The sequence below is a fragment of the Jaculus jaculus genome, chromosome 3 (assembly GCF_020740685.1).
Source record: "Jaculus jaculus isolate mJacJac1 chromosome 3, mJacJac1.mat.Y.cur, whole genome shotgun sequence".
Taxonomy (NCBI): Eukaryota; Metazoa; Chordata; class Mammalia; order Rodentia; family Dipodidae; genus Jaculus; species Jaculus jaculus.
Genome location: NC_059104.1, coordinates 132,538,729 through 132,601,802, shown reverse-complemented (window position 1 = coordinate 132,601,802; position 63,074 = coordinate 132,538,729). Strand labels below are relative to the sequence as shown.

The window sequence follows — 63,074 nt, the reverse complement described above, 5'->3', positions numbered from 1 at the left end:
TTTGCTCTCACTCTTGGCTAGAAAATCTACCTTTTACAGATAGCAGCAAACACTGAGGAGACCCAAGGACTATCAGAGTGACAAGAAAGGAAAGCTGACTGATTGCCTAGCACAAGACAAGCCATCTCAGTCACATTTTTCCAGCACCCAGGATACATTACAGAGGAAGCGGAGGATTAAATGTAAGTGCTACTCTCACTGCTAGCCCGATAACCTGGAGATGGCGGTAGACTGAGGAAACTCAAAACTCATCAAAGAAGAAAATCAAAGGCTGCTGAAAATTCAACACTAAACAACAATTATAATATATCCTCCAAGGTTCAGGGAACATTGTGCAAGAGAGGGCAGAAAGAATGTAAGAGCCACAGGGTGAAGTGTATTCTGAGGCATTTCTTCCCCTACCTCCAGAGACTGACTGGTGCATTCCTGACCCCACAGTGAATACCAAAAACCTCGCTGAGGAGGGCCTACAGTGGAAGGGAAGTGGGGAATAGGAAACATAGATTATAACCTGATGGGATTATGATCAATATGCAATATGTGACTATAATGTTCTCAATCAAAAAGACTTTATTTATTTATTTATTTATTTATTTATTTGAGAGCGACAGACATAGAGAGAAAGACAGATAGTGGGAGAGAGAGAGAATGGGCGCGCCAGGGCTTCCAGCCTCTGCAAACGAACTCCAGACGCGTGCGCCCCCTTGTGCATCTGGCTAACGTGGGACCTGGGGAAGCAAGCCTCGAACCGGGGTCCTTAGGCTTCACAGGCAAGCGCTTAACCACTAAGCCATCTCTCCAGCCCAAAAAGACTTTTTAGAATAAAAATATTTGTAAACTTATGTTGAAAATACTGAATAGAAATTAAATTTCAAGAAGTAAAAGGTACAAGATCAAATTTCTTGGCCTTGACACAGGGCATATTTATGGTATTTTATAAATAGATGATAGAGGTGTTCTTAGTTTATGTTGTTGGTGTTATTGATGCAGGTTTACTGTATAAAGAAGGATTTTTATCCCATAGATTTATTTATTTGAGAGAAAGAGAAAGGGGCAGCTAGAGAGAGGGAGATTGCCAGCACGCCAGGGCCTCCAACTGCTGTAAATGAATTCCAGATTCATGTGCCACCTTGTGCATTTGGCTTTATGTGGGTACTGAGGACTAGAACTCAGGTCCTTAGGCTTTGCAGGCAAGTGCCTTAATCATATCTCTCCAGTCCTAGCTCATATCTTTGAATGCTAGAAATCCAGACAGTATGGCAGAGCCAGCTCTGGCAAGGTGTCTCTTAGCTGCAATGGTAGAATAGTGTAGAAGGAAGAGGTCAAATCTTGGAACAGGGGGCTGGAGGTATGGCTCAGCCATTAAAGCGCTTGCCTGCAAAGCCTAAAGCCCAGGTTTGATTCTCTAGTACCATATAAATCCAGTTGTGCAAAGTGGTACATGCACTTGGAGTTCATTTTCAGTGGCTGAAGGCCCTGGTGTGCCCATCCTTATTCTCATGCTCTCTTTTTGCGAATAATATATTTTGTAAAGTCTTTAAACAGGACTCTCAGGTGCTGGGGTACCATCATGTATTATAAAAGCACCCACAGCCATCAACCAGGAACTTCTTCTTTTTTCTAATTTTTTTTTGTTTATTTTTATTTATTTGAGAGTGACAGACAGAGAGAAAGAGGGAGAGAGAGAGAGAGACAGAATGGGCACACCAGGACTTCTAACCACTGCAAATGAACTCCAAACACGTGTGCTCCCTTGTGCATCTGGCTAACGTGGGTCCTGGGGAATAAAGCCTTGAACTGGGGTCCTTAAGCTTCACAGGCAAGTGCTTAACTGCTATGCCATCTCTCCAGCCCAGGAACTTCTTCTTAAAGGTGTCTTCCCATTCTGTGGCCCACGCCCTCGAACACAAACCTTTGTGGGACAGAGTTAAACTATATTTTCACCATAGCAGTCTCCAGCCTGTGTGCTATCAAGATTCTACTGCTTCATGTAAAAAGACACATGTGGCCTGGAGAGGCAACTCAGTTGGTGAAGTGCTCTGCAAGCATGAAGACCTGAGTTCAGATCTTCAGTACCCATGTAAATGCCTAGCGGGTGTGGTGGCCCACCTGTAATCCCAGCACTTAGGTAGCAAAGCTAGATTCCTAGTACAAGCTGGCTAGCTACACTAGCTGAATCAGTGAGCCCTGGGTTCAAGTGAGAGAACCTGTCTCAACACATAAGGTGGAGAGTGATGGAAGAAGACATCTGACATCAACCGCTCGCCTCCACACACATGCGCACATGGGTACCCACACATATACTCACACAACTCACACACATACACATGCAGACACATGTAACAGTTTTAATGTAAAATATCAGAAATATGCTTGCAAGTACTTGAACTTACAATTTCTTTTTCCAGCTGTTAATGTAAAATAAGGAGCTACACAATGTTTCCTAACCATTTTGTGAGGTGTGGAATGTATGAGGCTGCTGCTTCAGACCACTATGGTACAGGCTTTCTGTTAGGCACAGCTGGTCTATGCCCCAGTTGCTTGTCATGCACCCATGTCTTTGAGCCTTTGGGAACCCTAGCCATGCATGCTCCACACCTTAGTCGTTGAGGTTCCTTGCTGTACCCTTCTGCACACAGCATCTGTCCTCCTCTGTATTGTGCAGCTACCACATTGTGTAAGGGTTTCTGTGCCTCTCCTTGGCAAGCCCCTGAGAGAAGAGACTACCCTCCCGCTCGGGTGGCTCTGCTCATAGAGAATAGCACTAGGGTCCTGGAGGGTGACAATCATCTTTTCTTTCATGGGGATTGAGGATTCTGGGTGTCTCATTTTCTAAACTGTAGTTGGCTGCATGCCACCAGACTGCACAGAGAGGCAGTACAGGAGACATTTGAAACTTGTTCCTTATTTATCATGGGGAGGCTGCTGAGACATTTTCTATGTGCATCAAGAACCTTCAGCTATTACCACCAGGTCCAGCTGGCTTGCCTTAGACTAGAGGTTCACTTTTATCTTTAGGAATCCATGAAATTTGTAGCTACCTTGATATTGTTGGATAATGAAGCTCACAGACAAACATATAGGTGATCTTTGGAAATTGCTAAATTCCCTCTTACTATAACTTCTATGCTCTATTTCATTGTTGATTATATGTATTTTTGTAACATGCACACATGCATAGTATTGTCCTAAATGAGGCACTGCATAAAATGCAGCTAAAGTCAAAAACAAAATGTCAAGTTCATTTTTATTGTCCTCTGCTCTGACTTCTATGGAGTTGCCTGCAACAGTGGATACTGTCTGAAAAGGCTAGCTCACGACTGCCAAGAAGCTTTAAGTGTGACTTGCATTATTCCCCAGGCTACCAGCAGGACTGATTTGGGAAGAACTCTGTGGAGCTTAGCTTTTCATACCTAGATTTCCATTAAATAATCATAGTCATGTATGGGCCAGACTTTCATATTTTTTTTCCTTTCTAAAAACTTTTTATTGGGCTGGAGAGATGGCTTAGTGGTTAAGCGCTTGCCTGTGAAGCCTAAGGACCCCGGTTCGAGGCTCGGTTCCCCAGGTCCCACGTTAGCCAGATGCACAAGGGGGCGCACGCGTCTGGAGTTCGTTTGCAGTGGCTGGAAGCCCTGGCGCACCCATTCTCTCTCTTTCCCTCTATGTGTCTTTCTCTCTATGTCTGTCGCTCTCAAATAAATAAATAAAAAATGAACCAAAAAACTTTTTTAAAAAAAACAACTTTTTATTGACAACTTGCATAAACAATATACCATGATTCCTCCCACCACCCTCCTTTCCCCCCCTCCCAAATGCCCCTCCTCTGAATCCCATCTGCTTTCCAAGTAGTCTCTTCTATTTTGATGCCATCATTTCCCCCTATTACACAGGTCTTGTGTAGGTAGTGTCAGCCACTGTGAGGTCTTGAATATCAAGACTTTCATATTATTAACATGATTAAATATACTGTGGTGGTTGATTCAGGTGCCCCTATAAACTTTGTTATTCTGAATGCTAGGTTCCCAGATGATAGAGATTTGGGAATTAACACCTCCAAGGAGTGTATTGTTGGGGGCGGGCTAATGGGTGTTATAGCCAGTTTCCCCATGCCAGTGTTTGGCACATTCTCCTGTTGCTATGGTGCACCTTATGTTGGACAGGGGGTGATGTCCACCCTCTGCTCATGCCATCGTTTTCCCCTGCCATCGTGGAGCTTCTCCTCAAGCCTGCAAGCCAAAATAAAACTCTTTTTCCCACAAGCTGCTCTTGGTTGGGTGATTTTTACCATAATGCTGAACCTGACTGCAACAGTAAATTGGTACCAAGGAGTGGGATTGCTGCTAGACACCTGACTATGTGGCTTTGGCCATTTGGAGCTGATTTTCAAGAGGAATGTGGAGGATTTGAAACCTTGGCCTAAGAGTTGCCTTGCAGTGCTGTTAAGTACTGGACTACTCTGGTCAGAGTTGAAACACCGGAATGCAGTAAGAACTATGGACTGTGAGGTTTGGCTTATGAGGGTGAGAAAGAGCTTTGTTTGAACTGGGCTAGAAACAGTTCGAGAGGTTTGCTGTTATAACCATGTCCTGGTAAATTGTGCAGGGTTGCACTGCACAGAAATGGACTGGTGGGGAGGCAGAGGTAGGAGGATTGCTGTGAGTTCGAGGCCACCCTGAGACTCCATAGTGAATTCCAGGTCAGCCTGGGCTAGAGTGAGACCCTACCTCAAAAAAACCAAAAAAAAAAAAAAAAAAAAGAAATGGACTGGTGTGAGCAGAGGGATATGACACAGAAAGAAAATGAAATCTTTGGGCCTGAACTGCTGCCCATTCAGCGGCAAGTTGTTTGAGAGATTACAACCTTTGAGATTGGGCCAGCTGACCTGCGCTGGGGCAACAGGAGGAATGTAGACTCTTTTGAAGGGGCCTGAATGCTCAAGAAATCTTCTGTTCTTCAAAATCTGCTTTATTCCCCCTGGATTAATAAATTGGCATGCTACCTGGTATTGCGGAGTATAAGAAATGCTAGAAAAAGGGTCATTGAGTTTGCAATACGGTCTTATGTTTTGGAAATGACCACAGCCAGTGTGAAGTAGGTTTGCTGGATGCCTGCATGGAGACCCCATGGGGCCATGAAAATAAACCGTGGGTTGCAGTGGAGACCCAGTGGAGATGCCGGGACTATAAAATGGCTGCTCAGGAAAGCTGCTGGCCCTGATGAAGTTTTCCAGGACTGTGAGCAGCCCAGCTGAAGAAGAATTGGAATGCCAGAGACTTGTTGCTGGTTAGAATTATTGGACCTGGAGATTTGTCACTGGCTGGAGTTGTTGGACTTGAAGCTAGAGTTTTAAATCTTGTATTGGCTGAATGTTTCTTTGCTATAGCCAATGCCATCTTCTGCAGTGTGAATGTTTATTCTGAGCCATTATGGGTTTTTTGAGGTTATTTTTTGGTACTATGGCTCATTTAAAAGATCTTGGACTATGGGGATGTATGAACATCATTGGAATTGATAAAAACTATGGGGACTTTTAAAGTCAGACTGAATGCATTGTATTTAACATCATGTATGGTTATCAGTTTATGAGGGCCAGGGGCAGAATGTGGTAGTTTGATTCAGATGTTCCCCATAAACTTAGTTGTTCTGAATGCTAGGTTCCCAGATAGATAGATAGGTAGAGATTCAGGAATTAATGCCCCCAGGAGGGAGTGTATTGTTGGGGGCGGGCTTATGGGTGTCATAGTCAGTTTCCCCTTGCCAGTGTTTGGCACCTTCCCATTACTATGGTACACCTTATGTTGGCCTGGGGGTGATGTCCACGCTCTGCTCATGCCATTGTTTTCTCCTGCCATCATGGAGCTTCCCCTCGAGCCTGTAAGCCAAAATAAACCTCTTTTCCCACAAGCTGCTCTTGGTTGGATGATTTCTACCAGCAATACTGAACCTGACTGCAACATATACCCATCAAGTAGGCCTTGAATGCAGGCACTGACATGTTTGATGAACAGAGGTAACACAAAGAGCAACAAGAGGGCTGGAATGTTGCTCAGTGGTTAAAGGTGCTTGCTTACAAAGTCTGCTGGCTCTGGTTCAATTCCTCAGCTTATGTAAAGCCAGACTCAGAACGTGGCACAAATGTCAGGTATTCTATTTGCAGTAGCAAGACTCTAGCAAGCCCCCTTCCAAACTCATACACATGCAAATAAATAAATCAGGAATAATAAATAAGAGCAACAGGAATACACAAGCCCCATGCCAGGGTGCACCACTGGGCTGAAAGGCTAGGGTGGTGGTCACCAAGGTCCTACCATGCCCTGGATCACCCGTTATATACCTGGTCTTGCTCCAAACTCTTACATTTTTAGCTAGTAAATTCTTCTTACCAAGAACCTGCCTGTGGTCCTTGGTCAGAGCTCTGCAAGAAGCCACTTAGCTGAGCCTAAATCACTCTCCTCAGCACCTTGATACACCTTGTGTCTGAAATGATCTTGAGTTATTCCTACACTGATTACTTACCACATCTACTTGGTGTGGCTCTAGCTAACTTGGGCACCCAGCAGAGGGCACCCCTGTTTCCCTGTTCTCCAAGGTACCAGGAGTCATTTCTTGGCCTTTTTCCCAGGAAAGATATGACAGTCTTCTTCCTTGACAACACTCAATTCCTTTACTTCCCCCAAAATAAAGAATTCATTTGACTTTTTAAATGTTTATTTATTTATTTGTAAGTGACAGACAGAAAGGAGAGAGAGAGAATGGGCATGCCAGGGCCTCCAGCCACTGCAAACGAACTCCAGACCCATGTGCCCTCTTGTGCCTCTGGCTAACGTGGGTCCTGGGGAATCAAGCCTCGAACCAGGGTCCTTAGGCTTCACAGGCAAGTGCTTAACCGCTAAGCCATCTCTCCAGCCCTCATTTGACTTTTTAAACCAGGAAGATTTGAATTAAAACTGAGAGGTCATTTTCCATATACAATGAGTCTTTTTTTTTTTTTTTCAAAATACTTTAATTTATTTGAGAGGGAAAGAAGCAGAGAGAGAGAGAGAGAAAGAAGGGGCATGCCCGGGTATCCAACCACTGCAATCAAATCCCAGATGCATGTGCCACCTTGTGCATCTCACTTATGTGGGCCTTGGGGAATCAAACCTGGGTCCTTTGGCTTTGCAAACAAGCGCCTTAAGCACTAAGCTGTCTCTCCAGCCCCACAATGAATCTTTTAAAAATCAGTATTTGCTGACTGGTGACCATGACCATGGAAGAACTAAGAGCTGTTCTTGTTTTCAACTCCATAGGATCCATACTCATATTCCTGTGATGCAGGTGTGACAACTGCATCTCAATTTATAGATCTCCTTGAGACACTGTGTCATTTTTAGCTGAATCTGGATTTCTCTCAGGTTACCTTGATAATTTCAAGATTGATTCCACAGCTCCAAGAAAGGTAACTTAGAAAATATTTTGGCAGATATACAGAAAAAAAAAAAAAAAACATTATTATTCTACCTGAAATTCTAAGAATAACTTTCAAGACTATATCTTCCATGTCATGAGAACATCATTCTCATCCTGCCCTTTTCCAGGAATGCATTTGCATGAGTGCCTGCAAACATACTGCACCCTTTGCATTAAACAACTTAGAGGAACTGTGGAAAGACTACACATTCCTCTTCCAGGTAGGTACATTCCTGCAGAGAGTTGTTTTGTACTTGGAGAGAGAAACAAGGAAAAGCAGGTTTCCTCCATGGTAAAGTGTGTCCATGCTAGTATGTAATCTCCTAGAGCTATATTAGCATCCATCAGGGGCTCAGAGACTTCGGCCACATGCAAATCATGTGTGGGATGAGAAGCAAATCATCTAGCTGAACAGGACACAGGAGAATGGAGGGAAATTTGTCAACCCCTGAGGTAGATATAGAAGATTCCCCAGGGAAGGGCCTGCCAGCCAACTGGTAATGCAAACTTTTCTGTGCTAACACCCACACTAAGCAGAGGAGAGGAAGACAAGAAAGTCAGCATGCCAGGGAATAGATTCAAGGTAGCTTGGCTGAGAGTCTTCCTGGAGTGGCTGCCCCATATGTTCATGGTCTATATCCAAGAGGCCTGGGTCTCCCTGCGCTCCCACTGTTTCCTCCAGTGCTGACACTGAGGGCCACTGAAAAGGGGCAGTCCAGACAAATCTCCTTCCTTTCCTTTCCCCCTGTCCTGGACAGTGAGAGGAGCAAGTTGCCAAGGCATCACCTTCCTCAGTATGCACCTGTCAGTTAAACACTTTGACTATCTCTCCTCATACAGGAGTATTTAAATATCTTACCATGTACAGTATATAACATAAAAAATATAAAATTATACTGTTTTCTATAATATATTAATAGATACTTATGATAAGTTAGGTCCAGTAAGAGATAAACAACTAAAATAACATAGAATCATTGTACCAATATGCTTTTGTAAGTTATAGAAAATCTATGAATTCTTGACTTCTGGAACTTTCCATTTAATATTCACCATAGGTGACCTTGGGAAACTGAAAATGAGGCAAGACTCAGGCAAACAAGTGCAGCCAACTGTCTTCTGCCCAATGGAGAACCCTGCAGCCTCTACCCCATTAACCTCAGACAAAGGGGGAGATCAATCATGGGAAGCCTAAGAAACATTCACTGGGCTTTGAAATTCAAAGTGTGCTCTTTCCCCCAAGCAGCTGTTTCAACATGACTGTGAACCCTTCTCTAACTTCACATGACTTCTTTGGATTTTAGTGGCCAGAGTTCCAAAAAACAGACAAGTTGAATATGAGGTTCCAGATTTAGAGAAACCAGTGTGCTGTTGTCTCTTTACCCACTACTATTTTGGACTTATGTAAGTTAGCTATTCCACACCATAACTGTACAGCTGGTTTTCTCTGGAGACCCAGAAGCAAAGACAGGGAAGATATGGAACTATTTTATTAATTCCAGAACAAGATACTTGGAAACACCTTTTCTAAATGACCACAAATCTGGTGTCTTTATGTATTCCCCTAGAGAAAGAAGCATTCACCCAGCCACTAAGCAAGTGTCAAGAGGAATTCTTACAGGTGCTTATTTTCTCCTGTGGGAATGTATTCAGTCTGAACTCAGCACCCTTGACCCACCCACTGAGATTAGTGTCATCACCTTGATTTGCAAGGTGGAGGATGTGTGCTTATGAGAGCAATATGGTGCCCAGGCACGTCAACAGAATGATCTAGTTATCTTTACTTGCTTTAAACACCAACAGCAAGAAACCACGCTTTTACACTTTAATGAACTGCTTTTTAAAGGAGATAAACCAAGACATTAGTTAATTCAATAGAATTTCTTGAGCACTGACCTGGGGCAAAGAAACACAGCAATGAACAAAACACCTGACACCCTGGACATCGCTGTTAATTAAGCATTTAAAATAAAAGATAATGTGTAATATTTTAGATCCCATTTGTATAAAATGTGAGTATGTAGGGTTTTCCTCTGCATTACTTGTAAATACTTGGTCCTCTGTTCTGCAGTTGATATTAGCTAGAACTTCTTTACAGTTATAGGGCTGTTACTTTCATGTTTATGGTCAACTCCATTTTAACTAGGATCCTCTCAGTGTCCAGTAACATAAGACTCAACTCAAACTTACTTTAAAAAGAAGGAAACAGGGCTGGAGAGATGGATTGGTGTGAAGCCTAAGGGCTCATGCTCAACTGTCCAGGTCCCATGTAAGCAAGATGCACAGTGATGCAAGCATGCAAGGTCATACATGCACACCAGGGGGTGCATACTGGAGTTCAGATTGCAATGGCGGGAGGCCCTGGCATATCAATTCTCTCTCTCTGTAATGAAAAAAAGGACAGTCTATTAGGCTTGCCTCAAAAAATAAAATAAAAAGGAAATAAACTAGCTCATATAAATGGTCATTTAAAGCCAGTTATGGTGGCTCACACCTCTGGTCTTAGCTCCCTGGAAGGGGAGGCAGGAGAATCCTGAGTTTGAGGCCTGTCTGAATCACATAGCAAGTTCCAGGCCAGGATATGCTTCATACATAGTGAGACCTTGTCTCACAACAAAAAGGAAAAAAATAAAAGCCAAAAAAAGTCAACATTTCATTAGTGGATAGCAGTATAACATGTCTTTGAAAACTGCAGACTTCTAGTTTTGGATATGTCATAAAGGACTTCGATTTTGCCAGTCCAACCTAACAAGTAAAAAACTGAACACACTGAAAAACTGAATCCTTCTAGGTCTGTCAGGAGACCTGTCAGAAATGCCTGGGCAAACTGCTGTCCACAAATTGTAGAGACACACAGTGGACAGAGAGAGCCACAACTTGCCACAAAGAGCCTCTGAGTAGGAACCTCTGTGGAGCCAGCACAAGACTGCACTTCATAGATGGCTGGAGGCTTGGCATGGACAAGTCTGACAGATAGAACTCCAAAGGGTCCAGTCATAAGGGGCCTCCATGTTTTCGTGACTGAAAGCCAGGAGCTCTGCCAGGTTTTCTCTATGAGAGACAAATCTCCTCAGTCTTCTGGCAGGGACAGAGGAAAAGTACCACTTCAAGATTGCCCAAAGAATTCTGGTATTCTTGAAAAAAGTATGGCCTCAAGGGAAAGCAGCATTCCAGGGCCTCATCCATTGGTGTTGCATACAAGTTTGACCAAGATAGAAGAAGGGATACCCATCTCCAGCTTGCCATCTCACATAAGGTGGACACTGAGAGGCACTTGTGAAGCTCACAGGCCAGGAGCACAGACTCACGGATAATGTGAGGCCTGACCATACAATTGTAGACTGCTCCCCCTCCCACTATACCTTGCACTGCAGTAATAGTAGAAAGAAGCTATGATGTCTGACTATCAACAAAAATGACCAGGTATGCTAAAAGGTAAAAAGCAGAATTTGATGAAACAGAGCACATGTTAGAACCAGACCAGGGTAATGGCAAGCATATGGGAACTGTATGTCCAGGAATTTAAAACAATGATTATATGCTAAGGGCTTAATGGAAAAGGTAGACAATATGAAAGTACAGATGGATAATGTAAGCAGAGTAATGAATATTCTATGAAAGAGTGAACAATAAATGCTAGAACCACTGTATCAGAAATGTGGAACGCTTTTGGTGTTCTCATTGGCAGACTGGACATAGCATAGGAAAGGAGGTCTGACATAGATGTCAACAGAAACTTCTGATGTTTACTAGACATTTCTCAAAAGAAGTCATGCAAATGGTTCACAGGCATGAGAAAATGTTCCACATTGCTAATTGTCAGGGAGACAAAATTAAAGCTACAATGAGATACCACCTGTTAAGTCTCTAGCCACTATCAAAAAGACAAAAATTAATGAAAATGAAGAAAAGGGAATCCTTTCACACTGCTGGCTGAGATGCAAATTAATTTATTTGTTGTAAACAGTATGGAGATTCCTCAAAAAAAAACCTTATAAAATAGAATACCATATGATCCAAGATTACCATTTCTGAGTACATATCTATAGGAAATAATATCAATATGCTAAAGACACATATGCATTGCAGCATTATTCAAAATAATAAGACACAGTGTCAATCTGAGTGCTCACTAATACATGAATAGACAGATGAAGATGTGTGTTTGTATGTATGTGTGTACACAATTAAATACTATTCATACTTCACAAGGAAGGAAATCCTGTCATTGATTATAACATGGATAACTTGGAGGATATTATAAGTAAAACAAGCCAGTTACAAAAAGAGGAACACTGCTTAATTTTATATGTGGAGTCTAAAAACTTTGAACAGAAGCATTAAGTAGAATGTTCATTCTCAGGGCCTACAGTGGGGAACAGTCAGAAAACTATTAAAAGTACACTTTAACTCAATAGTACCAAATAACTAGAGATAATTGTTATCTGTCAACTATTTTATCAACAACAGAAGAATCCACATTCTTGTAAAGCTCACAATGAGTTTACACCAAATAAAGCACAGATTGGGGCCATAACCATACCACAACAACCTTAAAGAAATAAAATTCATACAATGTCTGCTCTCAAGTCACAATGGAATTAAACTAGAAATGAATAACAGGAAGATGACTAGCAAACACAAAAGTATCCAGAAATTAAATAAGGCACTTCTAATATTATTAAAAACACATAGATCAATGAAGAAAATAAGAAAAATTAAAAATACTCTTAATTAAATGAAAATTCAATTTATCCAATCTTGAATGACAAAGTTAACGTTATAATTAGGTATAAATTGATACCAGAGTACACATATTAGTTAAGATTTAAAATCAATAGTTCTTCCACCTTAGAAAGCTTAAAAAAGATCAAATTAAGCTAGGCATGGTGATGCACACCTTTAATCTCAGCACTCAGGAGGCAGAGATAGGAGGATCACTGTGAGTTCAAGGCCACCTTGAGACTACATTGTGAATTCCATGTCAGTCTGGGCTAGAGTAAGACCCTACCTTGAAAAACAAAAACAAAAATTAAAAAAAAAAAAATCAAAGTAAACACAAAGCAAGCCAAAATAAAGGGAATAATAAGGATTAGAGAACTGAGGAGAGATAGCTAAGCTAGTGATGTTTGCTTTGTAAGCATGAGGACCTGAGTTTAACCTCTATTACCCAAGTAAAAATGCTCAGTGTGTGGGCAGAGACAAGTGCATCCCTAGGGCTATCTGGCCAGCTAGTCTAACCTAACTGGTGGTTCCAAGCAAGTGAAAGACCCTGTCTCAAAGAAGGTAGACAATATTCCTGAGCAATAACCTTCCAAAGTTGTTCTCTAGCTTCCTCATAAACTCACACATATACTTGTACCCCATACATACATGCACATGGATTAAGAAGAAAAAAGAGTAGTGCATAAGTATAAGGAGATGTAGTTCAGTGGTAGAACACTTATCTAGATGCATGAGACACTGGGTTCAATCCCTAGTATGGCAAAAAATGAAAACTTAAATATTACAGAAGTCAGTGGTGACACTGTAAATAAATCAATAGAGGAAACTTAATGAAATTGAAAGTTGCTTCTTTGAAATGATCAACAAAATTGGCCTCTACTGAGACTAATTTTAAAAGAGACATGATAGAAATAAGAGGGGATATCATTACAGATCTTTTGAGCATTAAAATGATTGTAAAAGAGATGGCTACTCTCTTGAGAAACCTACAACCCACCAGTCAACCTCTCCTGCATGAGGAGAGGACTACATTGTTCACAGCCAATGTTACTATCAAAATAGTTTTTTCTTAATTAAAAAAATCCACAAATAAAATTAACTTGTTATTCAATAACAAATGTATTTTTAATGTAAGTTTATTTTCTTCACAACCAGGACTATTATTGGTCTAAAGATATATATACACATATATATTTTATGGATGTTGGGTGGTTGCCAGTAGCAACCACAACTGTCCGTTTCCCTGTTTACTTCTGGTGGGAGAGAGGCTGACTTCATACAGCTCTCACCTTATTACCTAGGCACAGGAAGAACATCTACAGAGTTTTCTTTGTGCTCTGTCCAGATATGCATTACATGATCTTAAACCCATCACTGGCAAGAGTGACAAAGTTTAAGTTCAACTTGGAAGATTTACCTGTGGATATACCTGTGGGGGTGGGGTGGGGTGGGATAAGAATGGATATCTCACAAAGTCCAAATCCCATTGGGAAAGACAATGTGAATGAATGCTAGGAGGGTAACTCCACCTTCCACATATACTACCTAGCTTAAATTGTTGCCAAATTCATCTTATGGAAGTAGTTTATGATCAATTTACCAATTAGCTGGATTTTATAAAAATGGTTAGGTGTATTTCTCTCATTCAGCTTAATACATGTTTTCCACTCCCTGATATTTACTTCCTCTTTGGTAGTTTGTTTTTGGAGATTTCTTGTTACCTACTACTGATTTGATTCGACTCAGTTGTATCTATACAATATACTGTTCCTGTTTTAACTTGCTCTGTAGGCATGTGTTGTTTGAGATGTTCTTCAAAGAATTATCAGTACCAGCTGGTGGAACAGTTCAGTTCTACATACTTGCTCACTCTGGTTATTGATTTCATCTATTACTAGAAAGGAATGTTGTGTACAGTTATCTCTTTGAGTTGTTTCAATTTTCAGTTCTTGTATTTTGCAGCTATGTCATATGGTGTATCTAATTTACTGTTGTCTTATGACTGGACCCTTTTATGATTATGTCCACTAAATGAAGTCACATAACTGTCATGTATATGACATAACTCCATTATGTATTGAACTCATCTCCCAACCCATACCCACACCATTTTACACAGTTCACACACTGTATTCAGTTACCACATGTTAGAAGAGTAATAATTTATTTCTAAGAACATGATTTTAATGTCAAGCATTTAGTGACTTAAGTTTCCTCCAAATTCAAAAACAATATAGGCATATATGTATTTATGTATGTATATACACACACATATATTTTAAACTATCTGTAACTAACTTTGAAGTTTGAAGTACTAGAGTAGTAACATAATACATTTCATAGTGTTTGATAAAGGTTTTTGTGTCAATTAATTATGTTTCTTACAAATATAAATCAAGCTTGCTCCAGTTCTACAAGGACTCCACCACAGTCCTTAGGATGCAGAAAAATCACCGGTTTTCCATGCGCTCCTATTTTGGCTTCTTCAGTCAAACTACGGATCTTCTTGTTCTTCAAATCCATCACAGCTTCATGTATATTATCCACCTCAAGAAAATGACATAAATAAGAATATAAATGAGATTATAAAAATGCTCAAATATAGTCTGTAAGAAAACTTTGAGAGCTAATGTAATCTATTTCCTCTGCAGTTGGTCAGAAATATTCTTAAACCATCACAGGGATCGAGTTTGGGATAGCTCAGTCATAAAGCACTTTGCTAACATTTATTAGGTCCCAGGTTCCATCCCCAGAAACTCAAAAAGAACTAAAGTAAAAATCAAAAAGAAAACCTACAAAAGGAGCCTAAAATGTTTAGAAAAGTAAAAAAAAAAAAAAAAAAAAAAAAGTGAACAATAGTAATGGCAAAGAATCCTACCACTAGCCAATGTTTCTTATAATTGACACTATCTATCTGACTCTTCATGTCTCGAGTGTGCATATGTGTGTATGTGTGCATGTTCATATATAAATGGGCTTGCATATATGCAGGTATACATGCAAATGTGTGTGATAGCCAGAGGCTGGCAACAGGTGTCCTTCTTGGCTACTCTTTACCATATTTACTGAGATAAGATCTCTCACTTGAACCCACAGTTTGCCAACTTAGCTAGTCTAGCTAACCAGCTGGCGCCAGAGATCCCTTCACCTCCAGAGCACTGGAATTACAGGCAGGCTAACACACTTACCCAACATTTACATAGATGCTGGGATCTAAACTTGGGTTATCATGTTTGCTTTAAGCTCTTTACCAGTTGACTGTTTCCCCAAACTGTAAGTTTCTTCTGATGGTAATATCTGGTAAATTGTTTTGTCTCAGAGATTTGGATTTCTCATCTATAACAAAGAAATGAGACTAATCTTTGGGTTTTATGTTCCTTTAAAGGTTCCTTACTCCCCAAGATGGTATTACTGGGAGGTAGTAACACCTTTGAGGTAGGGCATGGAGAGAGGCCATCAGGTCACTGGGGGCATGCCATTGAAAGAAACAGTGGAACTTCAGTGCTTCCTTCCTTCTTTTCTCCCCCCACCCCTGCCCTCTTTTTCTCTCCTGCTCCCTGGCCACATACACTCCCAAAAGTGATGCAATGCCTTATCACAAGCCAAGAGCAATGGAGATAATTATCATAAATTGGAACCTCCAAAACTGTAAGCTGTGGTGGAGTGCTTGTAGAACTGGAGCAAACTTGATTTATATTTGTAAGAAACATAATTAATTGACACAAAAAACCTTTATCAAACACTATCAAATGCATTGTTACTGCTCTGCTACTTCAAATTTCAAAGTTAATTACAGAAACTTTAAAATATGTGTGTATATGTAAGTTTGTATATGTATATATGTATACATACACACACACACACCCCTATATTTTTATTTGAATTTAGAGGAAACTTAAATCACTAGATATTTGACATTAAGATCATGTTCATAGAAAGAAATTATTACTGTTCTAACATGTGGTAACTGAATACAGTGTAAACTGTGTAAAATGGTGTGGGTAATCCAAGAAATACTTCTAAGAAACACTTCTAAGATTTAGTAAGCCATTTTTTTTTAGAAATTTTAAATTTTGATTGTTTAGTTTGTCAATATTTTGGTTTGTTTTTATTTATTTATTTGAGAGTAACAGAGAGAGAAAGAGGCAGACAGAGAGAGAATGGGTGCACCAGGGCTTCCAGCCACTGCAAATGAACTCCAAACACGTGCGCCCCCTTGTGCATCTGGCTAACGTGGGTCCTGGGGAACCAAGACTCAAACCGGGGTCCTTAGGATTCACAGGCAAGCGCTTAACCGCTAAGCCATCTCTCCAGCCCGTAAGCCATTTTTTAAAAGAAATCCTTAATTAATATTGGACTAGAACCTATTTCTATTGCTATCAGTGACTAACTTTAAAGACCTTGTACCATATTCAATCTTCTGTTAGTGTTACTATAAAATGACAATTCTTTTATATCTTTGGTGCATGTCTGTGAGTACACATACACCCATGCCACAGTACACATGTGAAGTTGAAGGACAATATTTGGATGTTAGCTCTTGCCTTCTACCTTAACGTAAGGTCTATCACTACTCACCATTCTGCTTGCCAATCTAGCCAGCTCCCAGGAGATTCTCCTATCTTTGCTTCCTATCTCACTCATAGGTATGGCTGGGATTATAGATGTCCCTGCCTTGAGGTAGGTTCTGAGATCTAAACTCAGGACTCAAGTTTGGGCACCTAGCACTTTATTCACTGAGCCGTTTCACCAACCCAAATTTACAATTCTTTAAGAACACGATGTTTAGCATGTGTATGTGTGGTATGTATACATGTGTGTATGAATGCCCTTATGTGTGTGGTACCTATGCATGTGTATATGAAGACCAGAAGCTGATGTCACATAACTTTCTTAATCATTCTCTACCTTATTTACTGAGATAGCATCCCTCACTAAATCCAGAACTCCTGGTTTGGCTAGTCTAGATAACTGGCTTGCCCCAGGGATCCTCCTGTCCAATATGCTGACAAACCCAACATTTATATGTGTGCTGGGAATCCAAACTCAGGTCTTCATGGTGTGTAGCAAGCACTTGACCAAATGAGTTATATCCCTAGCCCCTTACTCTAATATTTTTTGGCAATAATAAAAATGATATAAAAATTTTAATTTTTTGAATTGAAACATGTAATAGTTATAAGAAATGCAAAGATACTTGATTGGGAAATTAAGTATGTCCTCCTAAGTAATAACAAATAACACCGTCAATAGTAACCTATCTTTAAAAATGGCTTTTTAGAGTCTTTTTAAAATGTGTTTATCGCTCTCCCAGCAATTACAGCTGTGCATTAAATAGTTCTGCAGGGCCTTTGGTGTCATTAGTGAAAATCTGGGCTATCTGATTTCCATTTCAACTTTTTATCAGCTTCTCTGTGTGTGAATGTGTGTCCAGGAGATTATGCCTATTTCCCCCTATTGTAAATTAAAATTCGCAGTAATAAAAATAGAAAATGTCCACATTGCCATAATCGAAATTCAGAATCTTCTTTTTGGATTACCTGCCCCATTTAAAAGTGGCAATGCAATTTTCCTTGTTGGAAGGCAAGTTTTCCATTTTACCGTTAAGTGAAATTTTATGAACAAGTAATAATGGGCCACTTTTAATAGCACATAATGTTTCAACTGATTTGACAAAAGCTCTTACTTTACATAAAATTATAAGGTACTAACTGATGTCAATAAAGAATTAATTCAATCTTCACATTGATATAAACCTATTGAAGTTAAAATGGAAAGTCTGGATTAAATATTTATGTTTCAATTGTCCCCCATCCTAAAGCCAAAAACCAAGAGCATTATATAAACATAATCTTTTTCTTTGCTGAATTCAGAGACTTATGTGTACTTTGGAAATTTCTCAGAAAGTACCTTTTACCTCTGTTTCTGTATTGGCTATATAGCCTAGTGGTGGCAACATACATTACTTCCTAAATGCTGGTCTCCATTCAATGGTCACCAGTTGATAATAAAACATTTATTAAAACTGGATTTAAAAAACAGGTGTAACCGTGCATGGTGGCACATGCCTTTAATCGCAGCACTTGGGAGGTAGAGGTGGGGGACTGCCAAGAGTTCGGGGCCACCCTGAGACTACACAGTAAATTCCAGGTCTGTCTGGGCTAGAGTGAGTGCTACCTCAGAAAAACAAAAGCAAACAAGCAAACAGACAACAACAACAAAAACAGGTGTTACAGTTGGCTCCTGAGTGTCCCTCAGAAGGCCATGTGTTAAACGGTTATAGTCCCCAGCCCATGCTCTATCGGAAGGTGGTAGAACCTTAGGAGATGGGATCTAATGAGAAGAAGTTAAGTCACTGGGGGTGTACTTGAGGCAGACAATGGGACCCTGCCCTTTCCTTTCTCTATAATTCAGTTTCTTTCTTTTTATAAAATAATGTTAGTATTGCTGTCAGTAGTAAGCAATGGCTTTCATTACCAGAAAGTTTTGAAATCTCACCATACTGTCCATCTGTTAGTTTGTTTTCCACAAATGTTATTCTATGAAATTCCCACATCTGGGAAACAGTGATACAGACATCAGTAGTAGAATAATTCATTAAGGAGTCTTTTGTAAAGCTAAAACAAAATACTCCTGCCTCAGCATCTAGACTAGCTGGGACTATAGTTGCATATGTGTGGTGCTTTGAATTGGATGTCTTCTATTAACTTATGGGTTCTGAATGCTTGGTTTCCAGCTGGTGGCAATTTGAGAGGTAGTTCCTTGCTGGTGGAGGGTGCTTCAGGGGGTGGACCTTGAGGTTTATTAGCCCTAGCTTGCCAGTGTTAGGCTGGCTCACTCTTCTGTGCTGTTTTCCATCTGTGGCAGAGGTAAGGTCCATCCTCTGCTCATGCCTTATTTTCCCCTGCCACCATAAAGCTTCCCTATAAGACCATAAGTAAATAATACAAACATGAAAGTCCTTGTGATATTATAGACAGAAAAGTCAATTCTTCAGTGAGTGGATCTGTGATTATAAAAGAAAGGATGGCACCAAAAATAAGTGAAATAATCAGAGTGAGCTAGCTCTGAATACACACTGGGCTAGATTAATAAACCTTAAGGTTGGTGGTCCCCAGTGACACACCTCCTCGAGCAAGGTTCAACCTCCTAAAGGTTCCACAACTTTTCCAAACTGCCACCAGCAGGGGACCAAGTATGCAAAACACATGAGCCTATGGGGAGCAGCTCATTTAAACCACCACAGCCATCCAAACTAAGTGATAAATCCCCAGTGCTGAAGAAACTATGTGCTTCATTTGCAAGGCATGGAGAAATCCATGGAAGTGAGCTAGAAGCTTCCTCCCTCCTGGTTATTTTTCACACAGTACTGAAAGGTGTTATATAGGCTGCTAGGGGAGAAAAGTCATCAGTGATCTTACACACTGTGTGTGCTCCACAGCCAATCTACCAGACACAATAATGGAAATGGAATGGATGCTGTGGGGGAAACCAACTGCTTTCTGATTGGATTTGAGGTCCACTCCACAGGAGCAAATTCATGCCTGGTATGGTAAACCTAGCCCATGGCCAGGATGTCAAAGGCCTTAGGAGGGAACCTACTACTACTGCTAATATGCGAAATAGGTTGTCAAACTGCCTTTTTTTTTTTTGGTTTGTCAAAGTAGGGTCTTGCTACGTTCCTATGCATAACCCTCAGTCCATGCTGATGCAAGCAACCCTAAATTTACTCAGTAGGTCCCTCTCTCTCACACACATGAAAGTAGAAAGAGGATTAGTTGGGAAGAAGGAGTTTAGTGGGAAGGGAGGGTTATATGAGAAGGTAATGGGGGTGAATATGCCCAAAATACATTATATACATGTATGAAATTGTCAAAAAATAAAATTTTAAAGTAACAAAAACACTGAATAGGGCTGGAGAGATGGCTCAGTAGTTAGTGTGCTTGCTTGCAAAGCCTAACAACCCAGGTTCAATTCCCCAGTACCCTTATAAAGTGGCACATTTATATGAAGTTCATTTGCAACAGCTAGAGGACTTGATGTGCCCATTCTTTCTCTCTGTCTGCTCGCTCTCGCTCTCTCTCTCTCTCTCCTTGCAAATAAGTAAGTAATTTTTTAAACACTGAATAAAAACAAAATGAATGGCAATAAACCATAAAAGCTACAGACAAATGCTTAATGAGACTCCTTCTCCAAATCCTCACAGAGTAACTCTACTTTGAAGTCAGCTATTCTATGTACCAAACTGCAGTACAACAAAAGCACCTTCTGATTGATCCTGTTAAGAACAAGGACAGACTCACATAAACATCTAACTTTACCAGTCTGAACTTGTCTGTGCCTGTAGTCACTTCTGCTCCTTCAATGCTAGGTGGTGCTCTAACCCAGTTTTGCATCAATTCTGCTGTGTTATTAGAGACCTAGAATAGGGAAGTAGTAGGCAGAATGCTAGAGAATTCAGATGTGGCCCTCCTTAGTCATCTACCACCCTGTTAAATTCATTATTCGTTAAGATGGCCTTGTATGAGCCATGCTGTGGGCTGTTGGTAAACTCCAGTTAAGTCATACATTTCTTTTGTCACCCCAGAAAGGACATGCAACAACAAAAAAGTATGTCTCAATAGCATGTATGACCAAAGTATTTTAAAAAGCTAAAGAAACATATTTTGTGGCTGTCTTAGGGATCTTCTTCTACCTTGTCAATTACCAATGATTTTGAGTCTCCTTATGTTTACAAAGGCTATATATGTTGTTTTTCTTGCACAGGTTACTGTTGTTGGTCCCTTCTATTTCTGACAATTGGAAAACCAAATAGTTCTAGAGCTTTTAGAATTTCACATTATTCTTTTGTTCAGAACCATGTAATGATGGCAGAGTACTTTGAAAATGTGGCCACAGATTCACTTTTCTTCCCATTCTGGCAAGTTCTAGGGACTTACACTTGAATTTGGCCTGCCTTGAACCTGCCCCATACATTTTTTTTGGGGGGGGGAGGGAGCTTTTGGAGGCAGGCTCTCACTCTATCCCAGGCTGACCTGGAATTCACTATGTAGTCTCAGGGTGGCCTCAAACTCACTATGATCCTCCTACCTCTGCCTCCCAAGTATTGGGATTAAAGGCATGTGTTACCACACCAGGCTTGAACCTGCCCTTTGACCAACAGACACAGCAGAGGCATTACTGTGGGAGTTCTGAGGCTCAGCCAGAAAAGGCCACACAGTCTCGCAGTCTTCCTGGTTCTATGAAGACATTCTGGGAAAGCCAACCGGCCAAGTAAGAAGTCCAGAACAACAACAACAAAAAAAAAGAGCAGGGTGTGATGGTACCGCCTTTAATCCCAGCACTTGGGAGGCAAAGGTAGAAGGATGGCTTGTAAGTTTGAGGCCAGCCTGAGACTACATAGTGATCCCAGGTCCGTCTGGGCTAGAGCAAGACCCTATATTGAAAAACCAAAAAGTCAAGCTATGCTTAGAACTACTGTTAAGTTGCTGGTCATGGTGGCACATACCTTTAATTCCAGCACTCTAGAGGCAGAAATAGGAGAATCACTGTGAGTTCAAGGCCAGCCTGACACTACATAGTGAATTGCAGGTCAGCCTGCGATTGAGCAAGACCCTACCTCAATAAATCAACAACAAAATCCCACTGAGCTACTGTTAACTTGTCAAGCTAAAGAGGTCACCTGTAGGTGCTCCTATGAGAAGTCCAGCTGAGCTCTCAGCTGCAAGCCAGCATTGACTACCAGCCACAAAAACGAGGCACCTGAGACAACACTGTGGTCACTGCTGACATGTCAACTGGAGAGATCCTGAGTAGAGCTGCAGCAGAGCTCTGACTTCCTGATCCATAAGACCCTGAAATGTAATGATTGTTGCTGAATGCTATTCTACCACCCAGCAGCAGTAACTGGAAAAATGACCAAAGAATTCTTTTCTGACCAGCTCTATCACATTTTGTACTTTGGGAAACAACTCCAGACTCAAGTCATATTAGCTAGAATAAGTTATACTCTCTTAACACAACAAATCTCAACAATTCACTCAACAAAAATGTGTTTTATGTTCAAGGAAAGGCAAGAAATTTTGCTCTACTTGCTTAGTCAAGGAACTAAGCCCCTTCATCTTGTGGCACCAACCTCTCAGATTTCCACAGCATGGTACAGGGAAAAAGAACAAAACAATTCTCAAATGTTCCCATCTTACTTTATGTCTCTGTTCAGAGAGAATACCATGTTATCTTGGCAACTCTACTTTTTTTTTTTAATTTTTTTAAATGTTTTATTTATTTATTTGAGAGTGACAGACACAGAGAGAAAGACAGATAGAGGGAGAGAGAGAGAATGGGCGCGCCAGGGCTTCCAGCCTCTGCAAACGAACTCCAGATGCGTGCGCCCCCTTGTGCATCTGGCTAACGTGGGACCTGGGGAACCGAGCCTTGAACCGGGGTTCTTAGGCTTCACAGGCAAGCGCTTAACCGCTAAGCCATCTCTCCAGCCCGCAACACTACTTTTTAAAATTGCCAAGTGTTGCATAGATTGATGACTAAGTGTATCATCAGTTGATGGCTTCTTCTTCCTTTTGATTATAGAAACCCTTTTACTTTAGCGAGGCACACTTCCTAGGCATAACTATACTGTTCAGTCACTCCAACAGACATTTGTACCACTTGACCAAGCTAAGGCCAGTAGGATATGAGCAGAAGTAACAGATTATAATGTCTAGATGATCGTTCTGCCATCCTGTCCCTTTGACTGATAAACAGTGCTGCAAGAAACAGCCCAGAAAAGCATGTGCTATAGATTGCAGAGCTTCACCATCAGCTGAGTGAGCTCACTTTTAGACTGAGAATAGGGAAATGAAACCTAGGTAAGCCACCTTATTTTTTGTTTTGTTTGGTTTGGTTTTTCAAGGCAGGGGCTCATTCAAGCCTCGGCTGATCTGTAATTCACTATGTAGTCTTAGGGTGGCCTCGAACTCATGGTGATTCTCCTACCTTAGCCTCCCAAGGGCTAGAGTTAAAGGCATGCACCACCATGCCTAGTCCACTTTATTTTTTTGTGAAAATTTCAGAATGATGACAAATGAGTGCCAGAATGAAGCTGCAACTAGCCACTTTGTGCACCTTTTCATATTACCTTCATATACATTTCATTTCCTCTTCTCATCTATGACACTTTTGAATTTGCTGTTACTTTACTGAACTTCCACTTAACTGAACTTCTAACTCACAGCTGGCCTCCTTTGAAGGCATGTGCTCTCTTGATGTGGAGCCCAGACCATACAGTATGGGAGAAAGGAGAGTGGATTCAAAGTTAGATGATTCTGCTTTTCATCCTGGGGGGGGGGGGGGGCTTAAACAAACCCTTAGGACCACTGATAAAATCAAACCTCCCAAGAGAGAAAGAAAAGCTGAATATCAGGCCTTGTGTAATGTCAAGTGTAACATCAAGTAGCTTCCCTCATCTTGAATTTTAAACTCTTAAATACAATGAAAGCAGATGGCCTCATGGTTAAGAGTGCAGATCTTGGAAACATCAAATCTGGGTTTGAACCCTAGACATCTACACCTAATGCTACTGTGGGCATGTTAACAAGTCTCAATTCTTTCACCTGTCAAATTCGGTTGATAGCATTCAAAAAGGATAGTTGTAATAGTTAATGAAAATAATATGTCACATACTTCCTATACTGCCAAAGGGGGCTCAATGTGTTAGCTGTTATGGATGACTTTACACATGCTATGCCCTCAGAATGGAATACCTTTCTTGTTCATCTGGGAAAGTCCTTCACAGCCATTGTAACTGAAACTGAAACCTTCCCAGCTACTTTCCCTGAGCAATCAACCTATCTCTCACGTGTCTAAGACACATATAATAATTGCAGTCATTCCAGTCTGTTCTATTTGCTTGTTTAAATATTTTCCCTTCTTCATTGGTGACAAGGTCCACAAATTTTGCTGGATTCTAAGAACTTAATAGAAAATAGGTTCTCAGGCTGGGGAGATGGCTCAGCCATTGAAGGTGCTAGCTTTAGTTTCTTACATCGGAATACATCCTTGACTTCATTTAGAATCAGTCCATTCTTTTTCTGTATTAGGAATGAGACTTTACTATTAATTATTCTATTACTTCTAGCAAAAGAAGTGTCCTATCAAATTAATTTAAATTGAAGCCTAATTGATACTGCTGATATTCTAAAAGGCAGTTATCTGAACATGAACATCTGCAAATAAATGTTCTCTAATGAGAATGCTCTTGTCTAACAATTCTTCATGTTTTCTCAGAAACTATTAGCAAATGTTCTTTAGAAAATATTAAAAATCAGTCACTAATTGAAGATGTATTGCTTCTGTCATAAGAAACAGCTTATTAGATTTTTTTTCAAAGCAGGATTTCACTCTAGCCCTGGCTGACCTGAAACTCATTCTGAAGCCCTAGGCTCAAACTCACAGCAATCCTACCTCAGCCTCCAGAGTGCTGGGATCAAAGGCTTATGCCTCCACACCTGGCTAGTTACTGGAATTTTAAGGACAGAACATAATTATGAGACTATTTTGGGCTAGGGAGTATAGCGTGGTGATATGGTACAGGTTTAGAATATACTGAGTCCCTCAGTTCAATCCTAACAACACAAACTATAACCTTAGTATGTTCATTGAAATTCTTATTTTATAAAGCCTTTCCACTGCTCTCCTAATTTCCCTGTGATAAAGTATTTCATATTATATAAGAGGTCATATTTAACCAGTAAATCCTAAAGCCAAGACTCTACTAAATGTTTTACCAACTTTGGTAGTCTTCTCAAGTCTACTAGACCTAATCCTCAATAAAATACACTAACATTATCTTGATAGTTTCTAAATGGAAAGGGAATGTGCATGTGTGCTGTGTGTACGTGTGTGTGTAGAGTTACCTTTAAGGAGGCCTAGCATTACCATTCTTTTTTTTTTAATATTTTTGATTTGTTTATGTATTTATTTATTTATTTATTTGAGAGAGAGAAAGAAGCAGATATATAGAGAGACTGGGCATACCAGAGCCTCTAGCCACTGCAAACAAACTCCAGACACATGTGCCCTCTTGTGCATCTGGCTTACGTAGGTCCTGGGGAACTGAACTGGGGTCCTTAGGCTTCGCAAGCAAACGCCTTAACCGCTAAGCCATTTCCCCAGCTCTGCATTACCATTCTTAAAAAAATTTTTAAATAATATGTAACCTTTTTTAAATAATATGTAACCTTAAAAAGTACAAGGCATTTTGTAAGACTTAAAACACCAAACATTAAGAAGACAAAAATAAGGGTTGGGAAATGGCTCAGTGCATAAAGAACATGTTGCGAAAAATGTGAGAAGCTGACTTCAGATCCACATAAAATCTTGGGAGGAAGGAGTAGGCTTAGCCTTTAATCTCAGGTCTAGGTAAGTGGAGGTAGGTGGATCCCTACAGCTCACTGGATAGTTGTTAGCTGAATTGGTGAGCTCCAGGTTAAGTGAGAGGTCCTTTCTCTAAAACACAAAGACAGTTACTGAGAACATCTGACATCAACCATTGGCCTCCACACTCATGTACATACATATGCATGAGCACCACACACACATCCAACACGTGCATACCATACACATGCCAAAAAAAAAAGTAAACAAAAATACCTCAATGCATATGTGGTGCATTCCTCCAGCCTTGTTTTTCTGCAGAAAACCTGCAATTGGACTGTTACTCCCCAGTGGATGAAGCAGTTCCATCTTGGTGTTTCCCAAGTTGACAAAAACAACTGATACTCCATGTTCAGGAAGAGGGACCACCTCACTTACCTGGGCCCCCAGAATATTCTTATAAAATGCAGAAGCCTTTTCCAAATCTGGCACTGCTATGGCCACATGATTGAGCCGACCCAGGTTCCACACATTATCTGCTACTTGATTCAGGGACTGTGACGTAGAAAAGTTTTTCCCTGCTAGAAATGGAGTTTGGACTCTGGATAAAAGTCCTGAAAAACAGAACAGGCATTGGAATCTTTCTTTTGAGAATTAATGTACTTCTAAGTATAATTTTTAAAACTAAACAAATATCTACAAAATCCAGTTTAAATATCTATGTATTCCTTTTAATTATTGAATTAAATCATGGTGATACATGGAAAACTTGCATTATAACTACTCATTCTGTTCTGTCATGAATTAAAAAGCTGTGTGTTAACAGGGCCTGGTGTCACAAGTCTATAATTCTAACACCCTGAGGGCTGCAAGTTCAAGGTCTGTCTGTTTTTTAGAGTGAGTTCAAGACCAACCTGAGCAACTTAGTAAGAGCCTATAGTGGTTTGATTCAGGTATTCCCATAAACTTATGTGTTCTGAATGCCAGGTCTCTAGCTGGGGCAATTAGGAATTGGAGCCTCCTGGAGGCAGTGTATTGTTGGGGTTGGACTTGTAGTTATTTTAACCAGCTTCCCCTTGCCAGTATTTAGCACACTCTCCTGTTGCCAGCAACACAAAGCTGACTGCAACAGACCCGGTCTCAAAATGAAAACTAAGCATGCAGAGCGTGACAGCAGGCCTTTTACTCCCAGCTTCCTGGCTTCCCAGCTCTGGTATCCCAACTCCCTGTCTCCTTGTTGTCCTGCACTGGAGGGTGCAGAGTGAGTAGGCCTGAGCTCCTGGTTCATTCCCCACCCCCCAGTTCCCCAGCCCTTGGTACCCCTGCTGCTGGTGTCGGGTTGCCTGTGTCCTGCATGCTTGCTATAGGAACATACCTTTAAAAATTTTTTTTTTTTTACTCTTATTTGTTATTGGTTTATTTGAGAGAGAAAGAGAGAGAGAGAAAGGGAAGGAGGCAGAGGGAGAGAAAGAGAATGAGAACACCAGGGCCTCCAGCCACTACAGAAGCCGCATGTGCCACCTTGTGCATCTGGCATTATGTGAGTCCTGGGGAATCAAACCTGGGTCTTGGAGCAGGTCTTTTGCTCCTGGCTTCCTGGCTCTTGGTTCCCCAACTCCCCATTCCTCTGCACTGGAGGGTACATATGTACAGCATGAGCAGGCCTTTTCCACCCAACTCCCTAGCTCATAGTTCCCTGGCACAGAAGGGTGGACATAAATGGAGTAAACCTGAGCTCCTAGTTCCCAACCTCCCAGTTTCCATGGTACCCCTGCTGCACTTACAATCTCCATAACCTATGCATCTGTGGTTATAACCTTTTCCACTCCAATCTGGTTCAAACCTGTTGCGGTAGTTTGAATAGATGGCCCCCGATACATTTCAGTGTTTTATTAAAGTTTGTAATTTAGATCTGCAGCCACCTGAGTGAGAAGGTGTCAATGGGTGGATCTTAGGGTCCAGGCCTAAGGTGTGGCAGTGAATTTGAAATTTGAATCTAAAGATATGCAAAGTGTCTGAGTACCCTCTGGAGTTCCTGAAGTGTGCTTGTTTGTGGTGTGGTTTTAGGGATTTGACTTGTGGCTTCTCTTTCTCTGCTTGGATCTGTGAAAGCAGACCAGCTTCTTCCACCATTATGGAACTTCCCCTGAATCTGTAAGCTTCAATGAATAACCTTCATTCCATAATTGTGCCTGGTCTGGAAGATCATCTCAGCAACCTGAAGCTGTCTGTTACAAAACCTAGAACAGGATACTCACTGAAGATCCTACACGGACCAATACTCGCTTCCTCTTTATTAAAATAAGACTTAGAAACAACCTGGCTCCTCTTCTAATGGCAACTCATATGACCTCTGATTGACTGCCCCCTTCATTTGGTCTCTGGTCCCCTGATTAATTAGCTTCTCCGTTTGGTCCCTGCTCTCCCCTAAATTCCTCAGTCCTTTGTTCTCTGTAACTCCTCTCAAAAAGGAAAACTATAAAAACCCAAACTAACTAGACTTGTACTGGCTGTTCTCTCTCTTTCCTCCTGTAAGATAGCCTAGCAGCTTGGGCCCCAATAAACAGCTTTTTCCTGACTCAGAATAGTCATCCATGATATAAAGGGAAGAGAAAGGAAGGGAGGGGGTACTTAATGGTTGGTATTGTATATATGTAAGTAGAAGAATAGATTAGTGGGGGAGGGGGTAAGGGCCCAAAGTAAGGCCAGGGAAGAGACTGAGTAAAGGAAAGGTGAAGGGAGGGCTAATCAAAATCTAAGAGGATATAAATAAATCATATGGAATCCTCCAGTTTTTGGACAATGGAACACTCAGGAGCTGTAGATTGTTGCTAGAAAATTTTCAGTGCCAGGGGGGGATACCTTCCAGTGAGTTGTTGACCAGGGAGATCCCTGATGCCCCCAAAACATTATAGGCCATTGCCAAGGCCCTTGGTTTCCCACCAGGGATAGATGGTAAGACCCTATTGCTGAAGACTCCACATACTTGAGCTGCAATGCCAGTGAGAAATCCTGCTGGAACTGAGCTGAAAACCTCCTCCATGTAGACCAGCTGACAGAAAGCTGGAAGAAGCCATTCTACATGCAGTTCAATGGGGGAAAGAAATACCACCCAGTGAAAATACTCAACAGTGGACACTACAAACCTTATAATTGGCCAGCAAGGCCAAATGAGCCAACAGGTGCAATAGTGGCATGTCTATCATGGTGGAAACCAACTGTCCTCTAATTGGGCTAGATGCCCACTCTATGGGAGGCAATACATCCCTGATACTGAAAATTTAAAACAGGGGTAGTCATGAGCCCTAGGGGTATAATGTCTGTGGATGTCTGGATAAATGTCTATACTATGCTTATCAAACTGCCCAGTAAGCACTTCTCTTAATACTCATACTCATATTAATTCTACTCTCACTTAGGGTAGAGAATCTTCTCTTTTCAGACGGCAGTGACCTTGGGATGACTCAGAAGGTATCATGGTGCTAGGAAGAAGTGACTGGAGTACTGAGTAATAGCTCGACCACACCTTCCAAGGCTCAGGGTCTAATGTGGAAGAGGTGGCAGAAAGAATGTAAGAGCCAAAGGAAGGGTAAGACTCCTTACAACATCCTCCCTCCCAGACATAAAATGGCCTGGATATCCATGACCTCACAGTGCCCGACACTACCTACACAAGACCATCATAAGAGGAAGAAAAGATCATGACATCAGAATAAAAGAGAGACTGATTGAGGCGGGGAGGGGATATAATAGAGAATGGAATTTCAAAGGGGACAGTGAAGGGAGGGAGGGTATTACCATGGGATATTTTCGGGGGGGGGATATTTTTTATAACCATGGAAGATATTAATAAAAATTGAGAAAAAAAGAAAAAAGAAAAAAATAGAAATGAAAAATAAAAGTTGAAGAGACAAAAAAGAAAAAAAAGAATAGTCATCCATGGTCTTTGGTTGTTCAAGAACCAGCTGATTAAGCATAATGAAGACATGATCAAAATGCAAGAATGAATTCTAGGAAGCATCAAGTTAAATCAAAATGAAAAATTACAGGGAGCTAGGATATAGTAGAGTTCTTTCAGCATGCACAGGGCTCTGGGCTCAATCCATACTACTACTAAGTAAATAAATAACAAATTTCTGCATTTCATATCAGTTTGAATAAGACAGTGAAAGAACATATACTTAATGATAAGAGCAAGGAACTTTCTTTCACACCTATATGCCTTTTTATTTATAGTGTGTAATAAATTCATGAAAGGCATATCTATGTAAAGTTACAAATCAATCCCAGCACAATATTTGATGACTACAATACCCAACTTTCACCAACAGACAGGTCACCTTGACTAAAAACTAGGAAATATTGGAGCTGGGCGTGGTGGCACATGCCTTTTATCCTAGCACTCGGGAGGCAGAGGTAGGAGGATTGCCATGAGTTCAAGGCCACCCTGAGACTACATAGTGAATTCCAGGTCATCCTGAGCTAGAGTGAGACCCTACCTCAAAACAACAACAACAACAACAAAAGAAATATTGGAATACATGACAATGGATCTAACACATTCACAGAAAATTGTACTCAAACACAATGGAATACACATTCTCAGCAAGTTTCAACAAATATAAGAAAACTAAAATAACTTATTGTATTCTATCTAACCACAATGGAATAAATCTAGAAATCAACAGGAAGATAAAGTACAAAAAATACATAAAACCATGGAGATTAAGCAACACATTTTTTAAATTTTTAAAAATATTCTATTTTATTGATTTGAGAGAGAGAGAGAAGGCGGGCATGCCAGGGCCTTTAGCCACTGCATAAGAACTCCAGATTCTTGCACCTTGGACATCTGGCTTATGTGAATCCTGGGGAATTGAACCTGAGCACTTTGGCTTTGCAGGCCAGTGCTGTAACAGCTAAAACATTTCTCTAGCTCTAAACAACACACTTTTAAATAATGAATGGATTGTTAAGGAAAACAAGAAGTATAAAAAAAACTCTTTGAATACAGTGAAAATGAGAACACAACATACCAAAACCTGTGGGATACAATGAAGGTGATCCTAAGAGAGAAATCTGTAGTGCTAAGTACATACAAAAGAATAATAATAAAAAAGCAAAAAATATTCAAATAAGCAGCTTAATAATATACCTTAAGGCCTTGGACAAAAAAGAACAAACCAAACCCAGAAATAGTAGACAGGAAGAAATAAATCTGGACAGAAATTAACAAAATAGAAATTAAAAAAATATAAAGCATCAATGAAATAATGAGTTGGTTCTTTGAAAAAAAAAAAAATAAACAAGGTTGACAAACACTTAGCTAACCTAACCAAAAGGAAAAAAAGACCTAAATTAATAAAACTAGAGATAAAAACAAAGACATTGCAACAGATACCAACAAATGTAAGAAAACTATGAGTATATATTTTAAAAATTTATATTCCATCAAATTTAATAATCTAAAAGAAATGGATAAATTTGTAATGCATATAATATAGATGTGTAAAATGAGATTAATAATTTACACAGATCTATAACAAGCAATGAGATGAAAGTAGTATTTAAAAAAAAAATCTTACAACTCGAAAAAAAAAAGCCCCAGTCCAGATGGAGCTACTGAAGAATTCTACTAGACCTTTAAAGACCAAGCAAAACAGGAAAATTACAGACCAATCTCCCTGATGAAAACTGATGCAAAAATTCTTAAGAATTCATCAAGGGCTGGAGAGATGGCTCAGCAGTTTAAAGTGCTTGTTTGCAAAGCTTGTCAGTCTGGGTTTGATTCCCCAGTACCCACATAATGCCAGATGCACAAAGTGGTGCTTGCGTATGAAGTTCATTTGCAATGGCAAGAGATCCTAGTATACCCATTCATATTCTCATTCATTCTCCCCCCCACCTTAAAATACATACAATATAAAAAAGAATATACCAAGAAGATCATTTTCATAATCGAGTGAGTTTCATTCCATAGATGCAGGGATGGTTCAACATAAACAACATCAATAATTATAAAACATAAACAGACTCAAGGACCGAAATTATATGACAATGCACAAAAGGTCTTTAACAAAATCCAACATCCCTTCATGATAAAAGTCCTGGAGCGGCTAAGGATGGAAGGAACATATCGCAAGCTAATAAAGACTGTATGTGACAAAGCTGTAGCCAACATCTCAATAAATATTGAAAATCTCGAAACATTCAGACTAAGATCCAACAAGACAAGGGTGTCACTCTCTCTGTTCCTACTCAACATAGTACATAAAGTCTTAGGTAGAGAATAGATTAGAGGAGGAAATAAATAGAATATAAGTATGAAAGGATGAAATTAAAGCATTCTTATTTGCAGATATGATTATATACATAAGAGACCATAAGACTCTACCAGAAAACTCCTAGGGTTGATAAACACTGACAGCAAAGTGAAAGGATATAAAATTAACATATAAAAGCTATCTTACTAACAAAGACAAGTGTACAGAGAAAGAGATCAGGGAAAAATGCCATTCACAATAACCTCAAAAAAAAAAAAAAATCACCCTTGAAATAAACCTAACCAAGGACATGAAAGATCTACATAATAAAAACTTTGAAACACTGAGGAAGAACCAGAAGACATCCTGAGCTTGTGGATAAGAAGAATATGATGAAAATGACCATCCTATCTGCGGTAGATTGAATGTATGTCTTCCATAGACTCAGGTGTTTTACTAAAGCTTGTAACTTGGGACTCGAGTCACTTGACTAGAGAAGGTGTCACCAAGGATAGATCCTGGGGTCCAGCCCTAGGGTGTGTTTGGGGGCAGGTTTGATTTCCAGCCCAGAGGTATGCAGAACAGTCTGAGCTCTGCCTGGGTCCCAGCTTGCTGCTGGTTGGTGCTTTTGCTGGCTGTTTGGTTGTTTCTCTCTGCTTGGATGTATGGAAGCAGCTTCTTCTACCACTGATGGAACTTCCCCCTGGACCTGTAAGTTTGAAATAAACCCCTTCCTCCCATAAACTGTGTCTGGTTTGGATGTTCATCCCAGCAACATGGAGCTCACCACAGCACTATTAAAAGCAACCTACAAATTCAATGCAATCTCAATCCAAATTCCAGCACCATTCTTCACAGAAATAGAAAAAAAAAATGCCCCTAAAATTCATATGGAAGCACAAAAGATCCTATAGAGCCAAAACAACTCTGAGCAAGAAGAATACTGCTAGAGGTATCATCAAGCCTGTTTTCAAGTGATACTACACAGCAACAGTAATAAAAACAGCATGATGCTGGCTTTATAGATCAATGTACTATGACATAGAACCCAGATTTCAATCCATGCCAACAGCAACCATCTGATTTTTGACATACATGCCAAAAATACTCACTGGAGAAAAGATAGCATCTTCAACAAATGGCACTGGGTAAACTATATGCACATGTAGAAGAATAAAGCAAGAGCCCTATCTCTTATCCTACACAAAAACTGACTCCAGATGGACCAGAGACCTCAAAGACAGACCTGCAACTGTGAAATGGCTAAAGGAAAAAGTAGGGATTTCACTTAAAGATATAGGCATAGGTTAGAATTTTCTGAATAGGACTCCATTCAGTTATGAAATAACACCAACAAATGAAACCACACAAAATTAAACAGACTCTGTATGGTACAGAAATGATCAACTGAGCCAGGTGTGGTGGTGCATGCCTGTAATCTCAATACTCAGAAGGCAGAGGGAGGTGGATCACCATGAGTTTGAGGCCACCTGAGACTATATAGTGAGTTCCAGGTCAGCCTGGACTAGAGTGAGACTCTACCTTGAAAAACCAAAAAAAAAAAAAAAGAAAAAGAAAAAGAAAAAAAAGAAAGAAATGGTCAATTGAGTAAAGTAGTAGCCTACAGTATGGAAGAAATTCTTTGCCAGCTACACATCTGACATAGGATTAATACCTGGAATATACAAAGAACTCAAAAATCTAAACATTATGAAAATAATCTAATCAAAATATAGGCAATGGAACTGAACAGAGTTTTCTCAAAAGAAGAAAGGCAAATTGCTAATATTTTTTAAAGTGTTCAGCATCCATAACCATTAGGTAAATGCAAATTAATAATACTTTGAGATTCCATTTTCACTTCACATATGACTATTATAGAAAAAAAAATAACAAATGATGGTAAATGCAGTCAAGGGTGTGGAGAGAGACCTTTATTCACTGTTACTGAGAATACAAACTGGTGCTTCCAGTATGGAAATCAGTGTGGAGGTTTCTCAAAAAACTGACAAGAGTTACCCTATGACCCAATTATACCACACCTGGACACATACTTAAAGGCTCTATATTTTAGAGATACTTGCTCAGCTGTTCATTGTTTATTCAAAATAGCTAGAAAAGGAATCAGCCTGGATACCCATCAGTTAATTAATGGAATATGAAGATGTGGTATATATGCACAACGGAGTTTTATTCAGTGTAAAGTAAAATGAAATTATGAAAATTACAGGGAAATGGATGGAATTGGAAAAGGTCAGAGTGAGGTAACACAGGCTCAGAAATGTAAGTGCCACATGTTCTCCTTTATATCCAGATACTACTTTTCAGTTTCTACAATAGTGGCTGTAAGGTGGTCAAGAGGTCAGAAAGGTCAAGAGGCTAGAAAGGGTCAGGTGTGGCGGCACATGCCTTTAATCCCAGCACTTGGGAGGCAGAGGTAGGAGGACCACAGTGAGTTTGAGGCCACCCTGAGACTACATAGTGAATTCCAGGTCAGCCTGAGCTACAATGAGATCCAACTTCAGGGGAAAAAAAAAAAAAAAAAAAAAAGAGGCTAGAAAGGGACCATGGGGGAGGCTTTGTGGGAAGAGAGTAGAACACATTGGATATGAATGTACAGGGGTAACATTGGGAAGGAACGGTTTAAAAAGGGATGGGGTGGAAGGATGAAAGAGAGAAGGGGTGGTGGGAAAATGAATCAAAACTAAACATATATGAATAAGCCATATGAAACCTACTACTTGATAAGCCAATCAAAACACATTTTTTTAAAGTGTTTGAATGAAGGCCCCCTATGTTGGTGGGTAAAACTGCTCCCAGAAGCCATAGGCTATTAATTATAACTTTCATTGCCAGAGATGAAATACTTCCCAATAAAATGTTGGTCAAGGAGCCTACAGAGGCCCTGAAAACAACATAGGCTATTGCCATTGCTCTTGGTTGCCCACCAAAACTATATGGCAAGTCCCTATTGCTGAAGACATTACACGCTTCCAATAAAGATACAGAAACAAAGCTGGAATGGAGCTGGAAGTTTCCTTCCTGCCAGCTAGCTTTCTTCATACCAGAGGGTGCTATACAAGATGCTGGGGGGTAGGGAAGAGACATCAACGGCCCTACCCAGTTGTGGACCCCAAAGATGCCCAATGGTACAATAGTGTCATGAATGTTACAGCAGTAACCAACAGCTTTCTGATTGGATTTTAAACATGTTCCACAGGAGGGATTTTATGCCTGGTGCTATAAACCTAGCCAAATGCCTATAGCAAGGGATGGACATAGGCCCAAGGGGAGAACCTACTACTGTGGTTATGCTACATGAACAGCAAATCAAACTGCCTTCTAAATATCTATATTTGTTTCCATAGATTAGTGCTACTTGAAGCTGTAATCACATAAGTTTCTTACTACAATGGGCAATGGTTAATGCAGAAATGCATAGTGGCAAAAATGTCCAAAACAAATAACTACTGTGTGCTTAGCTTCAAAGAGACATCTAAACCATCTTTTCCATGGCTCAGCTGGGCCTGAAGCAAAGTTGATGTTAGTAAACTACTGTTAACGCTCATTCTTTTCAAAATCTCTCTCTCCCTCTCTCTTTCTCGCTTTGTACGCTAGGCAAGTGCTCTACCACTGTGCTGCACCCTCAGGCTTTCCCATTACATATGATTCTTTTTTTTTTTATTTGAGAGCGACAGACACAGAGAGAAAGACAGATATATAGAGAGAGAATGGGCGTGCCAGGGCTTCCAACCACTGCAAACGAACTCCAGACACGTGCGCCCCTTTGTGCATCTGGCTAATGTGGGACCTGGGGAACCGAGCCTCGAACCGGGGTCCTTAGGCTTCACAGGCAAGCACTTAACCGCTAAGCCATCTCTCCAGCCCTACATATGATTCTTAATTTATTACCATTGGTGTATGTCCCACCAGCAATTTCTACTTGTTAAGAGATAATGGGAAATGATTGTTTCATGTGATTTTCTGCCAACAACTTGCAAGGGAATGTGAACTAAGATGCTAACTTGTACATGACCAAGGACAGAGAAGTCTTAGCCAGTAGGAAATGTACTCAAACTTTAGTATCACCGATTACTTAGAAATTCATTTTAAACCACTGTGCTTAGTGTTGATTATATATGAGTATATATGTGTATATAATTTTATGCATCACTCCATTAAACTGATTAAGTGCTGAGAGAGATAAACTTATTAGGGCACACATTTTCTTCACTTGTGGTTCATCACTGAGCCCTGTGGACCTGTAAGGTTAGAAAACTTAAAAACTCTGAGATTGGCAAGAAAAACTAGACCCAGGAGCAGCTTGAGAGACTTTAAAAGATGACAGCACTGTGGCTTTCAGTAAGACACAGCAGTTTTTATGGCCTTGAATACTTTTTGAAAGAACTAGCTGAAGGATTTGTCAGAAATGTTCAGGGGTAACTTAGGCAAGACTATTTTTTTATTTTTCCAAACAGGACATCTCAGACAGAAGGTAGTAACTGCCATCATGAAGGGAGGAAGAAAATGGCAAAAAGATGAGAAAATGGGAGGGTCAGAAAACTTGAGCATCTGTCATCACAGATTCTACTTAACACTAAAGAGATGGAAAGAACTCAAGGAGCTTGCAAATCCCTCGGCCTGTGCGGAAAACACCCCTTTGCTATTCACTATTTCACCACTGGCCCGCTGGGCTCAGAGTCAGTGTTAGAACACTTGCCCTGTTTGCCGATTTCTCCAGTCTTATAGGTCAGACAGCAAAATGACGCTGACGGTCGCTCTTCCATTTACATCGGTCCCAGCCTTGCCAGTCCCCTTGGGCAGGACCCCCTGACTGTCCGTTCCACGTGGACAAAACTGCAAACTGCTCCCCGCGTAGAGTAAGGAGAGCCGCGCTCCGGTACCTCCCGCCTCAGTGCTGACAGCGGCTGGGGGCGGCGCACTGACCCAGGAGCCTGACCACCCACGCCTCCGCAGCCCTTGAACTCCCGTCCCGCGCGCCGCCCGCAGCGACCCTGTCGGCGTCGGTATTCACCTGTGGCGCCCGCAGCCGCCGCCGCCGCCGCCAGCACGCGCGCCATCTTGGGAAGAGACTGCTACCTAGACCCGCTGTGGAGCCTGAGAGGAAGGAGGGGAGGGCACGGAGGGAGGGGGCCTCAGGCCAGGGGCGGGGCCTAGGGCTGGGGGCGGGGCCTCAGGCCGGGGGCGGGGCCGGCGGGCGAGGCAGGTCTGCGCCCTTCGGGGGCGGCCGGACTTCCGTTACTGCGTTGTCGAGGTACCTAAGCTATCACCTCAGAAATATCAAACAGAATGTTTGGAGAACGTGCGAAGACGCGGGGCTGACCAATTAGTGATTTCAGTTTCCGGCCCCGTCCCCTCACGCAAGTCCAAAGGACAGCTTTGGCGTTGCCATGGCACCGGCTGAGCGTGGCTCTGGAACCCGTGCGAAGCGGAACGTTTGGCGCGGAGCTGCAGGTTGCCCGCGGTGCGTCTTCGTGGTTAGGCTTCCGGTCTCCTAAGCGCTCTTCCTTCACGTGTGGGGCTATTGCTGACAGCGATGGCGCCTCGCGTTTGGCGTAAAAGGACCCTGGAGCGTTGTCTAAGGGAGGTCGCCCAAGCCACCAGCCGGCCCGAGTGCTTCCTCACGTAAGTGCACGAATCTAGGGGTGAGAGAGCTGCCCAGGTCGCACGTGGGCTTGGGTTGCAGGCTGCTGGCAAATTCCCGATTGGGAAGTTAATGCTTCCATGGCCTATAATATAGATCTCGTAGTTTTGTACTATTGAAATCAAATAAAGGGCTTAGGCCACACCCCTGCCTGACCTTACATGATGAATGCTTTTTCTCAGCGTGGGTCCCCCAAATACCCTGTTTAGCTGTCTTGAAGCTTTATTGAAGTACGAACTTGTCGGGCGTGGTAGTGACACGCCTTTAATCCCAGCACTGGGAAGGCAGAGGTAGGAGGATGGATCACCGTGAGTTCGAAGATAACCTAGGACTACAGGTTGAGTTCCAGGTCAGCAAGAAGTAGAGCTAATTTTAACCTCTCTTCTCAGCACAAGCATTTTGTACTCATTTAACTGGAAAACCTCAAATATCTATAAAATTGTGCCCCAAGTGTACATTTCAAGCCCAATCTCCCCGTGAGCTCCACACTCCTATCTTCAGAAGCCTCATAATCTAAGCATCACAAATTCAGTGTCCAAAATGGAAGTGTTTTTATTTACCTACCTGCATCCTGCTGTTTCCTGAAGTTATTCCACTCGCTAAACCTTCACTGTCTAAGTAAATGGAACGTCTGTCATTTCAATAACTAGACTTCCTATTTTTTTTAATTGTTTTATTTTATTTGTTTTATTTTATTTATTTGAGAGCCACAGACAGAGAAAGAGGTAGAGAGGGAGGGAGGAAGAGAATGGGCGCGCCAGGGCCTCCAGCCACTACAAACAAACTCCAGATGCGTGCGCCCCCTTGTGCATCTGGCTAACGTGGGTCCTGGGGAATCGAGCCTCAAACCATGGTCCTTAGGCTTCACAGGCAAGCGCTTAACCGCTAAGCCATCTCTCCAGCCCGTAGACCTTCTATTATTTTTTAAGAAAATATTTATTTGAGAAAGAAAGAGGCGGAGAGAACTAGTACAACAGGGCCTCTTGCCACCGCAAACTCCAGACACATGTACCACCTTGTGCATCTGGGTTACATAGGTATTGGGGAATCAAACCTACGTCCTTAGGCTTCACAGGCAAGTGCCTTAAGTACTAAGCCATCTCTCCAGCCTTATATCTGCTTCTTTAGCAATCCTTTGAGCTCTATCTCTAAACCTTACTTAGGATCTAACTTCTTGCCATATTATTCAGTGCTGTGACTCCAACATAAACTTCCATTGTCCTTTTTTGGAATGCTGATTCAACCTCCTAATCATGCTCCCTCCATTCTTCTTCCTCTGTAGGTAATCTTTCCAAAGTGTAAATCATTATTTTATTCTTAAGCATAAATCCTTGTATTTTCTCATTACACTTAAAATGGGAAAATTTTTTTGAGGTAGGGTTTTGTTCTAGTCCAGGGTGACCTGGAATTCACTGGTCTCCCAGGGTGGTCTGGAACTCACAGTGATCCTCCTACCTCAGGCTTCCAATTACTGAGATTAAAGGCTTGAGCCACCATGCCCAGCAAAATGGAAAATTCTTAACTTCTGAACCCTGCATGGTTTGGCTCCCCTCTAGCCTCTCTAATCTCATCTTGCCTTTTTCACCATAAACTTAACTCCCAAACCTCATTTCCATTTTAATAGATTTTATTCTTATTATTTCTTCTGTCCAGGATACATATTTCCTGTCCTTTGATAGTCTCATTTCGATATTGCATACTTAAAGAGGCCTTCCTGATGGACTGGAGAGATGCCTCAGCAGTTAAGGCACCTTCCTGCAAAGGCTAATGACCTGGATTTGATTCCCCCGGACCCACGTAAAACCAGATGCACAGAGTGGCGCATGCATCTAGAGTTCATTTGCAGCAGCTGGAAGTCCTGGCGTGCCCATGCCCTCTGTCTTCTCTCTCTTTCCATGCATATAAATAATGTTTAAAAAAGAGACCTCCCTGAGCCATTTTAGCCCAAGCAGTGTTGACCACTTGCCAAATGAATACAGTAGTATGTAATGTAATAGGGTTGAGAATTTTAAGCTGATGCACCTTGTGTCTAGACAAGTAGATATGTAGTAGTTTTCTTGCCTAAAGGCTATAGAGCAAATTCAGGTTCTTAGTTGACATTTCTTTGTATCATTCTGTCTCCCAAGAATCTGTACATAAAATGGATATTTCATTTATATTTTACTTTATATATGAGTTGGGCATTTTGCTTTTCTTTTAATTGAAAGCATTGCATATAATTTTATCTCATTTAATCTTTTTTCTCAATAGGGTTCAAGATGGATTAGCATCAAACTTCACTTCTTTAACCAAGGTTCTTTATGACTTCAATAAAATATTAGAGAGTGGGAGTATCTCTGGGAGTCCTTTACAAAAACTTGTGATAAACAATTTTGATGATGAGCAGATTTGGCAGCAACTTGAGCTGCAGAATGAACCAGTTTTACAGTACTTCCAGAGTGCAATTAGTGAGACAGTTGAGGATGAAGATATCAGTCTTCTCCCAGAGAATGAAGACCATGAGTATGAAGAGGATGCCTCGGAGATAGAGCCTGATGGCCCAGAGGACCTAGAGCAGGATTTTGAGGAGGAGGAACTGTCAGGTGTAGGTGACAGTTGTCCTAAAGGTGGCAAGATCTCGAAAAACTCAACCAAGTTGGATCTGAAGAAAAGCCCTGTTTTCAGTGATGAGGATTCTGACCTTGACTTTGACATTAGCAAATTGGAACAGCAAAACAAGATACAAAGAAAACTTCCTTTAAGACTGAGAGAAAAGTCTGTAGTTGATGATAAATTCTTCAAACTATCTGAAATGGAGAGCTTTTTAGAAAAAATGGAAAAAGAAGAGCAAAACAGAGATGATGCTGAAGAGGAGGAAGAGATTAACTTTTTTGAAGATATTGACTCTGATGAAGGTGAAGGAGAACTGTTTGGACACCATAAACGTAAGGTAAGGTTTCAGGAGAGGGAAAGAAAGAAATTTCCTTTCTCCTTAAGTTAGATGTTTTATTTTCCTAGGAGAAATTTAAATTAAAAATTCGCAAGGGTACCAATGAAGCATTAGATAATTGAAAATAACTGGAGAAATTAAAGAAAATTGTGAACACTGGGTTAGTGATATGCAACTTTAAGCCCAGCCCTTGTTAGGCTATAGCAGAATCATGAGTTTGAGGCTACCTTGGGCTACATAGTAAGACCCTGTCTCAACAACAAAAAAAAAAATTCCAAAGTCTTGAGATAGGGGATAGTGTGCTCTTTTAATCTGTTATAAATGGATGTATACTTCCGTTAAGTTTGTTAAATTTCTGTTCTTAATGGTTTTATGGCAGTTGCTAGTTCTTCTAATAACTATTTTTGACTGGTAGTTTTAAAGTCAGAAAGCAGTATGTATGCTCATATGGGTGGTTTTATATATTTTCATATCTTTAAACTTTTTATTTCAGTCAACTAAAAGTTCCAGAAATCTGAAGTACAAAGATTTTTTTGATCCAGTTGAAAGTGATGATGACATAGCAAGTGTTCCTGATGATGAGCTGGATTCAAATGGTGAGGAAATTGCTGAAGTAGCAGCAGAGGAAAGCATTTCTGAAACGTGAGTGTTTCCAGTCTTCCTTTACTTTGTAAACTAGAATTGCCCAGTCATGTATATGTACTTATGGTTATCAGATATCTTTGTCTAAGAAGTTAGATTCTAAAATCAAATAATAATTTCTCTAATCTCAGATCTTCTCAAGATAGCTGTAAAAAAGTCTCTGAATTCCAAGGGATATCAGTACTCATCTAATGAAAATAAATCACTAACAATAGTAATAAAACATTTATTATAAGGAAGAAGCTTGGGTTTGGTATTTGAATGAATAAAAATCCTGTAGTATTCTTCTTATGAAATAAGAATTTTGTATTCTAGATTGGAGAATAGTGCCTTTGCATATATCAGACAATTTTCTCTCTCTATATATATATTTCTATATAGCATTTCACCTAAATAATTCTTCAGTTCTTTAGAAAATGACTTCAGGCTGGGCATAGTGGCACATGTCTTTAATCCCAGCACTTGGGAGGCAGAGGTAGAAGGATTGCCATGAGTTCAAGGCTACCCTGAGTCTACATAGTTAATTCCAGGTCAGCCTTGGCTAGAGGGAAACCCTACTTTAAAAAAAAAAAAAAGATTTTGGAAGTTCTGAATATTTGATGGCATTACAGCAGAACTTTATTACTTACCGGAATATTTATTTTTGTATACGTAGTGGAAAGTAGTGTTTTTCCTTTTATAAGGATTTTGGTATTGTAGGGATGAAGATAATGATCTTGAAGAAAGTGAGGATGGTAGGCAACATAAAGAAGGCTTGAAAAAAGTAACCTTCGCTTTGCCAGATGATGACAAGACCGAAGATGCAGGCATTGTAAATATGAAGGAAGATTCTGATGAAGTAAAATCCTCTTTTGAAAAAAGGCAGGAGAAGGTAACAATTAGGAATATTTTCATGTCTTTTACATGACAGGAGCTCACAGACTAACAAACTTACTTGCTCTTTCCTATTGGCATTGCTATCTTTTAAAGGCCAAGGTCTTGCTCTCTAAGGACTATACACACTTGAGCAAAGGCATGTAGTACATGCCTGTAATCCTACCACTTGGGAGACTGAGGCAGGAAGATTGATTCAAGTTTGAAGCCAGCCTGGCCTACATACCAAGATGTTTTCTCTCAAAAAGCAAAAAGACTATATACTATATAGAGATAACATCTTATGAAAGTGGAATGCCTACATTTCCTATCCTTTGGCTTTCAATTGGAGGCCAAGGTATAAAATCGTGTGTCTTTTCTTTGTGCTAGTGTTCTGTGTCTGGGGCATGTCTTTCCTCTGCCACCCTATGCCTGCTTCTTGGAACTGCTTCAGCTGCTCTGGAGGTGTATCCCTTCAAAGTTCTCCTGACAGATGATAAATAATCTGTGATAGATGGAGCGTGGCTGCAGTCCTTTAGTTTTGCCATTGCTTATCCTTAAAATTATACCACACAAGAAAAGGAACCAGTAGATAACAAAAGATACCAAGATTTTCAAAAGAATTGAAGAAGTGAGGCTTTAAATTCAATCCATTGTTGTCATACTGTCCCTGGTAGGGATAGAAAATTTAACAGAAATAACCTTGCTATGAGTTAGTGCTCCATTATCCTCCCACCTCACTCATACTCTTCCTCCCAAAGAAAAAGAAAGTTTTGTTTTATACTGGGAAATTATATCAATCCTGCAAGGGCTGGGGAGATGGCTCAGTGGTTAAAGTTGCTTGCTTACAAAGCTTGCCAGCCTGGATTCAATTCCTTAGTACCTATGTAAAGTCAGACACAGTAAGTCTCATTTATGAATAGTGATACAAAAGTCCAAATAGTGCAGTGAAAAAATAATGCCACACAATTGAATGGCCTTTATTCTTTTGATTGATTTGGCTTTAAGATGCTGAGGAGTAAAAAGGGATCAGTGCCCTGTATGTCAGAATGACTTGAAAATTCAGTATTTCCTTTTTTTATTAAATTCAGTAGAATACAAATGGATCTTGTCAAAAGTTGCCATTGTCTTAAAGACAAAAATTTAAAAATATCCCCTTAAAATCAGAAATAAGATAAAATGTCTTCTATGATTTGAGAGAATCTAAGATGAATGCATTAATATAAGCAGAAAATAACTAAAATAACCAAACAGGAATGGAAGAGCTATTAGGAAAAATAAAAGAATTCTGGGGCTGGAGAGATTGCTTAGTGGTTAACGCACTTGTCTGTAGTCTTAAGAACTCATGTTCAAATCTCCAAGTCCCACATAGCCAGATGCACAGTGATGCACAGAAGGGCGCATGTGTCTGGAGTTTGTTCATCGCAGCTGAAGGCCCTGACATGCCCATTCTCTCCGTCCCCGCTCCTCTCTCTCTCAAAACCAAGTAATATTTTTAAAAAGAATTCTATAAGGTGGTTGAAAAAAACTGGATATATATTTTGTCTTTTAAAAGCTAGAGATTAAAAAAAAAAATACAATGTGGTATCAATGACTTCATCAACTATTAATTCCAAACAAAAATAACTTGAATATACTATAATAATTAAAATTTATAGTGGCTTGTGAATATTGAGATCATTTGAATAGAGTACAGCTCAGAGATATACCCAAGTACTTCTGGGTATACCTTATGCATGAAATTTTAAAATAACTTTTGTCTCTTTCTTAGATGAATGAAAAAATCGCATCTTTAGAAAAAGAATTGTTGGAAAAAAAGCCCTGGCAGCTTCAAGGAGAAGTGACAGCACAGAAGCGCCCAGAGAATAGCCTTCTGGAAGAGACCCTCCACTTTGACCACGCTGTTCGGATGGGTATGATGCCTGCTGTGCTTTTACAAAGTGCTTGCTTTTATGAATTTTTTGTGTTTTTATTTCATTAAAAGATTTTGGAAATTTGTTTTCCCCCACTTTGTATTTTACAAACTTGCAAGCACACAGGAAAATTGAAAGAAAAAAAAAAAAGGATATCAAACATCTTTTATGGCATTCAACTGGATTTACTAAGTTAGTAACATCTTGTCATCTTTGCCTTCTGTCCCCTCTGGATCTTTATGATTGTGTATGTGCCACAGGTCCCTCTAGCCATTAAAAGGTAAGTTGCTGATGTCACGATAAGTTGTGAACTGTGGCCTGAAGCCCAGGCCGTTAAGTTTGTTCTTGTATCATTAAGTCCAAATGAGTTTTCATTTTAGTTTGGTAAAAGACTGAGAAAGGCCGGACGTGGTGGCGCACGTCTTTAATCCCAGCACTCGGGAGGCAGAGGTAGGAGGATTGCCATGAGTTGGCCGCTTAGCACTCACATATTATAGTTTATAGTTCTTAAACTTGAGGTGGTGTATGCACATGTATATGTCCTTATGGTGTCCCATGCACTCCTTTGTGGCTGGAGCAGAACATGGGGTGTCTCACTCCATTGCTCTTCTACCCGTTCTTGAGTTGGAGTCTTTTTAATGTTTATTTTTTGACATTCCCATGCATGTATATAATATATTTTGATCTTATTCCTCATCATTTACCCTCTCTTGTTTCTTCCCCCTCCCATTAATATCCTTCTTGGCTATTAATTCCCCTCTCTTTTTTAAAAATTTTTTTTGTTGTTGTTCATTTTTATTTATTTGTTTGAGAGTGACAGAGAGAGAGAGAGAGAGAGAGAGAGAGAGAGGTGGGTAGAGAGAGAGAATGGGTGTACCAGGGCCTCCAACACTGCAAACAAACTCCAGACAGGTACACCCCCTTGGGCATCTTGCTAATGTGGGTCCTGGGGAATAAAGCCTCGAACCAGGGTCCTTAGGCTTCACAGGCAAGCACTTAATTGCTAAGCTATCTCTCCAGCCCCCCTCTCTTTTTTAATCATTGGGATAAATTAAGGTTGCTTTCATGATAATGGCTGGAAGGTTATTTACTGTAGAATGGGTACCTTAACTAGTGGGTGTGCCACTAATGAACCTAACTTCCCTTCTCCCTGCTGCCATTAGCTACTTGGAGAGGTATAGGGTCTTGTGTATCTTTCCCCCATTGCTGATGAGGTATTGACAGACTCAGTCAAGTGCTAGGTACCATAGCTGCTGTGAGTACATGAGTATAAAAGCCACAGAAGATAGCATTTCATAGTTCTCCTCTCCATCCTCTTACTCTAACATTCTTTCTCCTTCCTCCTCCATGAGGTTCCCTGAGCCTTGGAAGGGATGATTTAGATGTCTTGTTTGAAGGTGAACACACAGTTGTCACTTATTCTGGGCATTTTTGTCAGATGTGCATCAACCCATTGTAGTAAGAAACTTCTGTGATCAAGGCTTTGAGTAGTACTTATCTATGAGAACATAGATACTTAAAAAGCAGTTTGACATGCTGTTCATTTAGCATAACCACAGTAGCAGGTTCCCCACTAGGGCCTATGTCCATCACTTGCCATAGGCATTTGACCAGGTTTACAATACTAGGCATACAATCCTTCCTGTAGAGTAGGCCTCAGAAAGCAGTTGGTTACTCCTATAACATTGATGCCACTATTGTACCAATTGGGCATCTCTTTCCTGGCAAGTCAATTGTGGAATTCACAGGGTTCCCAGTTGAATGGGACTGTTCATGGCTTTTCTCCTCCAGCAGCTTGCATCACACTTTCTGGTATGAGGAAAGCCAGCTGGCAGGTAGGAGGCTGCAAGCTCAATTCTGCCTGTTTTCTCTGTTCTGCAACTAAAATGTCAGTCTTTGATGATCCTGGAATTTCACAAGTCTGGCAATTCTCAGATCTCTGCTAGCCTACGGGATTGGGGTTATAGATGTGTACAGCCACGCCCAGCTGCTTATGTAGTTCTGGGGTCATACTTTCTCAAACCTCCTCAATAACCTCATGGTTGTACTTCCTGTACATGGTTGTACAGGCTCCTAGCCACTGAGCCATTTCTCCAACTCTAGAGTGCTTACTTAAGCACAGCAATCCACCTCCTCCATTGTCTGATTTAGGAGGTATAGGGTCAGCCATAGAATATGTATTTTTTTTGCATGTGTATGTATGCATGTTCATATGTGTGCATGTGAGCATTTGAAGGGCAGATTACTATTTCAGTTGTCATCTTCAGATATGCAGGCCTTCTTTTGTCTCTCTTTGGCTTGCAGTTCACCTATTAGACTAGACTGACTGAGCTAGTCTTTATCTCAGCAGTGGGATTTGCAGGCATGTGCTACTACAGCCAACATTTTTATATGGATACTGGAGATTCAGGTTCTCATGCTTGTGAGGCAAGCATTTTACCCACTGAGCTATCTTCTCAGCCCCAGAATCTATAATTTTAGCTAGTTAGTTCACAGATGCTTACAAATGTTGTGGTTCCAATAACCACTATTTGAGAATCCCTGGTCTAATACATATATTCCTAATGAATACACTGTATGTTTCTCTTAGCACCTGTGATCACTGAGGAAACTACCCTCCAACTAGAGGATATCATTAAACAAAGGATTCGAGATCAGGTCAGTAAGAATGAAGTTGAACTTTTTTTAATTTCTTTTTAGGTTTGTTAACAGTTGGTAAAGCTGAGTGAAGGTCATATTATAGTATTTTTATTCAGTTTTCTAAATTATAATTTTTTTTTTTTAAAAAAAACCCTGAAGCTGGGTGTGTTGGCTCACACCTATAACCCCAACATTGGGGAGGCTGAGGTAAGATTGCCATGACTTCAAGGCCATCCTGGGACCTCACTTCAGGGAAAAAAAAGACATCTGAAGACTAGACTTTGTACTTCTACTTTCATTGTGGGAAGCCCTGGTCTTTGCTCAAACCCAAGAAAGCCACATACTATCCCTGAGAGAACAAGTGCCAGGATCTTCCTTCCTTTTAAAAAAAAATTTATTTATTTATTTGTCTTAATTTATTTGAGAGAAAAGAAGAGACAGAGAGATAGAGAATGGGCATGCTGCTGTAAACGAACTCCAGATGCATGCACTACCTTGTGCATCTGGCTTACATGGGCCTTGGGGAATTGAACCTAGGGCCTTTGGCTTTGCAGGCAAGGGCCTTAACTGCTAAGCCATTTCCCCAGCCCAGGATCTCCTTTCTTCATCTTGCTGAAAAGTTATTAGTGGGCTTGCTGTGATCACATCTGGAACCTTTTCTTGGCCAAGGCACAGAATGTCCTATAACAAACCAAGAACATACTTTGTCATATGTTAATAACTCATCAAAGAATAGTTGGGACTTGATCTGATTTTTTAACTTAGGCTAAGTAAGAGGTTTTGCTCTTTTGTTTGTTTTGGGTTTTGTTTTCAGTTTTGCTTGTTTTGTTTTTGCAGGCTGACCTGGAACTCTGTAGCCTCCAGGTTGGTCTTAAACTCATGGCAATCCTCTACCTCAGCCTTCCCAAGTGCTGAGAGTAAAGGTGTATGCCACCAACACACCCGGCTTCAAGGGTTTTTGTTTTTTATGTTGAGACATGGTCTCATGTAGCCCTGGCTGGCCTCAAACCCACTACGTAGCTGGAATTACAGTTGTGCATCACCATGCCCAGTTTATGCAGTGCTGGAGATCAAACCAGGGGTTCATGCATGCTGAGCAGCATTCTATCCCCAAATAATCACTTTTAAAAGTTAAAAATTACTTTTACTAAATTTTTGCTATAATTCTTGCATGCACTTAGAAAGAAATGTTTGGTTTTATTAACTTACGTTAGAACTTCCCTTGGGTTTTCAGGCTTGGGATGATGTAGTACGTAAAGAAAAGCCTAAGGAGGATGCATATGAATATAAAAAGCGATTAACATTAGACCACGAGAAGAGTAAGTTGAGCCTTGCTGAAATTTATGAGCAGGAGTACATCAAACTCAACCAGGTAAGGAGACCTCCAAGACAAAGCTAAATTGCTAACGGAATAGAAATGGGAAACTACTTTTTCTGACTCTTGAAATCCTGAAACTAATCTTGAGCTCCCAGTTACCTTATTGATCTGTGAGACTGGGTATGTCTGTTAGTGTCTCATTGCTGGAACAAAATCCCTGACATGAATCAATTTAAGGAAGAAAGGTTTTAGTTTAGCTTACAGTTCCAAATTATGTTCAATCCTGGTGATGAAGGCATGGTGGCAGAAGCTTGAGGCCTTTGGTCATATTCATGCAGTCCATAGTGAGGAAGCAATAAATGCTAGTGGTCAGTCAGCTCTTTCCTTTTTATATGGTCCAGGACCCCAGCCAGTGGAATTGTATGGCCTATAGTTAAGGTGGGTCTTCCCACCTCAACCTAATCTAGATCATCCTTCCCAGGTGATGCTAAGTCCTGTCAGGTTGATAATCAACATAAACCATCACTGGGAACATGGAAAGAAGAGAGGATTATAATGTTCCTACTCAATGGGAGAAGTAGGCTTGCTTGTCCTGTAACTAGACATTGGTAGCCATACACTTGTACAATTATTAACTCTCCAGCAATTATTATATACTGTTAATCATTTTTAAATCTTTGATATTTTATATTATTACATTGATCCTAGTCTTTAGGACTTAATAATTCTAAAGTAATCTCTGCTTAGGTAACATGGCCAGGTCATATTCTCAATGTGACTATATAATTGATTCTTAACTCCAATTGATTTATTGGGATATGATCAGTATGTTGGTAGGGTTGCTACATTGTTTTTATTCTGTAGAAGCCATGTGGGTTTCTATCAGATTTTTGTCCATCAGTGCTACTCAAGCAGCAACAGCCAACAGTGCCTTAATGCCATTGTACAGTGGAGGAACTGGAAGGATTTGAATTGAAATTCTTTTTGCCTGCCTTGGAACCCATAACTGAAGGGCAGTATGTTCAGCTTACATCAGTGCTTACTGAACATAGAGCTTCTTTGAGGAGACTCAGTAAGATTCATACAAAATTTGGTAACCATGGGAATTAAAATTAAATAGATAATTGCAGTAGCTTATGCCAGCTCTAAATGTATTTTTAAATTATTTATTTATTTATTTACAAGCAGAGAAGGGGAGAGAAAGAGTATGGATACACCAGGGCTTCTTGCCACTGTAAACTCTAGACACATATGCCACTTTGTATCTGGCTTACGTGGTCACTGGGTAATCAAACCTAGGTGGACAGGACATATATCTCTACAGCCCTGTAAACATAGTTTGATTTTTCTCTTGGAAGTTAACAGCCAGTTCAGAAGTTTTGGAGGTATGGATTTGGGATTCTAAGCTATTAATTAGTAGGGAAATTATAGACACTTTCTGTTAGGAAGTAGAGTCTAGAGATGACAGTATTTCCTCATTTGGTACCCAGATTAGAGGTAATAAGAAAGGTCATAGTAGATAACACACAAATGAGTCTTGTTGAATTGAATATATGTGGATTCAGAAGAAGTATAAAATGTACCTTGACTTGGTAGAATTAAAATGGCTGTGATTTTTTGCAATGTCATTAATTTAAATAGATTTTTTTTAGGTCTGGAGAGATGGTGTAGCAGTTAAGGCATTTGCCTGCAAAGCCTAAGAACCCAGGTTCAATTATCCAGAACTGATGTAAGCCAGGTATACAAGGTAGTGCATGCCTATGGAGTTCTTTTGCAGTGATTAGAGGCCATGGTGTGCCCATTCATTCTCTCTCTCTGTCTCTATCTCTCTTTGTCTCTGTCATAAATATATAAAAATAATATATAAAAAACTTTTTTAAAAAGTCCCTGCAATCCAAATAAATATTTGAGTAAGTCCATTAACACTTTCTCTTTCCTGCCCCCTACGTCAACATTGATATATAACATAAAATAACCATTTTAAGTTTTTTTACTTATTTGAAAGGGAGAGAGAGAGAGAATGAATGAGAATGGGCATGCCAGGGCCTCTAGCCACTGCAAACGAATTCTAGATGCATGCATCACCTTGTATATCTGGCTTATGTGGGTACTGGGGAATTGAACCTGGGTCTTTAGGCTACACAGGCAAGTGCTTTAACCACTAAGCCATTTCTCCAGCCCAAAGTTAACTACTTTAACATGGTCTACTCAAGCCAGGCATGGCAGCCCATGTCTGGATCCAAGAACCCAAAGGCTGGTATAGAAGGACCATAAATTTGTGGTGGGGCTGGGCTGCATGATGAGACTATCTGGAAAAACCACAAGTGAATGAGGAAATGACATGAACAGTTCAGAGGCACTCGGTATAGTTTTCTGCAAGTACTACCTCCATATTATCCCTGAACATTTTCTTCCCCAGATAAAAACCAATGCCCACTAATAAGATGTGTCCTCTATCTCCCTCATCCCAGACAACCACCATGTGTGTACTAGTGCTATTGATTTTCTTAGTTTGGGCATTTCATGTAAGTGGAGTTACATGGTAATGGGACATTTTTACTTAACATGTCTTCATGACTGTGGCATGCATCAATGATGTCTTTCTGTTTTGTGATTAATATTCCAATTTATGTATGTATGCCAAAATTTCTTTATTCATTCATCAATTGATGGGCATTTGGCCTGTTTCTACTTTTTGGGTAATGCAAATAGTGCTCTCTGTATGTGTGCTGTTTGAATTTAGTTCTTGGGTATCCATTAGGAGTGGAAACAATTCTCTGTTTAATCTTTGAGGGACTGCCAAACGTGATACCCCTGTGGCTATATCATTTCATTTCCTCCTAATAACATACAGAGTTCTTACTTCTCTACTTTTTCACCAATGTTTGTTGATTGTCTTCGAGTTGTAGTCCTGGTGGAAGTTGATGAGTAAAACCCACAAAATTAAATTGCAAGTTCTAAATGTCAGTGTTTATGGTTATAGTCACTGTCCATATACAATTGCAGTTGAGAAGTTTTGTGGGACAGAGATAAGAGAGTAATGGAGGATGCAAATACCTTATATACATGTATGAAGTTAAAGATAAAATGTTTTAAAATACAAAAATGTGGTCTTTGTATTCTCTGGTAGGCACTGGCATTATTATGACGCTTTTTTTTTTTTTTTTTTTTTTTTGTCTGTTTCTTCAGGGTATTTTCTCATTCTAGCCTAGGCTGACCTTGACTTTACTCTGTAGTCCCAGGCTGGTCTCAAATTTAGTGATCTTCCCACTTCCGCCTCCCCAGTGCTGGGATTAAAGGTGTGTTCCAGCTGAGCATGGTGGTGCACATCTGTAATCCCAGCACTGGGGAGGTGGAGGTAGGAAGATTACCCTGAGTTCGAGGCCACTCTGAGACTACATAGTTAATCCCAGGTCAGTCTGGGCTAGAAAGAGAGCCTATCTCAGAAAACCACCAAAAAAGGGGGGAGTGGCATGCGCCACCATGCCTGGCCATTGAGGTACTTTAATTTGTCTTTGGAAAACTCCTTTAAAAAAAAAAAATGTTATCACTCTCACCTCAGCCCTTTGAGTATTTGGGTGACAGGTAGTACCACCACATTTGGCTGGAATGTTTCTTTGTGGCTAAAGTTATCATGATGAGAAATTGAAAGCACCCTCAGTATCCTAGAGGGTTTTGTCTGTGATACAGTATTAAGATCCTTTGTCTGACATTTACCTTGTTTCCTAAGGAAAAAACCGAAGAAGAAGAAAATCCAGAGCATGTAGAAATTCAGAAGATGATGGATTCTCTCTTCCTAAAACTGGATGCACTGTCAAACTTCCACTTCATCCCTAAGCCGGTATGTATGTTCATAGTTGAGATTGTAGATAGAGCAGATGTGACCTTGGTGACCTGAAACGTGTTTGAAGCATCCTTTCAGCACTCTTCCACCTATTGCCCTTCATTGTCTCAGTCCATCTTGCCAGCAGGTCTTCTGTGAAGGTTCCTGAGAGAAAGGCCATGAGCCTTAGGGGCCTGCATGACCTGGCTACCACTGTCCTTTGGGAATCTCACTTATTACCCCTAGCCACACTATTCTTGTTCCTTCAGCAGCTAACTTCTTTGTTGCAGTTAGGTTCACATTGCTGGCAGAAATCACCCAACCAAGAACAGCTTGTGGGGAAAAAAAGGTTTATTTTGGCTTACAGACTCGAGTGGAAGCTCCATAGTGGCAGGGGAAAATGATGGCATAAGTAGAGAGTGGACATCACCCCCTGGCCAACTTAAGGTGGACAACAGCAACAGGAGAGTGTGCCAAACACTGGCAAGGGGACACTGGCCATAATACCCATAAACCCACCCCCAACAATAAACTGCTTCCAGGAGGCATTAGTTCCCAAATCTCTATCAGCTGTGAACCTAGCATTCAGTTTGGGGACACCTGAATCAAGCCACCACATTCCACCCCTGACCCCCATAAACTGATAACCATACATGATTTAAAATGCAATGCATTCATCCAACTTTTAAGGTCCCTATAGTTTTGTTTTTTTTAATCAACCCCAATACTGTTCAAACATTCCCACCAAGGTCTTTTAGCTGAGCCATAATAGCAGAAGTCCCTCCCCCCCCAAAAAAAAAAAACAAACCATAATGACACAGAATTAACACTCATACTGCAAAAGATGGCATTGGGCATGTCAAAGAAATATTCATCCAATATAAGATTTAAACTGGGCAAACATCAAACTCTGTAGCTTCAAGTCCAACAACTCTAGTTAGTGTCAAGTCTCCAAGTCTGATAATTCTAACTAGCAACAATTTTCTGGAGTTCCAATTCCGCCCCTCCAGCTAGGCTACTCACTGTCCTGGAAAACTTCATCTGGGGCTGGCAGCTCCCCTTAGCAGCCATCTCATGGTCCCAGCTTCTCCACTGGGTCTTCCCTGCAACCCACAGTCCATCCTCATGGCTCCATAAGGTCTTCATGCAGGCATCCAGCAAACCTGTTACACACTGCCCACAGCTTTTTCCAAAACACAAGACTGTTGCAAATTCAATGACCCTCTCTTTCCTGCATTTTTCATACTCCTTAATATCAGGTGGGTGCCAATATGTTAACCCAGGGGGTAATAAAGCAGACTTAGACTTAGAACAGGACACTCCTTCAGCCCCTCCAAAATACTGCATTCTTTCTGTTGTCCCAATGCAGGTCAGCTGGCCCATTCTCAATGGTTGTAATCTCTCAATTGCAGCTGAATGGGCAGAAGTTTCAGCCCAAAGATTTCATTTCTGTGTCATATCCCTCTGCTCATGTTCTCAGGACATGCAAGCCTCTCACACAGACTGCTTCTAACTCAGTCCAGGCAAAGCTCTTTCTCAACCTCTTAAGCCAAACCTCACAGTACTTAGTTCTTACTACATTTAGGTCTTTCAACTCTGACTGGAATCGTCCATCAAGTTGTACTTACAGCACTGCAAGGTGTCTCTTAGCCCAAGATCTCAAATCCTTCTACATCCCTCTTGAAAATCAGCTCTAAGAAGCCAAAGCCACACAGTCAGATGTCTAGCAGCAACACTACTCTCTACCAACTTTACTGTTGCAGTTGGGTTTGCATTGCTGGCAGAAATCAACCAACCAAGAGTAGCTTGTGAGAAAAGAAAGGTTTATTTTGGCTTACAGTCTCGAGTGGAAGCCCCATCGTGGTAGGGGGAAATGATGGCATAAGCAGAGAGTAGATATCAACCCCTGGCCAACATAAGGTAGACAATAACAATAGGAGAGTGTACCAAACGCTGGCAAGGGGACACTGGCTTCATAAACCCACCCCCAACAATACACTGCCTTCAGGAGGCATTAATTCCCAAATTTCCATCAGCTGGGAACATAGCATTCAGAACACATAAGTTTATGGGATGCACCTAAATCAAACCACCACATGCCTCCTCTCCTGGCTCCTCCTTTCTATGTATTCTGCCCAGTACGCTACTCTTATTGTGTGGCTGGCTTCTCTCTCAGGCTACACCTCTACCTCACTCCCTGATTCTCTTCATCTGGAGCAGTCTGCCCCATCCTGCCTCTACATTGTTCATGGTTCCACGGCCATTTGCTGATGATTCATTGTCCTCCTCTTCTAGTTTGCATAAAATGGGTTCACTACTGTCTGTCTTGTGATTTGAAAGAGTGAATGTATTGGTGTCTGTTTGCCTCAATTTAAATGACCTTTTTTTGTAGCTTTTCCTTATCAGAAATATTGATTACTATTATAGGTCCCCGTAAATATTTCTTCTTTTGTATTCAGGTCAGTATTTCACATAGCATCTCTGCAACATATTTACTGACCCCCCAGATGTCATGTGTGTTGTTTCTTGTGACTACCTCCGTGTTCTTATTTCTCTTTATAGTGCTTTGTGTTTTGTGTTTTTTTGTTTTGTTTTGTTTTTCAAGGTAGGGCCTCACTCTAGCCCACACTGACCTGGAACTCACTTTATACCCCAGGCTGATCTTGAGCTCCTGGTGATCCTCCAACCACGGCATCCTAAATTCTGGGATTAAAGATGTATGCCACCACACCCAACCCTACTTCTCTTTAAACAATAGACTGGAACACAGTGTTCCTAGGAAATAATTGAACAGTTGTCCAGTGTATGAAAATGATATTTTTCACACCCATGTTTTTCTCTTTAGAATCTAAGATCTGTTTTTTGCAGAGGCAGGAGGATTGCCATAAGTTTGAGGTCACTCTGAGACTACATAGTGAATTCCAGGTCAGCTTGAACTAGAGTGAGACCCTACCTCAGAAAACAAAACAAAACAAAATTTAAAAAGCAGGGCTGGGAAGGTGTGTCTGTGGTTAACGTGTTTGCCTGCAAAGCCTCTGAACCTGGGTACCATAGTGCACACATGCGCACATACACTCTCAAGATAAATAAATAGTTTTACAAGATTAGAAAAGCACAAGAACGCTTGGCCTATCACTTGGTGTTACATTCTTTTCTTTTTATAACTAAGATCTAATTTATTTCAGTACTGCCTTAGTTTTTCAAAACAGTCTTATACTATTTCATGTTAATGTTCTATGAAAATGGGTTTCTAATGGCTGGAATTATTTGCCACTTAGTTTTATCATTCTAGATAAACATTCTAGATAGCTAGCTTTTTTCCCCTAAAAGGGCAAAATAAGCCCTTTTAGACTTATTTAGGGCTAAGTGAATCAGTATATTTTATGAAGCACAGTGATTTGAGAATGATCACATATGTGTCATATGGGAATAGTATTTCAGTCTGGTAGAATTGTCATACAAAAGTGCAGAAATGCTGTGGAAAAGGATTTGTTACAAAAGGCTCTGCTATCCCTAACTCTCCTAGGATTCCAGCGGCAGCCTGTGCTCATCAACACTGCAGTCGTTCTAGTCAGCATAGCTAACATGTTAAGGAGGCTCCATAGAGAATTTCATAGACCATATGTTAACACCATGTCTGACTTCCCATTAAATACATTGTCTCTTTTCTAGCCTGTTCCAGAGATTAAAGTTGTATCAAATCTGCCAGCTATAACCATGGAAGAGGTAGCACCAGTGAGTGTCAGTGATGCAGCCCTGCTGGCCCCAGAGGAAATCAAGGTAAGAAGCAAGATCTCTACTTACCTGATGTGATTTTCCTTGTTTGTACTTTGCTTTCTAATACATCTCAGTAGCCCTCCATATCTGAATTCTACATCCATGGATTTAACCAACTGTATATTGAGAATACTCGGGGGGGGGGGTATATCTGCACTAAAAATGTATAGACATTTTTGTGGTCATTATTCCCTAAACAATAAAGTGTAACAGCTTGATTAGTATTGGCATTGTTCTATGGTCTCATGTGATTCAGAAACAGTTGAGAATATATAAGAATATGTGTATAGGTTGTGCAAATACTTCATTTTATATTAGGGACTTGAGCATGTGGGAGTTAGGAATTGAGTATCTGAAGGTCCTGGAACTAAACCCATGTGAATATGGGTGAGCACATAATGAAATTACTAATTAATAAGTTACATGGTATTTAAAAACCAACCTCCTCTATTCAGGCATTAATGACAGCCGCACTGGTGAGGATCATCACAAAAGTCCTTTTTAAAGACTCTGTTCAGAATGTTGTGAAAATCTAGCACAACTTTAATATCAGTATTCTGCACCACCACCACCACCCTTATTTTACCCATGTAAGGCTTACTAGCAGTGAAATCTGGGATAGAATGGAGCATGTGGACATTTAAGATATTGGATGTACCAGATGCTGGTAGCTTCTGACTTGTGAGCATTGCAAGTCATGCCTTATACAGAAATGATGGCTTCTGGCAGGCCCACCTCTAAGCTGGCTAGCAAAAGTGCCTTTTCTTTCTCACATGTTGTGTTATACCTACAGCTGCTCCTTCTGTCATCGTGGTGCAGGTGACAGACTGTCAGCATGGGCTGGCAGCTCAGGGTAATAAAGAAAGTCCTTCCTTCAAGGAGGATTCCCTTCTACTTTATGCCCTTGATCTCTGTGACCCCTGAACCTAACCCAGAGGCTGTTAGCAGCTTAGGTAGAGCCAAGGCTGTTTTTTTGCCAATTCTGTGGGCTTGGTAAACTTAACTCTTTGTGTTGCCTTTGTTAATTTGACTAATAAAACTGTCTTTCTGTTCTGACAAGGGACACATTTGAGATTTTAGAATTAGAACTCTTTAAAGGTCTAAGGAGATAACTCAGTGGCCAAAGACACTTGCTGGCAAAGCCCATTGGCCCAATGTAAAGCCAGATGCAAAGTAGTACATGTGTAGCAAATGTGCATCTCACATCCCCCCCCACACACACAAATATGTGCATACATAAAAATATTTTTTAAAGAAGCTAGTTGGAGGCTGGAAAGATGGTTTAGTGGTTAAGGCACTTGCCTGTGAAGCCTAAGGATCCCTGTTCAACTTTCTAGATTCCATGTGTAAGCCAGATGCACAGAGTGACACAAGCATAAGGTCATACGTACGCATTGGTGGCTCACACATCTGCATTTGATTCAGTGGCTGGAGGCCCTGCCACACCATTCCCCCCCACCCACTTTCGTTCTTTTTAAAAAATATAAAAGCTAATTGGGGGCTAAAGAGATGGCTCTGCAGTTAAGGCACTTGCCTGCAAAGCCTAATGACTCAGATTTGATTTCCCAGTACCCATGAAAAGCCAGATGCACAAAGTGGCATATGCATCTGGAATTTGTAGAAGCTAGAGCCTTGGGGTGCCCATATTCATACATTCTCTCTCTCTTCCCCTCTCTCTCTGCTCTCTCTCTCTTTTCCTCCCCCTCTCTCTCTCTCTGCTTGAATAAATAAATAAAAATAAAGCTATCTGGCCGGAGTGGTGGTGCACACCTTTAATCTCAGCACTTTTATCCTCATAGGAGGATCACTGGGAGTTCAAGGCCACCCTGAGATTGCATAGTGAATTCCAGGTTAGACTGGCCTAGAATGAATGACTACCTCAGGAAAATAGATAGATGGATGGATAGATGGGAAGAAAGGAAGGAAGGAAGGAAGGAAGGAAGGAAGGAAGGAAGGAAGGAAGGAAGGAAGGAAGGAAGGAAGGAAGGAAGGAAGGAAGGAAGGGAGGGAGGGAAGGAAAGGAAGGGGCTCTTTTGAAAACTGTTGGGGCTATAACCCATTGGTCACCTTCCATGCAGTTTGTTCTGATTCCTTGACTTGGTGGTAGGTTGTGTTAACTGGTATATTGCTGTTTTGTTTTTTTCAAATAGGAGAAAAATAAAGCTGGAGATCTCAAAACAGCTGCTGAGAAAACAGCTACAGACAAGAAACGAGAACGTAGGAAAAAGAAATACCAGAAGCGCTTGAAAATAAAAGAGAAGGAGAAGCGGAGAAAATTGTTTGAAAAGACCAACCCAGATCAAAATGGAAAGTACTCCAAAGCAGTAGCTTCCGAGAAACTGAAACAGCTGACCAAAACTGGCAAAGTGTCCTTGTTAAAGGTAAGGCAAGGAAAGAACAAGCTAACAGGGATGGGGGTGGGGGGAAGCATGCAGATGGCAAGCAGTGGACTCCTCCCGGCTTCAGTGTCAGAGCCACCTGTGGGTCAAGGGGCATGCTGCTGACTGGGAGTCTTCAGCACACTGTAGGCTTTCCCATAGACCTCACAGTAACCTGAGGTCTGGAAGCAAGCTTTCTTCTCACTTCTCTCTTAAAATACAAGAAAGATGGAATAATAATTAGATATGTCCTTTGCTAACTGACTTAGATTTTATAATGCTAGTATTTCTCATGTTTATATGTTTATATATTTTAATCACAAATGACATAAGCACATTTTATAACATGAACATGTATTGTTTTTAACTACAGGATGAACGAAAAGACAAGGCCTTAAAGTCATCTCAAGCATTCTTTTCGAAATTACAAGATCAAGTAAAAATGCAAATTAATGATGCAAAACAACCAGAAAAGAAAAAGAAGAAAAAACAGGATATTTCTGTTCATAAATTAAAGCTGTAATATATTTTGAATGTAATGTATATATGTATAAGTGTCTGTCATTTGTTTTATAATAAAATTCTTGGGACACATCTTTGCATGGTAGCAAATGTTTGAGACTTCCACGATTCATAGTGACAGACTATAAACTGTAAATGGAAAACCTATGTGGGTTCTACTGGGTGTGAAGCAAGACTCAGCTCCCCTGCACTAGAACTGCCTGAGCTGATCCCTCCAGCTCTCACAATGGTCCCAGCCTGTGTGAAGGCCAGCTGCTAACTGAATGCTGGCCAGCAAGCTGAGAAGGACACAGCTAGCCACCTCCAAAGTCAGCTGTCTGCAGCAGGAGTCCTTACTGGTCTTGATTTTCTCCCACTGTTCTGTCATTTCACAGGACAGTAGTGCTTTCGTGCATGTGGCTTAGGTCTTTCCCCTTTGGGGAGCCTTGTAAAGAACCTGAGCAAAGGGTTATAGGCTACAGAGTATGGTCCATGGCCAAGAGCACAGAGTTCAAGTGTGATTTACAAATAGTAGAGGCTCAGCACAGCCTAGAACACAGACTGCCATCCTGCAAATTACCAGGTGCACATCCTAGGCCTTTGGGAGAATGCCATGACTTGATGGAAAGAGCCTGCCTTACTCCAGATGAGAACAGAGTGAGAACCAGACTGACTTACAAGGAAAGTGCCTTTCCCTTCTGCAGAGGACAATCACAATGGCAAAGGTCTTGCTTAGGTTTCTTTTTTGTTTGTTTGAGGTAAGGTCTCACTCTAGTTCAGGTTCACCTGGCACTCACTGTAGTCCCAGGCTGGCCTCGAGCTCACAGTGATCCCCCTACCTCTGCCTTCAGAGTGCTGGGATTAAAGGCATGTGCTACCACATCTGTCCTAGGTTTCTTATGTGGAAGGTGGCTACAGCAGGACAAAACTAGGCTGGAGGGGGCTAGATGAAGCTAGGTACAGGAACAACAAATTTGGGTAAATTATAGAACATAGAACTTATTTCTTCCAGTCCTGGAGGCTGTAAAGTCCAAGATCAAGTTACTACCAAGTTTGGTGTATGAGGGTTGTGTCCACCCCAGAATGGAGCCTTATCACTCAGCTCATAAGCAGAATATGGCAGAACTCTTCTTTTTATAATGGTGCTAATACCCAATCCATCAGGCTCTGTTCTTTGTGACTTAGTCACTTCTTAAAGTCCTCACCTCTTTATGACTTTGGCTATTGAGTCTCAACACATGAATTTTGGAAACAGGTGATGGCACCATCAATACGGAATTAGGATTTCCCCCAATTTTATTCAGAATACAATTCACTAATGTACCTTTGTCCTCTGAATAAATATTGAGTAATCCTTTGTTTCCGTAAACCTTTAATTCAGTTGCAATTTTTGGTAGGGTTTCAGCATTATATGGCACTAGGAGTCTGTTTTTGTGGATCTTTAAGTTTAAACTATTTGCTAGTCTCCACTGACAGCTGCCATAATTCTGTATCCCCTAATTTATAATCACTTGTCAGGATCATAATGATTCGTTTTATCTGTCCACGGACAGTTTGATGTTGACAGTTGAAATCACTTTTTGCTTTGTGTTTTAAGTATTTTCATATGTAACTGGGATGAATTTCATATGTAACTTTTCTGCCTAATATTCGATACATTCTAAAGATATTCTGTATTCTTTCTCTGTACCCTAGGCATTGTTCGTATCGGGGATAAACTATGCTTATAAAGAATGCATTGTAGGTGATTTGACTCAAAGGTTAGAGTTAAGTAAAAGATTAGGGACAAGCCTGGCGTGGTGGTGCATACCTGTAATCCCAGCCTTCAGGAGGCAGAGGTAGGAAGATTGCCATGAGTTCGAGGCCAGCCTGAGACTCCATAGTGAAAGCCTGGCCTACAGTGAGAACATGCCTCAAAAAACAAAAACAAAAACAAAAACAAACAAACAAACAAAAAAGATTAGGGACAAATGTAGAAAAGAGAATAATTTGAGTGGGACAGTGGTACAACGTGATCTCAGGCAGTTTGTAAATTAGCACCTTGGACTAAACTGAAGAAGTGCACCAGTGAAAAGGAAACTTGCTTTTTTTTTAATAATTAGTTTTGTACTCAGTGAATACAGTCAATTTGGTACCATTGTTAGGCTCATCCATGTCCTATCCCCTCTCCCTGGCCCCTCCTTGTTGAGGTATATGGGTCATGCATTGTGGAGTTAGCCCACAGTTATGGGTAGGATAAATGTCTGCATATCATGACCCAACATGTGGCTCTGACATTCTTTCCGCCCCCTCTTCCGCAAAATTTCCCTGAGCCATGTTGGGTTCATTTTTGGTCTGCTTCAGTGATGAGGTGTTGGGGGCTTCTGGGTCTCTGGATATCCGATTTGGTAGGAGTTGATTTTTCTCTGTGTTGATCTTCACCCTTGTGCTGGTACCCGGTTCACCAAGAAAACAGCACTCTTGCTTGTTTCGCCAAATGTTCTTAGTTTCAGCTGAGGCCCTTTTGAGGTATGATGGGGTGGCTCTCTCCTTAGGATCTGCGTCTATCTAAAAAAGAAGCAGATTCTCCAATGGAGAGTTCAGTTAGCACCAGACAAATGAGAGAACCCTTACTTTTTTATAGAGAATTTAATAGGTGTAGGCCCTCTTGTAGCCCACGACTGGTGGTGATAATGGAGAGCAGGCTTATGTTTGGATATGGTTCTGACTTGTTTCCCAGATCCAGCTATGGTTCCCATACTACTGAGAGGATCAGTTAGCTAAATCAAGTGTAGTTGGTTTCCCACCATGGCTGTGTGCCACTATTGCACTTGTGTGAACATCATGACAGGCTATTTGCTGCTAAGTATGTTAGACCATGAGTTGTTTGGACAGGTATTGGTCATTTTCCCCAGTCACCCATGTAGCACCTTCTGGCACTAGACCCGTGGACTGTCTGGGGACTGACTCTCTTCCAGCCATGCCATTCCATTTTATGTGTCAACCGCATAAGGTGTCTTCAGCAGTAGGGTCTTATCACTAACTTTGGTGGGTCATCAAGTACTCTGACAGAAATATGTCTTTCTTTTAGGAAATCTTGTAGGTCTTGCTGATTAAAAGCTCATTGTGGATGATAGCCACATGCTGGTACTGGGAGTTACAGGTCAGTGCCCACTAAGAAAAGGAAGGAAAAGATAACTAATATAAAAGTGTTAGAGAAGAGAGAGAGAGAAGCTGTAGAAGATTAAGGTCAGTCTTCATCATACCCTCTCCAGTGTGTTGTGGCTCAGGTAGTCCCTCTAAGGGCATGGTGAAGGTTCAGCCATTTGGTCTGCCTTTTAGGATGTAGAATTTTATGGTACCATTGCCTTTTGGGTCTAGATTTGTATTTCCTACCCCCTCCCTTGCCCTCTCCTCCCTCCCCACCTATCCTATTGCCTAGTCCATGAGCTGCTTACTGGGTATGTAAGGCACCTTGGGTAGATTCAGGTTTGGTGCTATAGATGAGTGAGACTATGCAGCGATTTTCTTTCTGTGATTGGGTAAGTTCAATGAGAATGATCTGTTCCAGGTTCAACCATTTTTCCTCAAATTTCATTGTTATTTTTTTCTTACTGCTGTATAGAATTCCATTGTGTAGATACACTACATTTTAGTTATCCATTCTTCTAGTGGTGGACATCTGGGTTGATTCCAGCTCTTAGCTATTCACTACATTCAAGTCCAAATGGATCAAAGACCTCAACATAAGACCAGAAACTCGACAAATACTCAAAGAAAATATAGGAGTACTTTCCACGATATAGAAATGGAAAAAGACTTCCTGAACAAAACCCCAGTAGCTTATGAACTTAAACAGTCACTCAACCAATGGGATCACATGAAGCTGAAGAATTTCTTTACAGACAAGCATACAATAAGCAAAGTCAATAGATTACCCACAGAATGGGAGAAAATATTTGCTGGCTATCCAACTGACAGAGGCCTAATCTCTACTAGAATCTACAAAGAACTCAAAAACACACTTACAAAATGGGGCAAAGAGCTGAACAGGCAGTTCACAGAGGAAGAAATACAAATGACAAACACACACTTAAGAAAATGTTCATCATCCCTAATCATCAGGGAAATGCCAATTAAAACAACTATGAGATTCTACCTTAGCCCAATAAGGAGAACATACATCAAAAAATCAAGTGAAAATAAATGCTGGCAAGGCTGTGGAGAATTAGGAACACTCATCCACTGTTGGTGGGAATGTAAGATGATACAACCACTTTGGAAAGCAATATGGAGTCTCCTAGAAAATGTGACTATAGAGATACCAACAGACCCAGTTATTCTCTTACTTATCCACTTGGGACTGATTTCCATGGAGGTTGAGAGATGAGGATCTAGCTTAATTCCTCTGCATGCAGATTTCCAGTTTCCCGAGCACTATCTGTTGAAAATGATGTCTTGCCGGGCGTGGTGGCACACGCCTTTAATCCCAGCACTTGGGAGGCAGAGGTAGTAGGATCGCTGTGAGTTCGAAGCCACCCTGAGACTCCATAGTGAATTCCAGGTCACCCTGGGCTAGAGTGAAACCCTACCTCGAAAGATAAAAAATTTAAAAAAAGAAAGAAAATGATGTCTTTTTCCCAATGTGGGTTTTTGTGTGGGTCTTTCTTGTTTGCCAATCTGAGCCAGACTAAGTGGTCTATGAGATTCAGGGAGTGGAGCTTCAAGTGACTTCACTTTCCATTGCATAGGCAGCTTGAGGTTACAGATGCATATGCTACTTGCATCTGGCTTTGCCTGGGTTCTGAGGACAAACTCTGGTTGTTAGGCTTATGCAGCAAGTGTG

At 40.8% G+C, this 63,074-nt stretch overlaps 2 protein-coding genes across 2 annotated transcripts; one reads left to right on the top strand and one right to left on the bottom strand.

Moving 5' to 3' along the window:
* Positions 1-13,297: 13,297 nt before the first annotated feature.
* Mcee (methylmalonyl-CoA epimerase) lies at positions 13,298-36,949 on the bottom strand. The gene is made up of 3 exons (XM_045146496.1): positions 36,847-36,949; positions 25,825-26,162; positions 13,298-14,724 (listed from the first exon to the last, which is right to left on the bottom strand). The coding sequence occupies exons 1-3, from the start codon at positions 36,890-36,892 to the stop codon at positions 14,572-14,574; spliced, it is 537 nt and encodes a 178-aa protein (XP_045002431.1). The 5' UTR covers positions 36,893-36,949; the 3' UTR covers positions 13,298-14,571.
* A 165-nt stretch (positions 36,950-37,114) lies between these two features.
* On the top strand, positions 37,115-58,305 carry Mphosph10 (M-phase phosphoprotein 10). Its single transcript, XM_004658135.2, has 11 exons — positions 37,115-37,457; positions 39,727-40,405; positions 40,899-41,047; positions 41,747-41,918; positions 43,671-43,812; positions 46,403-46,470; positions 47,687-47,824; positions 51,501-51,611; positions 55,266-55,373; positions 57,521-57,751; positions 58,122-58,305. Exons 1-11 carry the CDS (start codon positions 37,369-37,371, stop codon positions 58,269-58,271), a joined length of 2,037 nt encoding a protein of 678 aa, XP_004658192.2. The 5' UTR covers positions 37,115-37,368; the 3' UTR covers positions 58,272-58,305.
* The last annotated feature ends 4,769 nt before the right edge of the window (positions 58,306-63,074 follow it).

Bases quoted from the DNA above. Each gene is read 5' to 3' on its own strand.
- Mcee (XM_045146496.1), bottom strand. From the start codon at position 36,892: ATGGCGCGCGTGCTGGCGGCGGCGGCGGCGGCTGCGGGCGCCACAG. The intron at 26,163-36,846 runs GTGAATACCGAC...TCTGTTTTTCAG, and splicing joins GGCGGCTGCGGGCGCCACAG to GACTTTTATCCAGAGTCCAA. The intron at 14,725-25,824 runs GTATTTTTGTTT...CATTTTCTTGAG, and splicing joins TGCACCACATATGCATTGAG to GTGGATAATATACATGAAGC.
- Mphosph10 (XM_004658135.2), top strand. From the start codon at position 37,369: ATGGCGCCTCGCGTTTGGCGTAAAAGGACCCTGGAGCGTTGTCTAAGG. The intron at 46,471-47,686 runs GTCAGTAAGAAT...TTGGGTTTTCAG, and splicing joins AACAAAGGATTCGAGATCAG to GCTTGGGATGATGTAGTACG. The intron at 51,612-55,265 runs GTATGTATGTTC...TCTCTTTTCTAG, and splicing joins TCCACTTCATCCCTAAGCCG to CCTGTTCCAGAGATTAAAGT.